Source organism: Syzygium oleosum, unplaced genomic scaffold, assembly GCF_021117445.2.
Source record: "Syzygium oleosum isolate NSW1041296 unplaced genomic scaffold, Sole_v2.1 Sole_v2.33, whole genome shotgun sequence".
In the NCBI taxonomy this organism is placed as follows: domain Eukaryota; kingdom Viridiplantae; phylum Streptophyta; class Magnoliopsida; order Myrtales; family Myrtaceae; genus Syzygium; species Syzygium oleosum.
This window is the reverse complement of record NW_026607517.1, coordinates 945,367-1,002,931: the sequence shown is the minus strand read 5'-3', so window position 1 is coordinate 1,002,931 and position 57,565 is coordinate 945,367. Positions and strand designations below refer to the sequence as shown.

General features: G+C 40.2%; 4 protein-coding genes across 4 annotated transcripts; 3 read left to right on the top strand and 1 right to left on the bottom strand.

Annotated features, from left to right (window-relative positions):
- The first annotated feature begins 29,735 nt into the window (after positions 1–29,735).
- LOC115692741 (probable N-acetyltransferase HLS1) lies at positions 29,736–31,619 on the top strand. The gene is made up of 3 exons (XM_030619699.2): positions 29,736–29,822; positions 29,921–30,084; positions 30,610–31,619. The coding sequence occupies exons 1-3, from the start codon at positions 29,751–29,753 to the stop codon at positions 31,457–31,459; spliced, it is 1,086 nt and encodes a 361-aa protein (XP_030475559.2). The 5' UTR covers positions 29,736–29,750; the 3' UTR covers positions 31,460–31,619.
- A 1,035-nt stretch (positions 31,620–32,654) lies between these two features.
- On the top strand, positions 32,655–36,019 carry LOC115692720 (ATP-dependent Clp protease proteolytic subunit-related protein 1, chloroplastic). The gene is made up of 9 exons (XM_030619670.2): positions 32,655–32,979; positions 33,433–33,548; positions 33,738–33,941; positions 34,074–34,178; positions 34,314–34,376; positions 34,527–34,638; positions 35,181–35,242; positions 35,337–35,519; positions 35,607–36,019. Exons 1-9 carry the CDS (start codon positions 32,748–32,750, stop codon positions 35,691–35,693), a joined length of 1,164 nt encoding a protein of 387 aa, XP_030475530.1. The 5' UTR covers positions 32,655–32,747; the 3' UTR covers positions 35,694–36,019.
- A 353-nt stretch (positions 36,020–36,372) lies between these two features.
- On the bottom strand, positions 36,373–40,214 carry LOC115692721 (mitotic checkpoint protein BUB3.2). Its single transcript, XM_030619671.2, has 9 exons — positions 39,924–40,214; positions 39,674–39,804; positions 39,391–39,473; positions 38,611–38,877; positions 38,310–38,385; positions 37,772–37,852; positions 37,172–37,250; positions 36,962–37,062; positions 36,373–36,816 (listed from the first exon to the last, which is right to left on the bottom strand). The coding sequence occupies exons 1-9, from the start codon at positions 40,041–40,043 to the stop codon at positions 36,729–36,731; spliced, it is 1,026 nt and encodes a 341-aa protein (XP_030475531.1). The 5' UTR covers positions 40,044–40,214; the 3' UTR covers positions 36,373–36,728.
- Positions 40,215–44,349: 4,135 nt separating this feature from the next.
- LOC115692722 (uncharacterized) lies at positions 44,350–50,121 on the top strand. Its single transcript, XM_030619672.2, has 9 exons — positions 44,350–44,694; positions 45,075–45,155; positions 45,992–46,112; positions 46,236–46,330; positions 47,154–47,225; positions 48,332–48,550; positions 48,690–48,798; positions 49,119–49,305; positions 49,786–50,121. Exons 1-9 carry the CDS (start codon positions 44,671–44,673, stop codon positions 49,871–49,873), a joined length of 996 nt encoding a protein of 331 aa, XP_030475532.2. The 5' UTR covers positions 44,350–44,670; the 3' UTR covers positions 49,874–50,121.
- The last annotated feature ends 7,444 nt before the right edge of the window (positions 50,122–57,565 follow it).

Here is a 57,565-nt window from a genome sequence, read left to right as displayed (position 1 = left end):
TCTCCTGATTTTGCCTGTCCTCCAGACGCCAATCCCTTGTATACAAAACCGACCTTAAGCGTAAGATATTCTGTACTCTGTTGCTTGAGCGGTAGTTCCAGGAGAGATTCCGACGCCTCTCACGATTGGGACGTGGAAACCCCGTTCGACAACTCCAGCTCTGGGCATAATGCGTTGCTGGGAAGCACCATCTCCAGTCTCCACTACCTTCCGGAACACATGCCAGTTCCCCGTGAACAAAAAAGCTCCACCGCTCCTCCGACCGGATTCCCGGTCCTCCCTGCTGCTTCAAGTAGTAGAGGTCGAAAGAAATCAGCAGGACACACTGGCGTGAGGAGTCAAGAAGGACTCCCGCACAAAAGAAATTTGCATACGGTTTTTGACCCACTGACTGAGTTTATCATGTCAGCTATAACATAAAAACTTTCCAATGAAGTTTTTCTTGATTCGTATAGACAGTTGATTTTGTATGCTATGGAATCTAGTTAAAGAACGAAGAAACTGAATTTAGTCGATGTTCGGTTCTCGGGCAGGTTTCTAATAGAGGACAAGATACGCGTACGGCCAAAAAAACACGGCCTCGAAGAGGGTGGCACAAGCTTGAGCGACAGGCGGCGTCTCTATCCATTTCAAGCACCTGCCAAGCATGCAATTCTCACTGTAAACCCTTTTCAAAACTCGACATCCGCAGCATCTCACCATTTCTTCTTTCAACAATCCTCAAGATCTTCTAGCTCGACGCATGACAAATGGATTAATTCTTTTGCATCCACTAAGCATGTCTAGATTCTAAACTATCCAGGCGAAGGTTTGCGCAGAGTTTGTACAGAGAGATTTACGTAGTATCATGTGAGATGGTATTAGTTAGCTACATAGTTCATACCAGTTAAAAAATGCAAGGCTAAGTAATATATAAAAGAGAATTTGATTGATCATATGCTTACCATCTTTCAGAATATCATAAGTTCTAATTCTAATATCGATTTTTTTTAGAGTCTAAGTGGTAATTGTTAGTGGTCTGCCCTAAGAATCAATCAAGGTTGATACTCTAATATTAGTTGTGGATTAGGTTGTGTCGGAAAATCGATCTTCACTATACTTAGGTAGTCATAATGTCTTGCTAGAGACCGCTTATGACTTGTGGGCCAAAAGAGTTTTGGGCACACTGCTAATGTTTAGTGAACCTATAGGGTCGCACACAATAGCGAACGGACTTAATATTGTCTGTGCACCTTGATCTACTTAAGAAGTAGATTTTAATTTATTCTTCTATTTAAATTATCTATGCGGTCGTGTGCGTTATGAGATAACGATTAAACGTACAATTGAAGGTGGACGGTTTGGCGGGCCCAAATAGCCCGGCCCACTTCTTTTAATTCCGCTAGATAATGAGGCTGTATAAATAGATAGAGAATCGTTCTCTGTTTAAGGTTTTTCGATAGAGTATCGAAAATCAAAAGGCGTTCAAGAAAAGGAACTTCAAGATCTTTCGCTAGCACGTGGATCGTTGGAGAATTCCGTTCGTGTGTGTGGATACCGGTAGAGGCGCAACACTTGGGGCGCTCATCCAGACACAATCAATTGCTGATTTATCTTCGATCTGCAAAATGTACGTATCGAAATTCCTTTTCGATTTCAATATACACATGGATCCTGTCTAGGGTTCTATATTCCGCTGCGTTGTTTTCGTTGATGAACCCAACAGTAATTACTAGTCGTAGTGAACGCATGGATTTCCTTCAATGCCATGAAGCCATTAGAAAAAAAGCAGAAGCGCTAACTATACATCGAAAAAAGCTTAGGACCAATCGTCATCTCGGGCTTTATTTCAAGAACTATTCGTGCAATTCTGCCTTCACCTCGTGTAGATTCTATGCTTGTTGTCATTATCAGCTAACATAAACAAAATCTAGGATGTGGACATATCAATTGGAGGGTTATTTTATGAAGATTACAACTGTGCTAGAGCTGTACAATGTCAATGTTACGTCTATTGGTTTCCAAGGAGCTGTGGATTTTCGTTTATTTATTTTTTCTTTGTTGGCTAGGGTAGAGGCTTCGAATAACTTGCTTTTATTACCAGATTCAGTCAAAAAGAAAAGCTTGCTGATATCACATTGATGCATGATAATTTGGTTAGCTTAATCAGCCAAAGATTCATTCTAGCTTGTTGGACTGTTTAATAGATGGAGTATGTCATTTGAAGACAAACTCAAAGACGGTTGTTTCCAAATGAAAAAGATAACTCTGAAAAACTATGTTAATATTTCTTTTTTAAAGCAATTGAAAAATTATTGATCAGATTAATGACTTGAGAGCATTAGATATCTAATTCCCTCAATGAATAACAAATGTAATCTTACAAGGTCCTGTCGACACCTAAATTTTGCTTTTCTGTATAATCGGTATTTGCATAAAAAATTCGGGACCTCCTCGTAAACAAAAAATTCATCAGCGTAGTTCATATTTATTTATTATTTTTTATTAATTACCACGGACCATCGCACACGTAATCGGAAAAGCTTTTTGAAAATGCGATGTTCAAATTTCGCAATTTATCTTTGGTAGATAGAATATCAGTCATCAGAAATTGTCATATTTGATTAAGTCGAAAAATTTCCAAATCAAATAAAGTAGTAGTTAAGAATCTGTTTGTGAAATAAGGAGTGAAGGTTTTTTAGCGATAAATTGTCGTGACTTGGTCGACTAGACGGGAAGGGATTTTGACATATCTCTCTTCCAACCACCAAAGCTAGAGTTTGAATTCCATCAAAGGTGGAGGTAGAGATAATTAGGGATTTCTCTAAAATCATTTCCTTTGTGAGAGATATTTTAATAATTCTGTTGATTATCCATATTTTTCAATATTGCACGTATATTTCCTTTTGATGGTGCATATTTTGATTGAAATACTATCTTTAAAATAATTATCTAATGAAGCTTGTAAATAAGCTGATGTATTTTTCATCAATATATACATCAAAATATATAGAAATTCCATATATACATCGCCAGTCCGGCCACCAACTAGAGGAAGAAGAAAGGGAAAGAAAAAAAAAAAGAAAAAAAGAAAAAGAAAAAAAAATAAAAAATTCAAAAAATAAATATTATTTAAAGTTGTCCACGTCATCGCCGGTGGTGCCACATAAGCCGATCGGCATCTAAGTCAGCAAAATCCGATCAAAATTAGTCGGAATGACTGAATTAGCACAAAGACAAAAAGGTTTAGGACTGAATTGGCAACAAAAAATGATTTACAACTAAATTAGCACTAATGCAATAGGCTAAGGACCTTTTTGACACTTTTGCCCATCTCATGTGATCTTACTGCGTCATCATTGTCATGTCCCCATCTATGCCACGTCATATGCCATGTCATTAATTCCACATCATATAGTGATTGCATATTTAATGATCAAGCTGTTGTATAAGCATGTGTATAATGTTTTATTTCTATGTATACAGAGTGGGTCTATCCATTCATTTCACTTGAAAAAAATATTCTTTTCCATTGTCGTGGCTGTGAAAGTCGTTCAACATACATGATGTATGTCATAATGCTGGGGTGCGCGTCTTTGTTCATTCATTTAATATGATCATACAGTGGCTGCCCTTCTTGTCCTGGAGTTTGCGACACATAAGGTGTATACCAACCTTAAAAGAAGAAGAGAAAAAAGAAAATCTGTTGCATCAGTAAAACTCTACAAGGCAGTGATCACTGAGCACCAACGAGAAGGGAGCTCCAATAGAAAATCGAGTCCCCTCATAGTTGTTCAGTAGCATAGCTCAGGATTGTTATTGATAGAGTAGCTAAAGTACCCTCATAGTTGCTACCTATGTAGCACCAATACGCGATACGACATGACACGCGATACGCTATTTTTAAAAAAAATAAAGAATTCCGACATGTTGAAATACGTTATATATTAAAAATATATATTTTTATATATTATTTTATCCACAAAATAAATAAATAATAATAAAAAGCCTAGAACTTACTTCGCGTCTTGGAAAAATAAATAATAAAAAGAATAATGGCGCACACCGGGAGGGAGAGGAGAAGGAGAGGGGTTCTTGGTCCACGAAACGGAGGAGGGTGGTGGTGGGTTTAGAGTTTGAGGATTCAGGAGTTTGGAGCTTGGAGAATGTGAAGGAAAAAGATAAGAAATGGTGAGGAAATAGACGCAATCGGTGTTTCTCTTCAAGGCCTCCTCCTCGGCGGACGTCGTTGGTTCGAGCGAAGAAGAGAAATCGCGAATCGAGAGAGGGACGGAGTACAAAGCGCGAGTGAAGGCACTGTGAAGATGAGAACAGAAGACTATGGTTTTCTTTCACCCTTTTTTATATATATATATTTTTATAAATTTACATTTTGACACCTAATTTTTTGAAAATTTATAAAATTGACCCATGCATGTCGGAATTGTGTGTCGAGATTCCGAACTCGCGTGTCAGCGGCGTGTCCGGCATGGCGCGTTGACCACGTGTCGGAACGTGTCAGAGCGTGTCAAACACTGACATGTGGGCCTCCTGAACATGTCCGTGCTACATAGGTTGCTACATATGAGTTTTCATAGCGAAATATGAATATCAAGAAAATGGATGGTTTTTTATGATTCATATTGCAACTCAACGTCACGCTAGTTTGAGGTGCCATTGGCAACCCCCCTCCCCTCTCTCTCTCTCTCAAACGTTTTCTCATGTTTTTCTAGTGGAATCAAGGCATAATGTAGCACATTTCCAACAATCAGCATTTCTTCAACACCAGCATAGAACATAGATCCGTGAGGATGGCGATATCCACCACATAAATGGCGGCAGACCATAATCTCCTTTTTTAATCAACTAATTCGAACTACTTCAATCAAATAACATCTCAAGCAAGCTGCAAAAGATCAACTACACTGCAATCAACACTCCAATAGACAAACCCAATATCCGAACAGCAAGAAGTAAAGGGTTCACACTCCAATTTTTTTTTTTAAAATATTTCAATGAGTTTATCCAATGCAACCACCTCGCTAGATAAAGGAAGGGATACTTCTTCTTCTTTTGTAACACTTTCGGAAGTCTACATTCGTTTTTTGGAGGACAGATGGAAGGCCATGAATGCTAGCAATATTTTCTCGGGCAAGTAAAGACCCGTTTTAAAGAAGGAAGAATCAATTTGTCCTAAACTTTGCTTTACCCTCTAACTCCAAAAGACAGTATTTCCATTTAAAGAAGATTACGAGATTATATCAAATCAATGCGTCACTCAGTGACGAGTCAGAAGGAGCTCGCGTTCATATATTCATCAAAATATATAGAATTTCCATATTTCTATCTTCCGCATTATTATTCTTAACTAAGACAAGCTAGGATGCTACGCCAATGCCCCATAATTTACATGTAATTTACTTCTGACATACAATAATATATCATAAACCGTAACAAATCTTGGGTTTTGCATGGGGAAAATTACCAAAAAAATCCTAAACCTTTTGCAATTATGCCAATTCAGTCCTAAACCTTTTTTTGTGTGTGGCTATTTCAGTCCTAAACCTTTTACAATTGTGCCAATTCAGTCCATCCGGCCACTTTTGGCCGGCCGGCGCTGACGTGGACGCCGGCCGGCTGACGTGGCATTATTTTAATTATTTTTTTCCTTTTTTTTTTTCTTCTTCCCCGCTAGGACCGGCCGGGGGAGGCTCCTCGCGAGGCCGACCTCGCCCGGCCATAGCGATGGCGAGGCCTCACCCAAATCTGGCGAGACCTCGCCGTTGCTGGGCGAGGTCGAGCTCGCTCGGCGACGGTGAGGTCTCGCGGATCTAGGCGAGGCCTCGCCGTCGCCAGGCAGCTCGGCCTCGCCCATGGCCGGCGAGCTCGACCTCGCCATGGCTGGCGAGGTCGAGCTCGCCATGGCCGGCGAGGTCGAGCTCGCCCGGCCGACGGCGAGGTCGAGCTCGCCCGGCGACGGCGAGGTCTCGCTAGATCCGGGCGAGGCCTCGCCGTCGCCGGGTGAGCTCGACCTCGCCCATGGCCGGCGAGCTCGACCTCGCCATGGCCGGGCGAGGTCGAACTTGCCCGGCGACGACGAGGCCTCGCCCGGATGCGCGAGACCTCGCCGTCACTCATGGCCGGCGAGGTCGACCTCGTCCATGGCCGGCGAGGTCGGCCTCGCCATGGCCGGCGAGCCTCCCCCCTGGCCGGACCGGCCAGGGGGAAGAAGGAAAAAAAAATTAAAATAATGCCACGTCGCACATAGCGCCGGCCGGCCAAAAGTGGCCGGATGGACTGAATTGGCACAATTGTAAAAGGTTTAGGACTGAAATGGCAAAAAAAAAGATTTAGGACTGAATTGGCACAATTACAAAAGGTTTAGGACTTTTTTGGTAATTTTCCCGTTTTGCATGTGCATAAGCATTGGCATTACAATGGTGCTAAGTACTCTTACGTAACCATGAAAAATGACTAGAAGCCTCACTCAATCTCTTCTTGTTGGAATACAACTACTTGAAATTTCGAACCTCTTCCATGTTAGTTCGACCCTTTCCATTTACGCTCACAGAGTCAAAATCCTTGATCGAGTTGCCATATTCGAACCAGACCACCGGGAGGCCGAGTCGCTTTATTGAGCCTGGTTCTTCGCCACCAAGTTCTTTCCTCGTTGATTGCATCCTTAATAACAAGCTCACAACTAGGTCATATTACACGTATATCTCAATATTGCACATATATTGCACGAATACTTCACATTGGGTTCTTTAGCTGGTGCTTGGTCTCTTTTCCTCTGCATTAGTCACCAAACTTACAATCCAAAGGTCAGTGTCAAAGCATTCTTTGACTGGACTTGAAGACATATCTAGGTGAGACTTGTCATTCCAAGCGACTGTCCTAATTGCTACCAACTCTCACAAGAGCTCTGTAAGCTGAGATAGAATCTAACCAGAATCTAGAATCTAACGCACTAGCTCTGCATATAACGAATTCTGTGGATGAACTTGTGACAAATGCGAGTATTTCTGTAGGTATAGCTTTTTTCGAAGTATTTATAGCAGTCTTTTTTTATATAAGCCTGTTTACTCATCTTTACAAAATTCGAAAAGATAAGCTAAGGGACCAAGAAAACGAGCCATTCGGTGATCATATTTTTGCTGTTGTCTACGAAAAAGTAGCAAAACCCCAAGAAGGAGGAGGATGTGTTATGTGCTGTATAAGAATGGCAGCATGGATATAGCACTGACTTATCCAAACAAACCACAGCAAAATGCTTGAAAAAGCACCATCCCTGTTAACTTAGGCCTCTTCTTCCTGCCACGAAAGAGAGAAAATAATTATTCATCAAGAACCGTCAGTGAAATCTTGGTACATACATATCCTCTGTATAGAGCGTAGTGGGAATAACCAAGAAGACGTTCTTAATTGGCAACGGTTGAGAGAAACAAGATGGTCATTAATGGGCAGCCCTAGTTTGCCATACCACGCGTCAGGGATGCAGAGAAACTTTTAAGGTATTGAGGAAAATAGGTGTTGACAAAGAGGAGCGATTGCATTTTGCTGTTTGCTAAACACCTTTCGAAGAAGAGGGCGAGAGGGGAGATGAAGGCGGTGGCGAAGAGGAGGCAGTACGCGACGACGAGCCTCAAGTTCATGCCGTCATTGGCGGCCTGCTTGTACACCACGCTCACTCTTGCGAAGGATGCCTGCACCACCACCATCCGTATTGTTGGCTTCGCTCCATGCATCCACTTCTTGATGGCTCTCTCCTCCATCATCATTTTCCTTAGCTCTTCTTTAAACGAGACGGGATGGATCTTGTGTTAGATGTATGCCCTAAAGTTACCATGTAATAGTTACATGTTAGGGATTTAAGTTGTACTTTCAATTACATTATTTATTTAATGGCAAGGACGCATTCATTCACTTGTCCAATTATTTAAATATATGAATGATTCCATAAGATCAGTTGTGACTGGATCTATTCTTGAGACGTTAAGAATATGTGTGACAGGTTCACAGTTAGACTGAATCTTTAAATTGTTCTCGGTCGATGGATCATTGAGTGGATATTAATGATCCTGTTGAGACCGGTGTGTTCGTAACTTCACCAATAAGTATTGGATACTTAAGGGAATGACGAGTCACGGGTCATTGGATATTGCGATACCCGAGTTAGAACACAGGTGCTTGTATTAGATAAGTTCACTGAACGTGACATGCATAGAATGATTAGCAACATGGAAACTTTTAGCGTGGTCAATGTCTAATCGTTCGTGCTCTGTTCTTGTATGGATAATCCTTAGACCTGAGGTACAGTGTTGACTTGTATGTTGGATGGCTATGGTTCACAGGTGCGCATATTGCCGCTTCGTTGATTCGTCTCTGTACTTGATGGCCATAGTTCGTTCACATACGAAGTTACACGTGTGCGCAAAATGGAATCTGTCTCCTTGTTATATGCAACGTACAATAATGATGTCTTATGCAATCTAATCTTGACATTGCATTGAAATCCTCGGCCGGGGTTGTAACCGAGAATGAACTGTTCATGTCTCATATAAAGTGCATGTCAATTAGATTTGTGCATATGATCGAATTGGTGACTTGACAAATATTCCATGGCCTTTGTTCGATCGGGACATAGTAAGGCAGAGGGATTGAATTACACTGTAACCAAAGCTGACAGGTTCATTATGTTCTTAAAACATTCACACTGTCTGGGTAGCCATGACATATTGCTAGATGTCAATCATGGCTTGTAGAACCTAGAGGTTGATCGGGACAATCAATTCTCTTGGGAGTACTAATGTGTTAGTGCAAGTCTTACTACCAGCTCAGTGATGAACCTAGGGATGTCACACACCATAACCAATTTTGGATGACGTAGTACGGAAGAGACGATATAGCAAATATGTTTGCAATCGAATTGAATCGGACTGAAATTAAATTAAATGGGATTTAATTTAATTCAATTTTTGTCATGGGCGTGTGTGCATATGATGCTCACAAAATACACATATGCTGATCATGCACTTCTATATTTGTATATACATATTTATATTTATTTATAAAAAAAAAAAATAGAATTGTCGCATGCACGTGGCCAGCAAGCGCTGACCATGTGCATGGCACATGGTCAACAAACGGTTGCTGACCGTGTACATGACACACACGATCAGCAACCGTTGCTGATCGCGTGCAACATGCACACATGCGATCAGCAACTGTTGGTGATCGCACATTTATTAATGATGCGTTCAGCAACTGTTGCTGATCGCACATTATTAATGGCGCGATCAGCAACAGTTGCAAATATGATGCAGAAAGCGTATGCAATTAATTATGTGTTTGTAAGAGTTAAGAAAAACATTTTTTTTTCTCTTCTGACGCCGTGACTGAAATATCGAGAGTGCGAAAAATTGTCGCAATAAGATTGCTAGCACAATTTTATTGGTGATTATCCGCAAGTTCTTTCTTCCTTTCGTCGTGCGATTGGTGGTGTGTCTGAACTAGAGGTCCAACGGTTGTGGGGCTCGAACTGAAGAACCGAAATCGTTTTGGGCACGCTACGAGAGGTAATCCGTTTAACCCCCTATGGTCTTTCGATTTTTGATTGAAACACACGAACAACGCCTTTGGAGATACATGTATGGTTATAATTTTCCGCTACGTTTATATTTAATTTTAACTATGCATGTTCCGTAGAAAACCAACAATGGTATCAGAGCCAATCCTTAGGCGTTCTCGTGCGTTTAATTGATTTTGGTTCATATATATATTTTTTGCGATCCAATAGCCAATTTACTTTGTTGAGAGAATTGCTTGCTCTTAAGTGGCCTATAGAAGTTGATTAATTTATATGATAAATTTGATCAACTGAACAAAAATCGGAACTAAAACAAATTTTGAATAAAAAATCTGTACCTTATTTTCTTTTTTTCTTTTTTCTTCTGCAAAATGATTCACGACTATGAATCGAGAGGCGACAACGCTACCGTCAGTTGGAATCACGCACGTGAAATTTGTTTCATCGGTTTTGATTTCTTGACGTGGCTTACGCTGCTCGGCCATGAATTTGATTCAGTGCAGAATTTTATTTGTGCCTTCCAAAGCTTTAAATTTAGAATTTATGGCTCGTGAGGAAGGGTGGTGATCATGGAAAAACCCCTAATCAATATGATTGATGTATGGATGAATGTATGATGATTACAGGTATTTTTGGGGTTGTAATTATTAAATGGAGGCTGCGTCCTTTTTATTTCCATGTAATGTATTTTTGTTTTTTTAGTATAGTTTAGTATTATCAATTGTTGATGTAAACATTACATGAGGAGGAGCCATTAAGCCGGAGAGCTCTATGGGCCCGGTACGTGAAGAGTTCAAGGATCCAAGAAGAAGTGAAGAGCGGATCTCTATTATTAAAACATAAAAATTGCTAAATGGGACTCATTGGCTCGAGACCCATTGAGCCATAATTCCATGATCACCACGTAGGATAGATTTTTATGCATTTGATATCTATTTATTTATTCAGTTGTTATGCATGTTAAACTTATTAATGTGCAAAGTGAGACCATTAATAACGACCCAAACCTCCTTATTAATTATATTAAGTCGAAACGGGTTTCGGACTCGTGGCCTTCCATCGTCATGGTTTGGTCCAACATTATAGTGGTTGATTGACCGGCTATGGATACATAGGGGTCAATTGCCATTTATAATATTGGATCACTCCATTATGCATGTGATGTTGTGGGGTTGGAGCCAAACGATTTCCAATAACTGTTAGGTGAGGGGATCGTTTGTGTTTTCAATACTTGCATGAGATGATGTGCTAGACTTAACTATGATCATGATGTCAATAACTGTCAGGTGAGACATTCATGGTCTAAAGGCCAAAGTTATGATTGGGACTCGCATATGATGTGTTGAACAAGTTAGTTCACTCACTAAGTTAATAGAACACCAATAACTGTTAGGTGAGGTGGGCTATGGCCTGGTGGGACTCCAATCCCCACTAGTAATCTTTACCCAACAAAGATTACCGTTTTCCCATTTTAAGGAGTATGGGATTCGAAAAATTTAGTGGGAGGCACTATTTCATTTAAAGGCCAAAATGAAATGGTTATTTTGAAAGACAACGGCTAACAATTTATTTTCTGCACAGATATATTATTACTCTGAAAATGGTGACCACAAACCCACTCGCTTGCTATACTTGACAAGAATTGTTTGATGGACCCAATTTCACGATGGGTGAGAAATTTGAGAATTGTTCTCAATTCGGAGAAAATCGGAGTATGTGCTTGATCAAAAGATGCCAGACTCATTTCCTGAGGGTGGGACCCAAGAGGAGCGTGTCAAGTATGATAAATGGCGTGATGATGACTTAAAAGTTAGGTCACACATGCTTGCTTCAATGAATAATGAATTGCAGAAGAAGTATGAAACTATGGAAGATGCTAGGTCGATCATCTTGCACTTAAAAGAATATTTTGATGAGAATGGTCGAACCTCTAGATATGAGATATCTAAGGCGTTGTACCGTATGAGGATGGCTGAGGGATCATCGGTTAATGATCATGCTTTGAAAATGATCTGGCACATAGAAGAGTTGGCTAGGCTTAATCTTGTTATGGATAATGAGTTAGCTGTGGATTTGATCCTCCAATCTTTGCTCGATTCCTTCTCTGGTTTTGTCCAAAACTTCCACATGCACAAAATGGAGAAAACTCTTGCTGAGTTACATAGCATGTTGGTAGTTTATGAGAAGGAAATGCACAACACGAGGCCTAATGTGGTGGCTATGGCTAAGGCTTCTTCTTCAAAGAGTAAGACTGTTTTGAAGAAAAAGAAATGGAAGAGGCCTATGAAACATACTGTGCAATCAAAGCCCAAGGTTGAAAAAGGGAATTGTCACTACTGTGGTGTCAAAGGGCACTGGAGGAAGAACTGCAGGAAGTACCTCGCAAGCTTGAAGGTCAAGCCTAAGGACCAACCTTGCGAAGGTATGGTGTCTATGCTTATTGAAACTAATCTTATGGTTAGTCTTGAATCCAACTTATGGGTTCTAGATTCTGCTGCAACCTCACATATTTGTATGTCTTTGCAGAATCTGGAAATAAGCAAGATGCTAGGGCGAAATGAAATTGTCCTAACATTTGCAAATGGAGCAAGAGTTGCTGCGTTAGCTATAGAGACTTTTCGTTTATGTTTGCCTTCTGGACATGTATTGGTATTGAAAAATTGCTTGCATTATAAGAATGCTGTTAGGAACATCATCTCTATACCTCGTTTGAGTAAAGAGAATTATGAATTTTCTTTTGCTGATGATGTATGTTCTATTTATCATAATAGGAGATGTGTTGGTTACGGCTTATTAACCAATAATCTTTATACCATTACAATGTCCGGTAATGCGATTACCAATGCCAATAAGCAACAAAATAATGATATAAATGCCATAACTAATAAACGCCTAGAGATAGTCCAAACCCAAAGTATGTTTGGCATCTTCGATTAGGTCATATTGAAGAAGATAGAATCAACAAGTTGAGTAATGATGGATATATTAATCCATCAATGTTTGAGCCATACTCGGCTTGTGAGGCATGTCTTCTAGGAAAAATGACCAAAGCGGCTTTTGTGGGACATAGTGCGTGAGCTCCTGACATACTGGGATTGATACATACAGATGTATGTGGACCAATAAATGAAAATGCTAGAGGTGGTTATTCTTACTTCATTACATTCACCGATGATCAGTCACGGTATGGTTATTTGTACTTAATGAAGTATAAATCCGAATCTTTTGAAAAGTTCAAGGAATTCAGGGCTGAAGTTGAGAAACAAACAGGAAAATGTATTAAGGCTCTTCGATCTGATTGAGGAGGTGAATACCTTAGTACTGAATTCCTAGACTATCTTAAGGATAATGGCGTTTTATCACAGTGGACACCTCCTGGAACTCCAGAACACAATGGTGTATTTGAAAGAAGAAATCGCACTTTATTAGTGATGAACCTAGGGATGTGTTAGTACTAATGTGTTAGTGCAAGTCTTACTACCAGCTCAGTGATGAACCTAGGGATGTCACACACCATAACCAATTTTGGATGACGTAGTACGGAAGAGACGATATAGCAAATATGTTTGCAATCGAATTGAATCGGACTGAAATTAAATTAAATGGGATTTAATTTAATTCAATTTTTGTCATGGGCGTGTGTGCATATGATGCTCGCAAAATACACATATGCTGATCATGCACTTCTATATTTGTATATACATATTTATATTTATTTATAAAAAAAAAAAATAGAATTGTCGCATGCACGTGGCCAGCAAGCGCTGACCATGTGCATGGCACATGGTCAACAAACGGTTGCTGACCGTGTACATGACACACACGATCAGCAACCGTTGCTGATCGCGTGCAACATGCACACATGCGATCAGCAACTGTTGGTGATCGCACATTTATTAATGATGCGTTCAGCAACTGTTGCTGATCGCACATTATTAATGGCGCGATCAGCAACAGTTGCAAATATGATGCAGAAAGCGTATGCAATTAATTATGTGTTTGTAAGAGTTAAGAAAAACATTTTTTTTTCTCTTCTGACGCCGTGACTGAAATATCGAGAGTGCGAAAAATTGTCGCAATAAGATTGCTAGCACAATTTTATTGGTGATTATCCGCAAGTTCTTTCTTCCTTTCGTCGTGCGATTGGTGGTGTGTCTGAACTAGAGGTCCAACGGTTGTGGGGCTCGAACTGAAGAACCGAAATCGTTTTGGGCACGCTACGAGAGGTAATCCGTTTAACCCCCTATGGTCTTTCGATTTTTGATTGAAACACACGAACAACGCCTTTGGAGATACATGTATGGTTATAATTTTCCGCTACGTTTATATTTAATTTTAACTATGCATGTTCCGTAGAAAACCAACAATGGTATCAGAGCCAATCCTTAGGCGTTCTCGTGCGTTTAATTGATTTTGGTTCATATATATATTTTTGCGATCCAATAGCCAATTTACTTTGTTGAGAGAATTGCTTGCTCTTAAGTGGCCTATAGAAGTTGATTAATTTATATGATAAATTTGATCAACTGAACAAAAATCGGAACTAAAACAAATTTTGAATAAAAAATCTGTACCTTATTTTCTTTTTTCTTTTTTCTTCTGCAAAATGATTCACGACTATGAATCGAGAGGCGACAACGCTACCGTCAGTTGGAATCACGCACGTGAAATTTGTTTCATCGGTTTTGATTTCTTGACGTGGCTTACGCTGCTCGGCCATGAATTTGATTCAGTGCAGAATTTTATTTGTGCCTTCCAAAGCTTTAAATTTAGAATTTATGGCTCGTGAGGAAGGGTGGTGATCATGGAAAAACCCCTAATCAATATGATTGATGTATGGATGAATGTATGATGATTACAGGTATTTTTGGGGTTGTAATTATTAAATGGAGGCTGCGTCCTTTTTATTTCCATGTAATGTATTTTTTTTTTTTTTAGTATAGTTTAGTATTATCAATTGTTGATGTAAACATTACATGAGGAGGAGCCATTAAGCCGGAGAGCTCTATGGGCCCAGTACGTGAAGAGTTCAAGGATCCAAGAAGAAGTGAAGAGCGGATCTCTATTATTAAAACATAAAAATTGCTAAATGGGACTCATTGGCTCGAGACCCATTGAGCCATAATTCCATGATCACCACGTAGGATAGATTTTTATGCATTTGATATCTATTTATTTATTCAGTTGTTATGCATGTTAAACTTATTAATGTGCAAAGTGAGACCATTAATAACGACCCAAACCTCCTTATTAATTATATTAAGTCGAAACGGGTTTCGGACTCGTGGCCTTCCATCGTCATGGTTTGGTCCAACATTATAGTGGTTGATTGACCGGCTATGGATACATAGGGGTCAATTGCCATTTATAATATTGGATCACTCCATTATGCATGTGATGTTGTGGGGTTGGAGCCAAACGATTTCCAATAACTGTTAGGTGAGGGGATCGTTTGTGTTTTCAATACTTGCATGAGATGATGTGCTAGACTTAACTATGATCATGATGTCAATAACTGTCAGGTGTGAGACATTCATGGTCTAAAGGCCAAAGTTATGATTGGGACTCGCATATGATGTGTTGAACAAGTTAGTTCACTCACTAAGTTAATAGAACACCAATAACTGTTAGGTGAGGTGGGCTATGGCCTGGTGGGACTCCAATCCCCACTAGTAATCTTTACCCAACAAAGATTACCGTTTTCCCATTTTAAGGAGTATGGGATTCGAAAAATTTAGTGGGAGGCACTATTTCATTTAAAGGCCAAAATGAAATGGTTATTTTGAAAGACAACGGCTAACAATTTATTTTCTGCACAGATATATTATTACTCTGAAAATGGTGACCACAAACCCACTCGCTGCTATACTTGACAAGAATTGTTTGACTGGACCCAATTTCACTGACTGGGTGAGAAATTTGAGAATTGTTCTCAATTCGGAGAAAATCGGGTATGTGCTTGATCAAAAGATGCCAGACTCATTTCCTGAGGGTGGGACCCAAGAGGAGCGTGTCAAGTATGATAAATGGCGTGATGATGACTTAAAAGTTAGGTCACACATGCTTGCTTCAATGAATAATGAATTGCAGAAGAAGTATGAAACTATGGAAGATGCTAGGTCGATCATCTTGCACTTAAAAGAATATTTTGATGAGAATGGTCGAACCTCTAGATATGAGATATCTAAGGCGTTGTACCGTATGAGGATGGGCGAGGATCATCGGTTAATGATCATGCTTTGAAAATGATCGGCACATAGAAGAGTTGGCTAGGCTTAATCTTGTTATGGATAATGAGTTAGCTGTGGATTTGATCCTCCAATCTTTGCTCGATTCCTTCTCTGGTTTTGTCCAAAACTTCCACATGCACAAAATGGAGAAAACTCTTGCTGAGTTACATAGCATGTTGGTAGTTTATGAGAAGGAAATGCACAACACGAGGCCTAATGTGGTGGCTATGGCTAAGGCTTCTTCTTCAAAGAGTAAGACTGTTTTGAAGAAAAAGAAATGGAAGAGGCCTATGAAACATACTGTGCAATCAAAGCCCAAGGTTGAAAAAGGGAATTGTCACTACTGTGGTGTCAAAGGGCACTGGAGGAGGAACTGCAGGAAGTACCTCGCAAGCTTGAAGGTCAAGCCTAAGGACCAACCTTGCGAAGGTATGGTGTCTATGCTTATTGAAACTAATCTTATGGTTAGTGCTGAATCCAACTTATGGGTTCTAGATTCTGCTGCAACCTCACATATTTGTATGTCTTTGCAGAATCTGGAAATAAGCAAGATGCTAGGGCGAAATGAAATTGTCCTAACATTTGCAAATGGAGCAAGAGTTGCTGCGTTAGCTATAGAGACTTTTCGTTTATGTTTGCCTTCTGGACATGTATTGGTATTGAAAAATTGCTTGCATTATAAGAATGCTGTTAGGAACATCATCTCTATACCTCGTTTGAGTAAAGAGAATTATGAATTTTCTTTTGCTGATGATGTATGTTCTATTTATCATAATAGGAGATGTGTTGGTTCTGGCTTATTAACCAATAATCTTTATACCATTACAATGTCCGGTAATGCGATTACCAATGCCAATAAGCAACAAAATAATGATATAAATGCCATAACTAATAAACGCCCTAGAGATAGTCCAAACCCAAAGTATGTTTGGCATCTTCGATTAGGTCATATTGAAGAAGATAGAATCAACAAGTTGAGTAATGATGGATATATTAATCCATCAATGTTTGAGCCATACTCGGCTTGTGAGGCATGTCTTCTAGGAAAAATGACCAAAGCGGCTTTTGTGGGACATAGTGCGTGAGCTCCTGACATACTGGGATTGATACATACAGATGTATGTGGACCAATAAATGAAAATGCTAGAGGTGGTTATTCTTACTTCATTACATTCACCGATGATCAGTCACGGTATGGTTATTTGTACTTAATGAAGTATAAATCCGAATCTTTTGAAAAGTTCAAGGAATTCAGGGCTGAAGTTGAGAAACAAACAGGAAAATGTATTAAGGCTCTTCGATCTGATTGAGGAGGTGAATACCTTAGTACTGAATTCCTAGACTATCTTAAGGATAATGGCGTTTTATCACAGTGGACACCTCCTGGAACTCCAGAACACAATGGTGTATTTGAAAGAAGAAATCGCACTTTATTAGATATGGTGCGATCTATGATGAGTTACACTGATTTGCCTATATCCCTTTGGGGATATGCCCTCGAGACAGCCGCATATGTACTGAACAGAGTGCCATCCAAATCTGTTCCAATTACGCCGGCATAATAGGAAACCAAGTCTTAATCATATTAAGATTTGGGGTTGTCCAGCTTTCGTCAAGAAGCTAAAAATGGAAAAATTGGAGGCTAGGTCTGAACAAGGTCGCTTCATTGGATATCCAAACGAGTCTCTTGGATACTATTTCTATTTTCACTCAGACCTAAGAATTTCAGTCAGCAGGCATGCTTCTTTTCTGGAGAATCAGTTTGTCCAGGAAGGTGGTGCTGGACGGAAAATAGTCTTACAAGAAGAGAAAAATGAAGTACCAAATAACCAAGTTCAAACACCGATCTCTGATTCAGTGGGAGCTTCTAATACACAACCTCTTAGGAGGAGTGCGAGAACGTCTCGTCCACCTGCTCGTTATAGACACTTGGTTGAACATATTGAACCATTATTCATTGTGAATGATGGTGATCAACCTGGTGATCCAAACACCTATGAGGAGGCGATGTCGGACATCGATTCTGGTAAATGGCTAGAAGCCATGAAATCCGAAATGGATTCAATGTATTTCAACGAAGTTTGGACCTTAGTTGACCTGCCTGATGGTATTGTACCAATTGGCTGTAAATGGATTTTCAAGAGGAAGATGAATGTTGAGGGTCAAGTTGGAACTTACAAAGCACGGTTGGTGGCGAAAGGATATCGTCAAAAAGAAGGAATCGATTATGACGAAACTTTCTCACCTGTAGCCATGCTAAAATCCATTCGGATTATGTTGGCTATAGCTGCACACCTAGATTATGAGATATTCCAAATGGATGTCAAAACGGCTTTTCTAAATGGCTTTCTTGAGGAGGACATCTATATGGAACAACCACGGGGTTTTGAATCCAATGGTGAACGTCGGAAGGTGTGTAAGCTTAAGAGATCCATTTATGGACTCAAACAAGCCTCCAGAAGTTGGAACATCCGTTTTGATGAAGTAGTCAAATCGTTTGGTCTCATCAAAAACCCGGATGAACCTTGTGTATACAAGAAGGTTAGTGGGAGTGCAATTGCATTTCTAGTTTTATACGTCGATGATATACTTTTGATCGGGAACGATGTACCGATGATATCATCGATCAAACTATTCTTGTCACAGAAATTCTCCATGAAAGATTTAGGAGAGGCAACCTGTATTTTAGGTATCAAGATCTATAGAGATAGATCGAGACGATTGATTGGCCTCTCACAATCTACGTACATAGACAAAGTGTTAACACATTTTAACATGCAATGTTCCAAAAGAGGATTATTGCCTTTTAGGCATGGAATCCATCTTTCCAAGGAGATGTGTCCCAACACTCCTGAAGAAAGAGAGCGGATGGCAAAGATACCTTACGCATCTGCTATTGGAAGCATAATGTATGCTATGTTATGTACGAGACCTGATATTGCACATGCTGTAAGCATTACTAGCATATATCAGTCCGATCCAGGGGAAGAGCACTGGATAGCAGTCAAGAATATCCTTAAGTACTTGCGAAGGACTAAGGATTTATTCTTGATATATGGAGAATGAGACTTTAAAGTTGAAGCTTATACTGATTCCGATTTTCAATCGGATCCTAATGATTATAAGTCTACATCTGGGTTTGTCTTTACACTTAATGGTGGCGCAGTTAGTTGGAAGAGTTCCAAACAGAGCATAACTGCTGATTCCACCACTGAGACAGAGTATGTAGCTGCTTCAGAAGCAGCAAAGGAAGCCGCTTGGACGAAGAAGTTCATTTCTGAACTTGGAGTCGTTCCTTCCATTGAACAACCAATAACATTGTTTTGTGATAACAATGGAGCAATAGCTCAAGCGAAGGAACCAAGGTCTCACCACAAGTCCAAGCACATTGAGAGACGCTTCCATCTCATTAGAGAAATTGTTGGGAGAGGGGATATCGCCTTGCAGAAAATTGCCTCAGCGGAAAACGTCGCAGATCCCTTCACTAAGGCCTTACCTCAGTCTTCTTTTGAAAGACACATTGACAAAATGGGTTTGAGGTACCAAACAAATTGGCTTTAGTGCAAGTGGGAGATTGTTAGATGTATGCCCTAAAGTTACCATGTAATAGTTACATGTTAGGGATTTAAGTTGTACTTTCAATTACATTATTTATTTAATGGCAAGGACGCATTCATTCACTTGTCCAATTATTTAAATATATGAATGATTCCATAAGATCAGTTGTGACTGGATCTATTCTTGAGACATTAAGAATATGTGTGACAGGTTCACAGTTAAACTGAATCTTTAAATTGTTCTCGGTCGATGGATCATTGAGTGGATATTAATGATCCTGTTGAGACCGGTGTGTTCGTAACTTCACCAATAAGTATTGGATACTTAAGGGAATGACGAGTCACGGGTCATTGGATATTGCGATACCCGAGTTAGAACACAGGTGCTTGTATTAGATAAGTTCACTGAACGTGACATGCATAGAACGATTAGCAACATGGAAACTTTTAGCTTGGTCAATGTCTAATCGTTCGTGCTCTGGTCTTGTATGGATAATCCTTAGACCTGAGTTACAGTGTTGACTTGTATGTTGGATGGCTATGGTTCACAGGTGCGCATATTGCCGCTTCGTTGATTCGTCTCTGTACTTGATGGCCATAGTTCGTTCACATACGAAGTTACACGTGTGCGCAAAATGGAATCTGTCTCCTTGTTATATGCAACGTACAATAATGATGTCTTATGCAATCTAATCTTGACATTGCATTGAAATCCTCGGCCGGGGTTGTAACCGAGAATGAACTGTTCATGTCTCATATAAAGTGCATGTCAATTAGATTTGTGCATATGATCGAATTGGTGACTTGACAAATATTCCATGGCCTTTGTTCGATCGGGACATAGTAAGGCAGAGGGATTGAATTACACTGTAACCAAAGCTGACAGGTTCATTATGTTCTTAAAACATTCACACTGTCTGGGTAGCCATGACATATTGCTAGATGTCAATCATGGCTTGTAGAACCTAGAGGTTGATCGGGACAATCAATTCTCTTGGGAGTACTAATGTGTTAGTGCAAGTCTTACTACCAGCTCAGTGATGAACCTAGGGATGTCACACACCATAACCAATTTTGGATGACGTAGTACGGAAGAGACGATATAGCAAATATGTTTGCAATCGAATTGAATCGGACTGAAATTAAATTAAATGAGATTTAATTTAATTCAATTTTTGTCATGGGCGTGTGTGCATATGATGCTCACAAAATACACATATGCTGATCATGCACTTCTATATTTGTATATACATATTTATATTTATTTATAAAAAAAAAAATAGAATTGTCGCATGCACGTGGCCAGCAAGCGCTGGCCATGTGCATGGCACACGGTCAACAAACGGTTGCTGACCGTGTGCATGACACACACGATCAGCAACCGTTGCTGATCGCGTGCAACGTGCACACATGCGATCAGCAACTGTTGGTGATCGCACATTTATTAATGATGCGATCAGCAACTGTTGCTGATCGCACATTATTAATGGTGCGATCAGCAACAGTTGCAAATATGATGAAGAAAGCGTATGCAATTAATTATGTGTTTGTAAGAGTTAAGAAAAACATTTTTTTTTCTCTTCTGACGCCGTGACTGAAATATCGAGAGTGCGAAGAATTGTCGCAACAAGATTGCTAGCACAATTTTATTGGTGATTATCCGCAAGTTCTTTCTTCCGTTCGTCGTGCGATTGGTGGTGTGTCTGAACTAGAGGTCCAACGGTTGTGGGGCTCGAACTGAAGAACCGAAATCGTTTTGGGCACGCTACGAGAGGTAATCCGTTTAACCCCCTATGGTCTTTCGATTTTTGATTGAAACACACGAACAACGCCTTTGGAGATACATGTATGGTTATAATTTTCCGCTGCGTTTATATTTAATTTTAACTATGCATGTTTCGTAGAAAACCAACATCTTGGCCTCCCTTCGAGTGCGTGGGGAGAGATGGATGGAAATTGTGGTTTATATATAAGCATCGAGAGAGAAAGCGGACACCAAAAACGTCACTGGAGATCAGAGAACACACAAGGTAGAAATTTTTTTATATATATCCGGAGCATGCGAACCCATTTCATCTCGATCGTCGAAGAGTATTGAATCTTATGTAGAGCCCATATGATTTAATGATCGAGATAAAGTGAACTCACAGGTACCGAGCGCCGTATCTATGCTCTCTCCTTATTTCTCTCACTCACGGCAATGCACATGTGAGGTCAGAAAAGGTCCTCGTGGGTCTCTTAGAGGACTCTTGCCATGCGCATGCACTTGCGAACCCCCAAGTCGCTATTTTCAATTTGCACTCCAATGCGAGGTGCCCCTAATCCTGATTGCGACCGAGTGATGAAGTGAGTTTATTATTAGAGTGGATGGGAATCCCAGTATTCTTGGATTGTAATATATTATCGTGAAATAATTAAATCCAAATAATTTAAGCTCTTTCTATATAGAGGAAACACTTGTATGAACCCGATTCATTAGGAACACTTCCTAACCATGATGGACCAAGTCTAGTCGAATACATGAAATTTTTCACATTTAGGGTGCGTTTGGTTCAGCATTCCTAAAGGACTTTGGGGAAATGCAAATACTTTCAACTCAAAGCCTTTTGGGAAAATTCAAATTGCGTTTGGTAAAAAATCCTTTGTGAAGCTACTTTGACCAAAGTAGTATTTGACAAATCTTATTTTGCAAAGGGCTTTAAGATTTTTTTTTATTAAAAAAAAAATTTGCCCTTCACTGGAGCCGGTGATGGGCTACGGCCACCGGCCATAGCCCATTGCCTGACCCAGGCGGCCATCGCCTGGGGTTGCGCAACCTATGCGACCCTGATCTTGCCGGCCCCTCGCCAGCCTCTCGCCAGCCACTCTCGCCGGTTGCCCTCAGCCCAAAGAAGATGAACAATCATGAGGGGCAAAATTGGAATATTGAAGAATTAGTGATGGTAGTTTGGGAAGAAAAAAATTGGTTTCAGTATTTGCCAAATGCTGAAAGTTCAAAACTGGTCCGAACCAGTCTTGGGCTTTCAACATTCCCAATACTGATTTTCGGCCGAAAGCTAATTGGAAATGCTCGCCAAACGCCTCAGCATTTTTCCAAGGGACTTTCGAGGTTGAAAGCCTCTTGGGAATGCTAAACCAAACGCACCCTTAGTGACATAAAAAAAAGTATCGCTATATATGCAATCCCTAAGCCATATGGGGATATCCATCTTGCCGTTAATAAGTTGATCCATGAGATTATATATATACATATACATATATATGTGAAAAGACTGATATTTATTACTATAAGTGTTCTATTTCTTAAGACAATGTTTGATTAACTGCTTTAGTAGTGAGGTCAAACACACTGAGGTACTTTCAACCAACCGAGCAAGGATGGATTTTCTTTTTCAAAAAGTTACTATCTAGTTAATAAATGGTAGGGTTTCACTCTTTTTCTCTTTGTCGGCAAACTTCCTTATTTCCCAAAAACTCTTTCCTCCTTTGAAGCTCTTCAGCAGGCTCTCAGCTTCACTTTCTAAAGTTGATAGCTTACTTAGTCTTTGTTTTCTTTTCTTTTTTTGTTTTGTTTTTATTGTCCTTTCTCTTCTTTCCCAATCAATTTTTGGAGTTTGTGTGTGTGAATAAATTTCTGCAGCTGATCTTGGGTGAACGTGGAGACCAGTTCAGCCATTCGTTTAATCGACAGTCACCGAGAAGAATGTTCGTAACGTGGCTCCACAACCTCTCTGAGATTAGGCTACTCTCCTCTCTTGATTTGGATTTAGGTCTAGACCTAAGGGTTTTACTCCTCCAAATTAGATCTAGATATAGATCTTGTAGTTCCTTACAAGTGTTTTGATATGTAATCTTTCAACATATTTATGTTGGTATTTTTGCACGGCGATGGTATTGAGGACGTTGAGCCTAGACGCGCATCGCAAGCCAATTTTGAGAAGTATTCGACAGAGTCCTGTTCATATAGTGATAATACAAACAGGTTCCGGATGTTGTATCTTGGGAGGCATAATTCGCAAATCTGCAAAGCACCGTTGGCATGAACTAACCGCTTTAAGAAGATTCAGTAATTCGTACCTCATTTCATGTTTAATTCTTTTTCGATTTTAGAGCATCTAGATCACTTTTCTGTTACCGGTGTTGACAGCTAAATTTTTTTCGACAATCAAGCTATCATTGTGATAAAAATAAACGAATAGTAAAAAGAACAAAAAAATATAAATAATGAGCCCAAAAAAATATCAAAGCTTCAGTCCATTTTGCTTATCAATTCAGCCGTATAAGCTACCTACAGATCAGCTTGAGTGGGAAGGCCGTGTGGTTATCAAAGAGTGTTGTGATGTGATCTCTCTCCTTGCTTTCTGATATCCAAGTCGCTTACTGTCATAGAGAGGCCAATCTAGTCGCAGATTGGGTTGCCAAAGTCCAAAGGACGAAAGCCCTTCCATAGCAATTGGTTATCTACACCTCCCCCAAGTACTTACGGATCTTTTATGTAACGAAGCCCGACTTGTGGGATCTTCAGGTTTTTACTTAGTTATTTCAATAAAGGAAATTTTCGACCCAAAAAAAAAATCTCTTTCTTGAAGCAACCGAAAAATTATTGTTCAGATTAATGACTTGAGAGCATTAGATATCGTCCCTCAACGAGTAACGAATCTAATCTTACAATGTCCAAAGCAGGATGACCTTTCCAAAAGGGGATTATTATTAGCAAGAGGATGGCTGCATATGTAGCTGATTTAGTGTTAAATTTCGCTCATTCGAGAAAATGCGACGACACTCAACGACAAAGGTTAGGCTCGTTTTATACATGCCAACCGAAGCAATCCCTAGCAGATCGATCAGCAGTTGAACATGCTTCTGGAGCAGCTCCTTCAAATGAACCTGATCTTAGTTATTTAACAAGTTTTTTGAATTCAAGTGCTGCTTGTTCTCTGTCAGAAAGAGAGAGTCGAATTAGCTTGGTCACTCTCGAGAATCAATCCCGTGAATAAATAGTCAAACACGCAAGCGTGGATTGTACACGGCATTGCTGTCGTTCAGTTGCGGTCATGATTTAAATGGAAGATTGCTAGTTCCGAGTGTATTTGTTGCTGCAAGAAAATCTGGACCTCGTGGTTCATGCATGATTTGTGCGACGCATCGACAGCAAATGCACAGATCAAAGTAACGTCCTTTGTGCTCACAGCTAGCGAGCCCGAACAAATAGTAAAGCAGTCATAATACAGAGAATGCAAACTCCATTCTCCATACGTATCTGATTTCTGACTTATTATCTAAGTTAGGCAGAAATCCATTACTCATTCGAGTTTTTGTACTGTCACATTAAATATGGGCACAAAGGCGAACTATGATTACTGAAACCTGTCTCCAGTGATTAAGAAACCGACACAGGATGTATGATAAAGTGGGGTTATACGAGAATTAAAGTTCAGAATCATATGACAACTGTAGCTTAATGACTTCAAAATTTAAATTCTAGTCACACCCATAATTTTTCTATTCAGTTAGCCCATGGAATTTTACTAATCAACCTATCTGTTTGCCTTTTGAATTCGCTTTCGGGAAATTTTCGTACGCCATCATAGGAACTGTCGGGTTTTAGGGCATCATGCTTCCCCATGACCATGCAATTATATGGCATCTCCTCTTATAATAGTGAAGGATTCGAGTACATATGAAAGGGTTCTTTCGAATAAATCGCATAAAGATAAGCCATTTGCTTACCTTAATTCAATAGCTTTATAATGGCAAAAAGGTACACATTGGCCACATGGTATAACGATGTGGTGATATAATACTTGTGTTCATCATTAAGGGGTACAGGGGTCCTGCACTTGATAACTTAATGAATCGAGACATGGCACCTCAAACTGAAGAACACCATCTTTGAACCAAACGTCCTATTATCTCTCTCTATATATGTAAAGCTTCTCTACCTGTGATAATGATCATCTGCTGTCTTTAGTCTTATATGCACATGATGGCATTAAAGCATAGAACTCCTTTGGAGGGGCAGGCAGAAGGCATCTTTCATGTATACCAGAAGGAATTGTAATAGAAGAAAAACAAAGAAACAAACGAAAGGGTGTTGACTGTTCTTTTGAATCATGTGCTTCCATATTTTATCTGCTCATTTATAAACAGAACGAGTCTCTTTAGCTAGCTTAAGAGCCAACAGAAGAAAGTTCAGGTAATTGCAAATCTTTCTTTTTTCTCAGAGGAAACAACATATATTAATCAGGATCAAAAGGAAAAATTAATAAAGAAATAATTAAGTAACAATCTTTAATCTACTGAGAGATTGACAGTCTATTCTGAACCACCAAAAATAAATAACAAATAATTATAAATTATTGCGGGATCTACTCCTTCAAGAATTTGTGGCTCATAACATACCGTTATTCTCATAGTGGCTTAAAGAATTTTATATTAGCAATGCCCGGGTTAATATACCATCCACTGGTAGAGTTTGAATTCCACCAAAGGTGGAAAAAATTTGGAACATTTTACTAATTGATTAAGATATAAAAAATAATTAGATTTGCTTACTTTGAAAAAGTAAAGTCTTTTTTCCTCTTTGTCTTTACTTCCACAATAAATACTTTCCTATTTCTTTAAATGAAGCTGAATAGTTTTACTCCTTTTGTTTCATTTTTCACAAATAATTGAAATAAAGGACTAGGAGCATCCTAAGCTTGGCCAAACAATTATGAAATATCGAAATTATTACAAATTACATTAAGAATAAAAAATTGACAAAACAGAATGATTAGAAAAGCTTTAGAACTAATTAAAGTTTGAATGATTTTTCAACCAGGGTTCTCTCAGACTAAAAAATCTCTAATTTGCAAAAGAAAGTTATCTAAAAATGTCCATAAATCTTGTAATTGTTCACATAAACCTCTTTATTCGAAAGAGAAATTCTCCTCTAAAGAATGTGCAAGGATCTTATTATTGTTCACCACAATAATTATGGTGGGCTAGAAAAATTACCATTCCACATGAATCCTCTATTGACAGAAAATGTGTATTAAGACAAACATCACAATAGTACTTGATTTTTTTTTTTGAAAATTGTCCAAAAAGTCTTGAACCTATTACACTTTTACCAGTTCAGTCCTAAACTTTTCAATTTTGTCAATTGAGTCCTAAACCTTTTCATATTTTGCCAATTTTAACCGGAAATTGCTAACATAGATGCCAGTCATCCTACATAGCATGCCATCTTACATAGCATGGACAGCACTGATGTAGACAATTTTTATAATTTTTTTTAAAAATTATGAATTTATTATTATTATTTTCTTTCTTTCATTTCTTTTTTTCTTCCAAGCCCGGTAAGGGTCGCCAGCCAACTCTCACCAGCTGCAGGCGAGGGGCCAGACCTCTTGAGGGCCGTGACCCTCGCCCGCAACCGGCGAGGGCTTCACAGCCCTCACCTTGTGGCCACTAAGGGTCGCCGGCCCCCCCTGTGGTCAGTGAGAGATGGCCAATTCCTGTGACCGGCAGGGTCGGCTAGCGATCAGCCAAACTTGGTAGAAGAAGGGGAAAAGAACGGAAAAAAAAGAAAAGAAAAAATTATAAACAATTATCTACATCAACACCGACCATCCTACACGATATTACTAGCGTCTACGTTAGCGATTTCCAATTAAAATTGATCGGTGGACTCAATTGGCAAAACGTAAAAATATTTAGGACTTAATTGGCACAATTGAAAGGTTTATGACTGAATTGGCAAAAGCGTAATAGGTTTATGACTTTTTAGACGATTTTTCCATTATTTTTCTAGAGCAAATAGTAAATTGTATCTTTTGGTAATATACTAATAGAGCTTCTTCTTTAAGCATGCTCTTAATAAGAATACTAAGGAAGCCCTGGTTTTATAAGTAAAGAATAAGGCGTCTTGTCAGAATTGTCACATTTGACGGAAAAATATCAAACACATATTTGAACATTGACCATAATCAAGTATTCACAATTTTATTCCACCATTGGTGGAATTCGGGTTTCACCGACGGTGGGCGGCATGACAACTCCACAAGTAAAACACACACACACACACAAACAAATAATCAGGACCAAAACTACCTTTCTCTACTTGTCTCAATTAACACAGAAGCCATTTTCTTTTGGGATAAGTATATTAAAAGTCCTAAAAATTATTACGAAAATACACTTGAGTACTAAAATTTTAAAAAAAATGCAATTAAGTCCTATAACTTGTCGTGAAAGTGCAATTGAGTAAGTACAATTAAATCCTAAAACCTACCAAATTGGTCAAATGAAGTCCTCCCATTGATTGCATTTCTTGTAAGTTTTAGGACTCGATTATACTTTTACAATAAGTTCTAGGACTCGATTGTACTTTTTAAAAATTGCAAGACTCGATTGCACGATAAGTTTTATGATTTTCAGTGCACTTATTATTTTTCTTTTTAACAAGTCTTGTCTTGCTACAGAACTCGGAATAAGATCCTTGTGCTTGTAACCAGCTTTCATGACAACCTGTGGTCGTGATCTTGCTTTTGGAGTAATAACCCCACTCCACCAATTAAACGCAAAAAAGAACTCTTTCTATATCATAACTTTGGTGCTGATGATTTCTATCTTACTCTTTGGATCATTACTGATTAATTTTATTGGCAAGTCCCTCGATTGCTGTCCCTCTTTCTCCAGCAATTATTAGGAAATGGCAAAAATTATTGGCGCAGCCATTTCCACTTATTCTCTCTCCCCTTTGTTAATTACAAGTTGATAACTTGATGGCGTGGGGTTCACAACTCTTTCTCTTTTCTTTCTTCAGCTGTTCTTTCTCAACAGCTCCTTTTATTCCATCAATCGATCACTTGGGTCACGTATTTATCATACTTTAGCATACGTTTCATTTTAAATTCATCATCTTGACATTGCAACGCTCCATCTAACTCTTCCTTATGCAAGTGCACAGTCACCGACATCGTAAAGATACTTGTAATGCAGTTCTTCCTAGCATGCCCTTGTGAATAGGTGAACTAACTAGCAATGAATTCCTGATTGAGAAATGTTACCAGCACGCAAAAGACAGTCACTGTATTGGGTTTTGAGTCGATATCCCTATGGTTTCTTTCATTGATGAGATGATCTTCTTATTTCTTATGCTGCATGGATTTCATGGCGTGCACAGGCATCATGTGTGCTGAAGGGAAGAGCATCGCCTCAATGATTTATCAAGTCCTGCAATCCCGCACATAATTGTATGGCACGATTTAGGAAAACCAAGACCGGTATACATACCCATAACCATAACATGCATATTTGTCTCTGTTAATACTATGCAATTGTTATTGGTAATTTGATCCGCCCGTGATGTTTATGAGTCGACGAACCGGATCTTTCCCACAAATTTCTGTCCATGGGGTCTATAACAAGACCACATTCCCAACAATGTGACCCCTTTCCTTTCAAGCATTCTCAGAATAAAGAAAATAAAAGGGCTTGGACTTAACCTCAAGGGATTAATTGCATCACATGGCAGTGTTAGGGAAGGCGCATAAAGGCACAAACCCTAGGACCAAAGCATTTAATAGCCCTCAAATTTCAAGAATTCGCTGATCTCTTCGTGGATCTCTTCCTGGATTCGCTGATGTCTTCTTGCGATGACACCTAACTGTCCGTTATAGTGCAACACCACTGCAGTTTCCTTTTGTCTCAGTCCATATAATTACACGTCCAACGTCCTGGTGTTCATTCAAGCGAGTTCACAGCAGTTTCTCCGACTGTGCCCAGCTTTTCCCGACGGCCACCTACACCGCGGTTGCACCTGGTAGCCTTGTCACACCTCCATTAAGCTTTGCCGCGGCTGCTCAGCCCCTTTAGCTGCTCTGGCACCAACTCAACTGTACCGTTCTTGCAGCAATCTCCCAGTGTTAACGTCGATCTGGTGGCGGCTGCCCAGCTTTTACCAACGGGTTCGAGACGATTTAGTTATTGCTCTTGTTTCAGCTTTTACTATTGAAGGTCCTCCTTGGCCGAGTACTAGCCAAGCCCAGCGAGCGTTTGTTTGAACGAAGTCGGTCCTTGCTTCGTTCAACGACCTTTGCCGCCAAGAACAACCGTTCCAGACGCCGTAGCGTCCTCACCGAGGAGAGTAATAAAAAGCTCGACGCTGCCATCACTTCATTGTTTACTGCACAAAACCTCCGAGCAGTACACTTGCTGAGAAGCTTCTGTTAAACCAAAACACACAGAGCCAACAAAGGTCACCACGAAAACTCACTTTTGTCGATGGAGGAAAAGAGATCGACGACCGGGACGACGGCATTTGTGGTGAGAGAATTCGATCCAAACAAGGACTGCAACGAGGTCGAAGAAGTGGAGAGAAGGTGCGAGGTTGGCCATGCTGGCAAGATGTCCGTCTTCACCAATCTTTTGGGCGATCCTCTTTGCCGAATCCGTCACTCGCCTCCTTATCTCATGCTGGTATGCGTTAGTGTAAATATGACATTTCTCGTCCAGGGTTCTTGATGGAGGTCCAGTCGTGATGGTCAATTTTTTTTTGTTTTGGCATGATCAAATAGGTGGCCGAGATGGAAGTGGAGGGAGAGAGGAAGATTGTGGGCATGGTCAGGGGCTGCATCAAAACTGTCAGTTGTGGAAGAGGAAGCTCACACGATGATGGCGAGAATCCTATCTATGCCAAAGTCGCCACCATTCTTGGCCTAAGAGTCTGTCCTTCACACCGGTACTTATTTTCTTCATTACTTCCTTTAATTTCCGGAATTCATATTGTATAAAGAATCCGCAGGGAGTTCAGATTTCGAAGTCTGCCCTAAATGCAGTGGTACGTATGAATTCAACGCAAATTAGAGTTAGGTAAACCGTCGATCTGAAAATAAGCCTTGAGAAAGTATTGCTGCATGCAAATTTTTTAACAGATTCAATGACATTTTCCCCTGAGACAAAACCCTAGGGTCAATAAAACGCTAGGAGGATATGCACTGTAATTGACTTCCGTGAGAACTATCAAGTTAAAAATTACTTGGGGTTTCTTCATTTGTTAATTGACAGTAGACAACGTGAATTTCAGCGAGAACATATCCTGAAAAGCATCAACCCAAAAGAAGAAAGATCTCATTTGTCCTTCCTAGGGTTTCTAGATAACAAGCTAGGATACTAAAGTCCATGCCTCATAATCTGCACGTAATTAACTTATGATATGCAATAATATATCATAAACCATAATAAATCTTGGGTTTTGCATGTGCAGAAGAATTGGCATTGGTTTGGCTCTGGTGAAGAATATGGAGGCATGGTTCATCCGCAATGGTGCTGAGTACTCTTACATGTCCACGGAAAATGACAACCAAGCCTCACTCAATCTCTTCTTGTTGAAAGGCAACTACTCCAAATTCCGAACCCCTTCCATGTTAGCCCGACCCATTTACGCTCACAGGGTCAAAATTCCTGATCGAGTCTCCATATTTGAACTCGACCACGCGGAGGCCGAGTCGCTCTATCGGGCCCGCTTCTCCACCACTGAGTTCTTTCCTCGTGACATTGATCGCATCCTGAGTAACCGGCTCAACCTCGGTACATTTGTTGCCATGCCAACTGGGTCATGGCCTGGTTTTGGGCGGTTCCTCGCCAATCCACCTGAGTCATGGGCGGTCCTTAGCATTTGGAATAGCAAGGAGACTTTCACGTTGCAATTAAAAGGAGCGCCACGCACCCTCCGGTGGATGGCCAAGGCGACACGCACGGTGGACCGCTTACTGCCATTTCTGGGCATACCATCCGTGCCTCAGCTATTCAAGCCGTTCGGGTTCCACTTCTTGTACGGCCTTGGAGGGGAAGGCCCGCGAGCGGGGAGGATGATGGAGGCGCTCTGCGCGCACGCGCACAACCTGGCCAAGGAAATGGGCTGTGCTGTGGTTGCGACCGAAGTGGCTAGCAACGAGCCGCTGAGGCCGGCAATCTCGCATTGGAAGAGACTGTCGTGCGAGGAAGACGTGTGGTGCATGAAGAGGCTGGTGGAGGGTTGTAGCGAGGGTCCGGTTGGGTACTGGACATGTAGCCAACCTGGCTCCTCTATATTTGTGGATCCCAGAGAAGTGTAATTAAGATTATTGATCATACTGATTGCAGCTTTCCTTGCTTTGGTAGCTCATCAATTGGAAAGAGAAGTTAAAGTATTAGGTAGAGGGGTGTGGTTGAACTTTGGACATTGAACAGGTTTTGTGTGGTCTTAAGAAGATTGACCAGCAAATGTAAATTTGATTTGCCTCTGGTTACATTGCTAGTGTATGTTAATGCATGCTTTTCAATCTTGGCTATTGCTATAATATATTTCCGAATGTGACATCAGATCGAACCTTTATGCTTACCTTTTGTATGTCGGATGTATGGGGTGCAACATGCGTTAATTTTCAATATCGGCTTTGGTGAATGCGTATGAACTCCGACGCTGCCATATTAGATATGGTTGCATCGATGTCTCAAATTTAATTTCCTCATTGGTTCCAATGTGAAACTTTCTTTTTGTCGAACCATCTTGAATGTGTTATAATATCAATAATGTGATTCCACATTCAGTTTATTATTACTCACATTAATTAATTTTGTTGACGATTTATTGTGTTCATTAAGGTGCGTGATAACTATAGTGATTGCCCAATATTAAGATAACTATCTTAATGGAAGAAGTTATTTGAAATGGTACGTATAAATAGGTCATCTAAGCCAAACCCTCTAATGATCTGATTATTTGATAATCTGAAAACACATAATCAGCGTTGAGAGAGCAATTGGCTAGAAGACGTTTAAAGCTCTGCGTATTCGGTTTTCGACTTCATTAATGGCCGGAAGTTAGTATAGAATTCTTCACGTTTTGGCATTCGATTCTAAGTGTGCATGCTTTTTGTTTATCAATCAGTAATCGAAATCTTCAGTCTTTCGCCAAATCAAATTCTAACACAATCGTGACTCAATTTGTGTCTTAGATATCTAATCAGTCTACTTGAATGACATAATGTCATGTGAACGGCTTCAGAGAAAAAAATTTGTTAATTGGAAAATCACTCGAATAATATGGAAAATAGTCAGAAATTTGTTTTAGCTATTATTGTCTTTGCGGAAGAACAGAAACGTGTCGGGCATGGCATATCTACCGCTCATGTACCCGACCCGGCCTAAATCCCTCAGGCCCACGGGCCTTGGACGGGTCCAAGAAGGTCCGAAGCCCAGGCCCAAATCGCGGCCTCGCCAGTCGCCACAGCCTTCCCTTTCACTTTCTTCGAACTTGCTTCGTTCCCCTGTTCGCTTCTCGTCCTCAGCAGCTCTTGTTGTTGCGAAGAGGAGAGAGAGAGAGAGAGAGAAAAATCATCTTCTTCTTCTTCTTGTGCTTCAATGGCGACCACCGCGCTCGCGTCCATGGCTTCGGCCGCGTCCGCCTCCACGCCTCTGAATCGGGAGCTGAGCCTCCCAAAGTCGCCGTTTTTGCACGGTGCCAAGCTCCTCCGGGCTCCTCCTTCGCTCTCCCAGCTGAGAAGCGGGAGGCGAGGAGGCGGGAAGTGCCGCGTCAGGGCTTCGCTCGGCCATATCCCGAAGCAATTCAGACAGGAGAACTTGAAAGAAGGACGTGAGTAGCTCGCCGATAGATGAGAATAATCGATTGGTCTGTGAATCGTGTGACGGCTTGTTCTGTGTCGTGTGATTGTTGCTTGCGGATGCGGTTTCTTAGGCGATTGGAACTGCTTCTGGAGCTGAATTGGAGATGTTTTGTGGATTCTTGTATTATTAAGTGCGGTTGCTGGAGCTTGATATTAGGTCCCAAATTGACTTAAATTATTCCGCTTGAGAAGTTTTCCCCGATTCGCATATCAGAGAATGAGGTTGGAGATTGGAGGCGACTTTAAATCCTCTGGAAGTGAATATGTTAATGTTCCTGCTATAAACTTCTGTGAGAGTAGTTGGATAAATCTGGCCCCTTTTGATCATGTTATGAATCTACCTGGCCGTTTGCGTTTGGGTTTTGATTGGAAGGAGGCACGATTAAGTTGTGTAATTGTCGTGTCGTTACCCTCTTTTGCAGTGGCCGAAAATTTCAAGAACGTGCCGCAGTATCTTTATGGCCTCACGCCATCCCAGATGGATATGTTCATGACAGAAGATAATCCTGCTCGTCGCCAATCGGAGAAAGTTACAGAGGTTATTGATTTACTTAGCATTTATTTAGTTTCTAGACACTTGAGGATGAGATTGTAAGTTGTAATCATTCCAGCTACTTCAGACTGCTCCTAAACATTTCCTTCACGGAGTTGATTGGCTATGTGTGGCGCTAAGGTCTGCACTGCACAAGAGACTAACTGCCTTTTCCTTCGTGGCCCCTCCTGACAGGAAAGTATCTCTTCAGCTAGAAATTATTTGGACAATGGAGGCATGTGGAGCCTCTCCGGAGCGCATGACAAGAGTCCCTCTAAATACAGTATGAGTGTAAGCATGTACCGAGGAGGCGCAAGAGGATACGGAAGACCTAGAACCGCTCCTCCTGATTTGCCATCGTTGCTCTTAGATGCTCGTATATGCTACTTGGGAATGCCTGTAAGCCCCTCTTTATATCTCACTGAAACCTTTTCTTTTCCTTGCAAACCATCTAAACGGTGTCTAGTGTTGCTACATTTTCTCCTTTGTCACACTTCTATTGTGTTGATAGACTCTGAATGATTGCTGCAGATTGTCCCAGCTGTGACCGAGCTCTTAGTTGCTCAGTTTATGTGGCTGGATTATGATAACCCCTCAAAGCCTATATACCTATATATTAATTCACCAGGCACACAGGTAAGTGAAATGTGCCGTGCCTCTCTCTGGCTTTGGTTATGTCATGAAAGAAATCTTCTCAGACTCCATTAAGTTATCGATATGCCATTTCATATTTTAGTACCATTGTAACTTATGTTGGCTTTCCCGATTCAGAATGAGAAGATGGAGACTGTTGGATCTGAAACCGAAGCATATGCTATAGCTGACACAATGGCTGTGAGTATCATGTCTAATTTTATGGCCATTCAATAGGTTATAATTAAACCAATGTTTTCTTTTTAACAAGGTTTATTGTTGTTTCCTGTCTTTTGATTATATTGTCTACCATGCTCTTGAATCTGATTTGCTGTTTCTCGCCATTTCAAGTACTGCAAATCAGATGTTTATACAGTGAACTGTGGAATGGCTTATGGTCAAGCGGCAATGTTGTTATCACTTGGAACCAAGGGTTTTCGTGCTCTCCAACCAAATTCCTCGAGTATAGTCCTTCTCTCCTTAAAGTTTAGAGGACTGTATTTAATCACTTATTCATATGTTTTGTGCATCAACTGGAACTTCTAGGGACTGAACATACTCGCCTTTTCCCTCGTCCTTCCATGTATATGTTAATAGCTACTTTGCCATGTATATTTTCTGGTGATGTGTGGCATGATGTTCAGCCATGACCATTGTGAAAGTTATTTTCTCATTACGAATGCATTCAAATCGACTGCTCGTAGTTGCCGGGGTAGAGCTTCGAATACCTGATACATGCTCATGGTTCTTCTTCGTGCAAACGTTTCTAAGCATCTCCTGGACCTTTATAAGAAGAAGCATTTAGCTTCTGTTTTCAATGGCATTTCTTCTGCTAAGCAATGAATGATGATAATAGTTTGTGCCTCTTCTTGTCATCAGACTATTGTATATGCTGTTCACATGAAGAACTTGCCTCTATCGCTTCTGAAATTCTATTTTAACTTTCTATGGAGTATTTGATGGCCATTTTTCTCTGACATGCAATTTTTCTACTTTGTAATACAGCAAAACTATATTTGCCAAAAGTGAACAAATCCAGCGGAGCTGTCATAGATATGTGGATTAAGGTAAACAGCCTCCTCCCCTCCCCCCCCCCCTCTCTCTCTCTCTCTCTCTCTCTCTCTCTCTCTCTCTCTCTGAGTAGTGAACTACGTTTCTCAGGCTAAAGAACTTGATGCAAACACTGAGTACTATATTGAGCTACTAGCAAAAGGAATCGGTAAACCCAAGGAAGAGATTGAGAAGGATATCCAGCGACCTAAATACTTCCGAGCGCAAGAAGCCATAGAGTATGGAATCGCTGACAAGATCATTGACTCGAGGGACGCTGCCTTTGAGAAGAGGGTATAATTGCATCACTTAATTTTTCCTTCCTTGCTTCTATTTTCATGCAAAATTTAAATTTCTAATATTCGTTTCTATTGCAACCAGAATTATGACGAAATGCTTGCTCAATCGAAAGCTATGAGAAGAGGAGCTGGCGTTGGTCCACAAGCTGCTCCCTCTGGTTTTAGGTGATCATCGAACAGTGTAATCCCCTAAGATGTACAAAGCTAGAACTTTGAAGCTACTTTGTTCCTGTGCCACATGGACTGATCTTTAAGGTGCTAGTAACGACTGCTCCGACAAAAGGCGGCAAATGGTTGGTCTGAGCTCTTCGAGTGGAATGGTTATCCCCTTTGAATTGCAAGTCCGAAACCTGATAATTTGCTTTTGAATGTTCCTATTAAATAGTCTGGCTTTAGTCATACATCGCATACCTTAGCCTAGCGCTGTCAGATGTACTTACTCATGTAGAATGATGTTATGTTATTGAAGAGATTCGGAACTCTAAGCTTGCCCCATCTCTCAATTTTTCCTCGAGGCTTATATATGCTAGTTGTGCCTTCTTTCATTTTTAACTTGTGCAGTGTAATTGCCAATTAAAGGAGACCGAGACACCGATGCTTGTTTTCTCATATTCTGCATATAAAATGCTAAAGGTATAATGTTTCTTTTTGAGGCATTCTTCAATCGGTTCCGCACATGGCATCAGACTTGTATATAAAGTTTCAAGGTTGGAAGCTGTAACTCATTGATGAACATTCAATCTACTTAAACCTGATTCATCAGATGAGATTCCTCTTGGGTCCTCTAGATGTCTTAGCTCGTGAGGCCCTGAGGCCTTTAATCATTTGCGATGTACAAAGAGACGGAATGCAGAAGAAACAACAATTGACAGATTTTCATAAGAATCCGAAATTCAAATTACAAGACATCACAGAGCATCCCAAATGAGGATCGAGATGAAACTCTTCTAGTATCACTAGGTCAATAAGTTCCGCTACCATCCTTCCTTCTGGTTGATAAACAGTTATAGATCGTGGTATTTCCATGTGTAAACTTTTTCACCAGCTCACCAGGATTAATGGATCGGCAAGCAGACTAGAGGGGCAAAGAAGAGCAAAGAACAGCTCTAGCTCAAACGCGAAGGTTGAAGCTTCCCAGGGAACATCAAAGATCACATGTCAATCCACAACACTAGTAAGGAGAGCTAATATACCAAACTGCACTCTATGCAGGAGGATTGGGGTACACTTTTGGTTTTGGCTTGACCTCTATCTCGTTTACACTACGCACAAAGATGGCATCGGGTTCATGACTGCAATAAGAAGAAGCCAAATTAAAAAGATATCGGAGAGGTAGTGTACTAGTAAGGTAAAAAAAAGACAGGTGCACCCATAAGGATGCACAAAGTCACTTGCACACAATATATATCTATATATACATATAGAGAGAAGACATACGGTTTATCTCCCTCTTCAAATGTGTAGCTCGACGCCACTGCCAAGAGACGGCCATCTCTGCTAAACGAGAGGGCTGCAATGCTTGTCGGATATTTTGAGTACTGAAAAAAGAGAACAAAGGTCCGAAAATCAGAGAACAAGTGACTGGCAATGGGTATTGGGAACAAAATAAAGATTTAGACCGATTATTTTGAAGGCAATAAACTTTACTTGATACAGCCTTTTCTTGTTATTCCCATCCCAAACATTGACAAAGCCATCACAACCTCCTGTTGCAAATGTACCATAGCTGCGAAATAACATTTCGAGTATTAGTGAATAACAACCAAAACCAGAAGACACCATTTTTATATATTTAAGAAAACATCTAGCCATTACAAGCTAACAATGCCAGAGCCAAAATTAGAATGAACTAAGCAAGTTTCCAGCGCTTTCGCTGGTAAAATCATACCAACAGCCATAGAATGTTCATTTATGTGTACTTTCTCAGTCAGATACCACAAATCAGGTGTCTCCACATCCCCAGGAAGAAAAATAGAATGTTGGTTAGGTTTTGCAGTTAAGTTCCGGTTACTTTCAAAACTATGCCCATTCAAAAGGCCAGTCATAGAACAAGAGACTATATGCACTGTTTCAACACGAGTCAGTCATCACTTTTCCTGACTGGAGTAGAAACATTAGTTGTTGTCCAAAGTAATGCAAGTGCAAGAAATATGCCAACATGATTGCAACAGGGTAGAGCCTTTTTGTCTCAGCAAACCATCCGAAACCAATGTGCCACAGACATCACTAGAATGGTCAAATACTCACATTGGGTGGAATGCGATTGCATTAACTGGGTAGACAATGTCCCTTCCTGCCTCTGATTTTCTGTGACACTTAAACGCATATCTGCAGCAAGATTCCAAGAATTACAATAAGTGAAGGAAAGGTCGAGAAAATGTCGTCTACAAAAGCGCAACACCTTGCATGGTATCTTATGAGAATAAGAGGCATGGCAACTACACCAAACACTAAAGGTCTGTTTGGATTGACTTTCAATTTCTACTTTTTGCTCAATCAATATCTTGCCACTCACGCATTTTGACTTTCTTTAAATCTGAAACACTTGAAACCTTGACAAATTGTAAATGTAGACGCGTAAATTCACAAATAATTTTAATCATAATTTTCTCAAATTTGAATAATGTTTTGAATTATGTTGGGAAACTTTTCTGCTTTTACTTAATCCTAAAAAGAGGGCCCTAAACCACCAGAAAATTTAACTATCAATAATGTCATCGTATCACGGAGAATTTGAAAATGACAAAATATGCTCTTTAATGGTAATATCTGGTGAAATTCTTACTTTTTAGCCTGACTTGCCTCCGAAAGATCGAAAAACTCCATGGCAACTCGTCCCTCCACAGAACTGAGAGCATATCCTGCATAAAAAAGAGAGAGTTAAGAAAAATAACATGGGAATTTACATACGTGGTGAGAATATTGATACACTCAGAATGGCATATCAAGCCTCTGATATTAACATCTGCAGGTGCAAGTATTGCCTTGTATATAATTTATTATTCCATCCATGAAAGCAGCACAAGATGATTGCGAAATTGTGAAATAGGACTCAAGAAACCTACAGGATAACAAAAGATACACACCTGTTCCATTTGGATAGCATCGCACACATCTGGTCTGATATTTCAGAGAAGACTCCCTACGCTGCTCAGGTTGAGACATGTTCCGTAAATCATATATGTTCACATGTCTTCCAGCTGTTGCTACCACAAGTCGATTTCCAACAAGTGAGAGAGAGTAGACACGTTCAGGCTGTGGATATGTCCCAACAAGAGTGCGATCCTGCCCACTTGCACCTCTAGGATCCCAACATTTCAACGTTTTGTCCCAGCTACCAGTGATGACTTGCCCTGATATTGATGATATGCACAGAATTTGGAAAATGTAGCGCACACCAAATAAATCAAATGAAAAGAAGAGAATGCAGCTAATATCAAACGTTGTCCCATGAAATGAATTTCATGCAAGGGTCAATATGCCAATCACGAGCATCTTCTCTGTGAATTGAGCCCATTTGCTGCATCCCATTTCGGAAACTAGTGAAAATCAGCATGTCTAATTATATTTGTGACTATGACATCAGTTTCTTGTGCTAGACATGACAAGAAATTGAGAAACTGACACGGTATAATGCATTTTTGCGATAAGTGCTGACGATGGCAGGCAATATTCTGTCAGGAAAGGTTCATTGGTTCTAGCATATATGGAACTTCGAATTCAAAATGCCAGAAAGATCTCTAGATAAGGGAGACTGGGTATCGAGGCAAGAGGCACGAGAGTTATTGTCTTAATTTAAAGCCCTGAATCATGTTATGAGAAGAGTCACAAAAAATTTTAGTGAAGCAAATTATACTATGACAAACCTGCCGCATAAGAGTACTCAACACAACGTACAGGTGCATCGTGTTTCCCCAAAATATCCTCCTTCCCAGCGTTAAAAACAAGCCTGAAGCACGAAAAAACCCAAATATAACTCCAGCCCATATCGAAAGAGCAGGACTTGCGGAATCGACCTCGACCAAAGCGGTGCAATTGCGATAACACACACTCAAGATCAAAAACTCCTAAAAGCTACGCGCTGAGATGCACAAGCCAACCTAACCATTCAAGCGGAAGATTTAAGTAGAAATGCCAAAAGTGACGAACCGGCGGACGGCATTATCGGCGCTGGCGCTGAATCCAGAGGAATCGTCATGGAAGCAGCAGTCGAGCACCGCGCCGCCGTGCATGAACTCCCCCCTGAGGACGTTGGCGCTGGCATCGTACAACCGCACGGTCTGAGCATCCGCGGAAACGAGGAACAGCATTCAGCTCCCCGAGCTCGAGCGTCATCAGGCGTAATCAAAGACGAATTGAAAGAATTGCTCACAAGTGAGGGCGCGGGCGCGCGTTTTACCTTGTCCCAAGAGGAGACGAGCAGGTGATCGCTGTGGTTGGAGAACCTGAGGTTGGAGATCCCGTCGGACGGCGGGCTCGAGAGCTCGCGCCCCGGCGCCGGCGGCAGGGCGGACGTCATCTTCCCCGGCGAGGCTGGCTGGGGGAGGACGGGGGGCGGGAGTGATTTTTCTAGGGTTTTTCGGGAGAAGACGGAGGCGAAGAGAGAGGGAAGAGAGATTCGAAAACGGGGCGGCGAGAAGTGGATTTGAATCGGAATCCGGTTTTGAAATTTGAATTATGGAAAGGGGCCCGTTTGGCTTCCCCCACTTTCCGTTGCGAATGCAAAAGCCGGAAGGCGAAATAACGTATGAAATTTTTGGAGGAAGCCTACAAGCCCAAAAAGGTATCGGCCTTTATTATTACACCCACCTAAACGCATAAATTTAATGTATTGTGACAAGGAAGCACTAAATTTCAAGTACACAAAAGAGATGGATTGATCGCATTTACCTTGTCATAAGATTCTATATAATTTTGGGATGGAGATGATGCCATGCTGATGCATCTCGATTATGTGAAGTTTGGATGTCAAGTGCTTTCGCGACAAGTCGGGGGCCCGGAGTTCAATTGGACGGGATCGAACGGCGGTGTTTCGAATTCACGTTTCGAATTGTCCTCCGCTTTTGTACTATTTCTTGGTGTCTCGACATAACAAATCACAAATTATGGATAATGACCTCATTTCTAGAAAGTTGATGATTGAGATTTTGTTTAGATATCGCCTGAAATGTCATCCGAGATGTAGAATTTATGTTTCGTTCTTATTCTTGACAATGGCATGATGGTGGTAATGCAATCGTGTCCTATCTTGCTTCACTGCTATTCTTGTTGACTTGTCACTTTGTGATGGGATATCATTTTATTGAAAAATATTTTTCCCTTTACATATTAAAAATTCATTTTTCTAAATTTAAGCATGCACATTTTTCTTTTTTTTACTGTAAATGGTTTTCTACTTGACTGATCATTATTGAGAAACAAAACGCATGAAAGTCCACAAAACTAATTCACGGAAAATTCTCACTCAAACAAACACACCTAAAGTATGTATTTTATTATCGGGTCAAAAATGAGAAAGAATGCTTAAAACTAATAGGAGTTTATGAAGATTTGGCATGATTTTTAAATGAAAAATTTATGATTTCATTTTTCATATTCTTGGGGTGATTAACTTTTGATTAAAACCAAGGGTGCGTTTGGCTCGGCTGTTGGGGAAAGTTTTTGGGAATATGTAGAGAATTTTAGGTTAAAGGGATTTTTCGATATGCAAATAATGTTTGGTAATTTGTAATTTAAAAGTGCATTGTAAAGCAATTTTGATTTAAATGGTGCTTAGAAATATCACACTTTACTTTTGCTATTTCAATGGCCGGCGAGGAATTGACGAGGTTGCTCAACCCTAGGCAACGGTGTCCGAAGTTGCGCAACATCAAGCAAGGCCGCCAATGCTAGATTTGGCCTTGCCGGCGACATAGCTCAAGGTGAGGATATTTATGAAATTATGAAAGTTTAGAGAGGGCAAACTCGGAAGAATTAGCATTTCATAAATGCTCAAAACTTAAAGCACCTCTGAATTTGCATTGATTTAAATGCCTTTAGGATATGTTTTGTTAAGCTTTCACAAGGGACTCTATGCCTCTAAAGTCCCTGAGGAAAAATTAAGGTGTTTGGTAAATTTTTTTATACCACTTGTATAATAGCCAACATTCGCAAAGGCTGAAACTCTGCCTTGGGCTTTTCGCATTTTCAGAATGCTATTGTGGGGTATAATAGTTGCATATTTTACTCTTGTCCTCTAAAAACACCTTTCGTCTTCTTCCTCATACATTCTCTATCCTCACTGGTCACCAAGGTTGCTATGGTTTGAGGATCGTTGACGGTCGAGGTCGAGGGTCGAGCAACGATAAAAAAAAACCTTGATTTAAAAGCCTTTAGGATATGTTTTGTTATGCTTTCACAAGGGACTCTATGCCTCTAAAGTCCCTTAGGAAAAAGTTAAGGCGTTTGGTAAATTTTTTTATACCACTTGTACAATTGCCAGCATTGGCAAAGCTGAAACTCTACCTTAGGCTTTCCGCATTTTCAGAATGCTATTGCGGGGTATAATAGTTGCATATTTTACTCTTGTCCTCCAAAAACACCTTTCATCTTCTTCCTCGTACATTCTCTATCCTCACTGGTCACCAAGGTTGCTATGGTTTGAGGATTGTTGACGGTCGAGGGTCGAGTGACCCAAATTTGGCCCTTTGGTGGCGGTCGTCGAGGTCGAGTGACTGGGTCACACCAACAGTAAAAAGGCGCTCATCATATGGTATTGTGTGACTTCGACAGCTATCATCTAGGGTCACGCGACCTCAACAATGGATTGTCGCTTCTCATTCAGGTTTGCTTGAGCTTCACTTGAACTTCGCTAGAGTTATTGTCTTATTGTCTGTTGCGGAAGCCAAGCGATCGAATAATAAAATTGACAGAATAAAGAAAATAAATCGGACACCAGATTTGCGTGGTTCGGTTATAGTGACCTATGTCCACGGGGAGAGCAGCACGAAATTCCACTATAGATTAAGCGATACAACGGAAATTACAACCACACTTAAGTCAATTAAATTCTCAAGCCCCAATTACACTTAATAGCTCATGCAGTGTTTAGCTCCATAATTTCTCACGAAATAATCTCTCAATCTCGCGAATGAATTATACACAAATTTTACCACAAGATTTAATCGCTACTAACACTTAAATTTTAGATGTAATTCCACGAATAAAATCATGAAGATAATCCACAAGCACTCGACAAAACGGTGCTTCAATATTTCTCCCTCTATCGACCAACAGAGCAACCCGCAAATATATATGTTCGTAATTCCACCGCTCGAAGGATTGCAACAAAGCGTCAAAGATAGCCACTGTACGTATAGGATAAGGAAACAAAATTGCAGTGAGTTTCGGTCAATCCAATTCAAGTTGATCGAATATTGTCCACACGTTGGACTTTCCAATTTCAGCCCAAGACTCTAGCATAATATGCGAAAGTTGATATTATCTTTGCAACTTTAACATGCCCAACTTTGATTTTTGATCAAGATTCCAAATCGTAATCTGCTTTGCTTAATCTCAAACTTTTCTATAATAAACCTGGCTTCTTTCTAATTTATCTCGAATCAAGTTTCGTTCACGGGTTCAAATTCGAGACATATTTTAATATTGTCACCTGATCTTTTCCACTTTTGTTCTTCTGTTTTTTAAACTAAAGTCCAAAGTCAAGTTTGTGGCAAAGAATACTCGCATTTTGTGAAAATCCTTTTTAACCTAAAGCCCTTTGCATCTATACAAAGGCATTTTGCAAAGGCTGAACCAAACACACCCTTAGAGGCTTTTGGAAATGCAAATGTATCTCCTACAAAGTTTAAAGAATATGTGGAACGGCATTTGTATTTACCCAATGGATTTTAATTCTAAAGCTCTTAGGAAAGTGGTTTCCAAATATGCATCCCAAATTTTAGGTGTTGAAAGTACCCAAATTTTAAGTGTTGAAAAGAAAAATTATAAAGAAAGACATGAAGTGCTCACATTTTCTCAAATAAAGACATAAAGTAATTATATCAATTTCAAAAAAGGGCTTAACATCACTACCCGGTCAATGGAATTTTCATCTTTTACTTTTTTGATTTCTTGCTTCCTTTTTTCCTTTGGTTGTATAGGTGAGGGAGCCAGTGGCCACTACTTCATCGCCAGTGGAGCATCAACGATGGCCGGCGGGGTTGGCACCCTTGCCGACCAAATGCGAGGGCCATCAGGAGAAGGCGATGACCCCTCTCTTAGATCTGGGCGAGGGTTGTCGACCCTCGCTCAAGTCTTGTTGGGGGTCGCTAGCCCTCTCACAAGTCTGGCTGAGGGGCAACAACCCTTGCTTAGCCCTCTCGTTTGTATTGGGTCAAGCGACTAAAGGAAAAAAAGAAGAAAGAAACAATAAAAAAGTAAACAAAAAAATGACAAAAAGGCTCTTGATCAGTCGGTGAGGTCAAACCCTTCTTTGAGATTAACATCCGCTTTGCGCCTTTATTTAAGAAAATGAGAGCATTTTATGTTCTTATTTGAAATAAGTTTTAGTTTAAGCCATTATTTGAAAATTTTTCCAATGTTCATGGTTGTCTATGCAATCATCTGAGTGGTTTTCAGATGACATGATTGGATTGATAATAGCAAAAGCGGTTATTGACGTGTAATTTCTTCTTCTTTTTTTGGTGTGTTTTTTTTTTTATGTGTTGGAATTGGAAGGCATGTGACTTGGCTTGGCTTGGGCTGACGTGTAATAATCCGTCTAATTATCTTCAGTGGAAATTTTAATTCGAAGGAAAAAACGAGAGAAGAAAAAAAAAAAAACGACGGAGAGAAATGAAACCGATCTGCAAGATGGCAAGAAATTGCACATCCTCCTCCTCCTCCCCATCCCCAGTTCGCAACAGATCGAGTTCCCCGCTCCACCTGCTCCTGCATTAAAAATTCTCAAATCGCCGTCCTCAATCGAACCCGATCCCAATCTCGCCCCGCAAAAACCCTAGCAAAATTCCTCCGGTCGCCGCCGATCCAGGCTCCGATTCCGTCGTCATCGCCTCGCACCCCCCATGCCATCGGTTCCGCCGCGTCCGGTCCCGTCGTCGATCTCCGGCTGATCGCGCCTCCGGTCGCTCCCTGCGCTCGGCGCGATGGTGGTCTGCAAATGCCGCAAGGTAACCGCGTCCCGATCCCCCGTAGCTCCCCCCGGCGCTTTGATTCCGGATTCGGCGATTGCCGGTGCGAGCGAGTCGTTGGTTGATTAGATCCAATTGGATTCCATTTCCGGATTTGATTTTTAGTGGCGGATGCGGGGGGGCAATTTGACAGTGCTCCTCCTCATCACCCGGGAGAATGCCGTAGGGAACCTGCCGTTTAGTAGGGGAGTGAATTGATGTAGATGTTTTCGGTGGGCTTTGGAGTGTTTGTTTGCAGTAGATAGATCATCTCCCAGGACCTGAGCTGAATTCAGTGTTGTATTTTCTTTTTTCGATTTACTGCCATGCGTTTTGTGATTCTAATGGAGGCTGATGTAGCTTGTCCATCGCCGTTTCAGGCTACAAAGTTATACTGCTTCGTGCACAAGGTCCCTGTGTGTGGAGAATGCATATGCTTTACGGAGCACCTTATATGCGTGGTGAGTGCATGGCTTTTCTTTCCTTTCGATAATAGTTACTAGTGACCACTTGGTTATTATCTTGTTGTGCGGTTCTCATTCTACCAATGACATGAATTCCACCTCTGAGAGGAGGGAAAATCACATGCTTAACACATGCAATTCCGAATCAACATCCTGTGCAATCAATATGCTTTGGTTGATAATGACCTTAACTTGTTAAAGCATCCGTGCCCAATAACATTGGTCACTTCACTTTAATTTCCTTTTGTGTTTAGTGTTGATAATCTTGGATTAGGTGCCACTGGGTCGATATCATGTTCGAAAATCGTTTTCGGGTGATTAAATCTCAATTATTAAGTGGATGGAGATTAGTGAATTTGGAGAACAGGGAAAATTATATACAATAAGATAAGTTCTGAGTTTTGAGAATTTGACAAAAAATTTCTAACCGACTGAAGAATACTGAAATGCCAAGGACCAGATGGTTAGTATATTTGCTCTTTCTCTTGAATGTGAGATTGTCATAGTTGCCCCTTTCTTCTGATTTCTGAAAGCATGGTGACTTGGCAACGAAGGGGGTATAAGATCCAATGTCATAGAAACCCGAATATTTCGGGTATGAGATGATCTAGTTATGGCCCTCCCATGTCACTCCTATGCATTGGCTTGTCTGAGCGATTTTCCGTCGGATGTATCTTATTTACTCAAAGCATAGCAAACATAGAGATATTTGTGTTCTTCAAGTGATGCAAGTTGATATACTTGTTTCTACACCGAATATGGTTCTTCTCTTTAATTTAATCTTTGTTCTTTAGTATGATTGGAGAATTTTGCGATGACCGTTCTCTTTGTAGGTTCGTACTTACTCTGAATGGGTTATAGATGGCGAGTACGATTGGCCTGCTAAATGCTGCCATTGTCAAGTTGCACTCGAAGAGGGGACCGGCCCTCAAACTACTCGACTTGGTTGCCTGCGTATGCGACTTGACGCGACTGTTGTCATTTACTATTTTACGTGCAGAATATTAGTCATCTAGAGGGTTTATTTCCTTGCAATTTGATATGTAACTAGCTTTTATGTTTTACTGGGTATTTCAGATGTCATACACACAAATTGCTTGGTTTCATATGTCCAAAGCTTTCCCCCTCACACTGCTCCAGCTGGTTATACATGTCCTGCGTGTTCCACACCGGTAAGACCAGTTAGATGCTGGAAGCATTCATTGTTTCATCCAGTCAATTTGAAAGTCATATCCAAATTCTTGAGTTGTTGAGTACGCGAACTTCTATTTACCTATTATTCACCTTGTTCTGCATATCTTTCTGTTTACTGTTCCGTTGGTAGACTTAGGAAGAACGTTATCTTGAAGCTGAGTTTTGTGGTCCTAGCTTTGTCACTTTGTGCTTAGTGCACACAGTTTTCATAAGCCATTTGATGGCTGATTGTTCCATAATTGTGTCTTGGGCTGATTAGGATGAGCATGGATGAGCTTATATCCATGCTTCTGCAAACTAGTTCGGGCCTGATTTGTAGAAGCAAAGGGCTGAAAAAAGAAAAACTGCGACATTTTTTTTGGGTTAATCATAACTGTTCTCCCATGGTCGATATTGTAATTTATCAAATCGGTGTTATCCACTTTCTAGCTGACTGTCACTCTGTGGTGCATCAAATTAGATGTTATCCACATTTCGTCACATTGCTAGTGTTGATATTCTATACTTTTAGAGGTTTTACTTTTTGAAGTGTGCTTCGATCATTAGGAGTTTGCTGTGTTCTTTTAGACAGTGTGTTCTCTTATGTGGTTTTTACTCCGTCAAGTGATACGTCCACTTTCCAGGAAATATACTAGTCTGTGCCACTCTATTATTCAAGTGTTAAGTATGAATATAATTATATATGCATGAGCAGACAAACATGTATCCTATCAAGCACATGAATTTGTACATTTTCAATAAGATATTCTTCCAGCATGCTGTGAAGCGCCGCTCATTTTTTTCCTGTCCATCTTCTTCCAGATATGGCCTCCCAAGAGTTTTAAGGATTCAGGATCACGTTTTCATTCTCAGCTGAAGGAAGCTATTGCGCAGGTGAGCTCTTCCCGCTTACCTCTAATTTTATACAAATGCAGTTTTAGTTTATATTTGGCAACAAATGTTGTCCACAACCTACTTTGACCATCTTCAGATGTTCTATTAAATGGACAGCACTTGCCATCCTCTTAGAAATTGTGTGTGCTTTTCACTATGCCCAGACTGATTTGACACCTCTCCAAGCACCACTTCACGTTAAACGCTTTAGTGTTCTTTCTGTCTCCTACCTGTTTAGTTTCTCATATTCTGTGTGCTGTAATTTTAGTTGTTGTCCATTAGAAATCAAAGATTAATTTGACATTGTTACAAATGTGCATCTGGCATTTCTTACGGAGGGGATCCACCTTACAGATTGGGGTTATAAAGGCAAAATGAATGGTGTTTTTTTAACTGGTCCAGTGATCCTTATCATCTCCGTGCTTCCATTTAGGAAGGGCCTTTTTCATTTACCTTGTCACTGTTATTACTCAAATATGAGATAGCTTAGACTAAAGTTTCAAGGACCTCAGATCTGAGTTTTCTGAGATGCATATTTGCTTTCTTCGAGGTTTCTTGTCTCACATTTTGGACTTGTTAACCTAACAGAGAGATGATTAAAAAATAGGTAATTTATCTTTACTTGATGAAAGCCCTTTCCACATAATGGTATTTGGAGTAATATGTGTGCTCGATTTACTTTGCCTTTTCCTTTATTTCATGGTACAAATTATTGTCTTTAGGTCCCATAGGTGACAGCAGATGTCAGTTTGTCATCAATTACTGTAGTCTGAGATACTATTTCTTTTCCATGTTCATCTAGTGATAGATGGACCACTCATGATGGTCCATCTTTGTATAAGGGCCATTTGACACATGGAGGGCTGGAGTTTAGGTTTCATTAGCCATTCTAGCGTCCTTCATTTTACTATTCATTCCCTGTTAAAGATCTGGCAGTACTGTGAGTGTGACACGAGTACTTTATTGGGAGTTAATTCATAAACGTATTAGGCCAAAGTGCTGATTTTCTGACCATGGGAACTGGAAGTGTCTAATATAGTGGTTACTTTTTCCCAGTCCTTGACTCGTGTTCATTAGAGTTTTGATTAATGTATTTTTTTTTTCAGACTGGTATGGAGAAGAACTTGTTTGGAAACCATCCAGTTGTAAAAACAGAGGCCCATGGACCTCCACATGCCTCAGATCTTTCAGTCACTGTGTCATCATCCTCTGCACCCTCAATGTTAACGGATGGAATGTATGCAAATGGACCTTCTTCAGATATTGTGGAGATAGATGTTCCCAGTTCAGCAGGAAATTTCATGAAAAGCTCAAGTCCTGTTGGTGTAAGGTTCTTTTTAATAGCAGTAGCATATATGATTCGTTCTTGGGTTCATTCATCTTTTTGGCAAGATATTGATGGCTTTTTGCAGAACATTCAGCTTGACATATATGTTATCTTGCTTTGACGATATTGCAATGCAGCCTGGTGCTACAACAAGAAAAGGTGCTTTCCAAGTTGATCGGCAAAATTCTGACACGTCATATTATGCTGACGATGAAGATGGGAATAAGAAGAAGTACAGTCGAAGAGGTGCGGTGGATGTGGATCATATAAATTATCCATTTTGTTTCTTGTGTTTCGCCTTATTTGGATTAGTGAAGCTGTTTACGATTTGAAGTGGTCTTAACTGTGAACACCAGCTGATATTTCAGTTTCAGTGATGGATCTTAAACTGTTAGATGCAGCGTGGTCTTTTGGATATTACCACCTCAACATGACTTCCCTTGGAAAATGGATGAAATTAAAGTGAGAGAGCAGAAAAATAGGAGAGAATATGCATGCACTTTGATTTTTCCTAATATACTTGGTGAAAACCTCCCTAAGCTTGATTTTAAAATCTTTCTTTGCAGGCCCATTTCGCCATAAATTCCTTAGGCTCTTGCTTCCTTTCTGGTCAAGTGCTTTGCCTACTCTGCCAGTGACTGCACCTCCACGCAAAGATTCATCAAATGCAGATGATGCTCCCGAAGGTCGCACACGGCATCAAAGACAATCGAGGATGGATCCAAGGAAGATGCTATTAGTTATTGCAATCATGTAATATCTGCCACTTATTATCTTGTGGTTCTCTTGTTTTATGATTATGCTCGCTTTTAAAAATGGGGGTGAGGGGGCAAAGGAAGATTTCAATGGGATAAAATATGCTATGGTTTGTCTTGCCCCTTGATTTACCTGATTTTACTAGGCTGCTGCCATTTTCCCCCTGGCAGCCGGAAAAGATGATTGTTATTCTAATTAACTGTTTTTAAACCTCTCTGAAGTACTCATTTGAGATAACATGCAAAAGTTTCCAGCTTTTTCTGCATTTTACAGGAAAGAGATGGGCTAGTTTACATTAATACCACGTGGCTTCAATCAATACAATTGTTACTCGAGCCGCAACATAACAAATTATTTCTATCTTTGGAGTTCAATCTTTAGTGATGTTTAGCATAATATTTAATGTATCAATAGAAATCTTATGTTTCTTAACATCCATTATTGGTCTTGTGATGAAATTTTTAATAATCTGTGCAGGGCATGTTTGGCAACTATGGGTATACTGTATTACAGAATTGCACAGAGGGGCTTTGTAGATGACCTGCACAATGATGAGCAGCAGTAATTGCGATGTCAGGCAATGGAATTGTGTGCGCAAGTTTTGTTTGTAGACATCCCGGTTAGTGGTATCCGCGGCTTCTGTTGTTCCCTGCTTGTCTCTTTAAATGGATCTGGTTCTAGTCATCTCTGGTAGGAAGGGAACCTCTGCATCTCTGTAGCTTGAGACCATAATTGTTTAATTGATGATACTTGATTATGGTATAAATCTTGTGCTGAAATGAGAGATTGGTTGAAGAGAGAACTATTTGGGTATGTTTTTATCTTGTGATACCTCCTCTTTAGCAAAACTTGCATGAGCTAAATTTTTTACCTATTTGACAAAAATAAGATACTTCACATTTGTCACCGGACTGCTTGTTTGCCAAACATTTGGAACTTCTTTTAACACTGGCCTTGGGGGGGGATCGTTCCTCTGAAATGCCCAAGATACTGTTGGTGACAGCTGCACTGTGCATGTCTCCTGGAGATTGTTGTAATTGAAGTATAATGGTGGATCGGTGGCATGTTCTGGTGTAATCCGCTGCAAACTCTGAATTAACTGGCGAGCCCAATCGAGGGATGAAGATACTTTGGGATATTTATACACTGCACTACATGTAGGACTTGACATCAATAACGTGTGAATTTAACACTGGTCATGGCCTGGCCACATAGAATGAGCGACTGGACGGTCTTTGGACCATAATCCTTACTGTTGAGGCGTCTTCCAGTAAATTTTTTGCTAGGATGGAACTGAAAGATTATGCAACTTGGGATGATTACAAATAATATCGAGAGATGAAACCTTAAGTGGCATGGAGCTTATATAGCATGCAAGGTGCGCCTGAGTTCAGTATTTTTTGGCTTGGAATCTGCGATCGCTAACCCTATAAGTTTTGGACCTTGTACCTACTTATGTAGTTTACGTTGTCCGGGTGACATGTCGGGCTTGTACACCGGGTAACGGTAGTGCTATAGACCAATATACCAATTGGGTGCTTCTACTTATAATATATGTCCTCTCTAAACAAAGATTTACCAGATCATTCCCGCGCCGAAACCATTTTCCGATTGAACGAAGTGGCACAGCCCATCTGAAGCAAAAAAGCAGAATGATAGCAGGACACCTGAAACTAAGCTTTGTTTAGGCAAAAAGAGATGGGGAAAATAACTTGGTAAGTGCATCACCCCCAGATTATTACTAAAGTCTCTCTCGTGCAGCCCATAAAGTTTCAACCCGAAACCGATAGGTTAGACGAGACAGCTTAGCCTTAGTGCTAGTTCCAGTTCCCCCTCCCCTTATTGACATTGTACGATAAACACGACTGGCCAAGATCTTCTGATGTTGAGGATTGCCAAAAACTGATGCCTTCCTTTCCTCTTTCCATTTTTCCACGTGGATTCGCTGTTGATAGGAATATTAACAGAAGTTGTGTACCCTTTTTGCGGAACATGAGATCGGATAGGATGTCTCTTGGTACGGTCATCACCTGAAACACGCTTGATGCATGGAGTTTCGATTTTAATCCTAGCCATTGCACCAAAATTCGCCTTTCTACTGCTTAGAGTTAGATCCACTCTATGTACACGTACCCGCCACACTCTCCGTTGTTTTTATTATGCAATTCAATTCTTTCTAGGCCCTATGTATATTAGAAAGATATCATAGGCCACACTTTGTCTAAGCTCTCTAGGCCCAACAATCAATGTTGACTCTCATTGGATTGGTTCAATACATTTTACATATCCGGTCCTACATCCAGATATTCTCCAAACGATGAATGGTAGACTAAAGACATTCACACTATTTCTCGTTCGACAATACAATTCCATACATTGTCCAGATGATGATGGCAACATTGGGGTGTATATACGCGGTTGAGCCAATTCCATTTACGCAAAAGCTTGAACTAATATGGAGAGTAATTTTGGGACTCGAGCAATCTGTGTTGAAAGCATTATGAATTCGAATCAAATTCACAAAATCGTTTTGGTTGGGTTTCTCTTTCCTAAACCTTAAATTGATAGTAAATTCCTTTTGGTTCGAATTCATTCTTTTGTTAACTCAACTGTGATTTAAACCATGCTAAAAATAGGAATTACATATTGAAGCTGAAGTGTTCTTTTTACGAATGAACGCAAAACTTTAGTCCGCTTCTATCAATCCGAATTGATTCTTCAGCTTTCTCGATCTTTTTCCTCACACCCCTAAAATGCATTTTGCTTCTTTGAATCGAGCAACTGCCAATTAACTTTGTCCCAAAACAAAATCAAAATAGAATAGAATAAATTCGAAGTTAAAAAAAATACCTGTCGGAGAGAAGGCATTGCGTTGTACTGCCAATTCACAAAGTCGTACTCTCAGAAATGGCATGGAAATGTGTGCTGAAACCAATTTCTTAAATCCTTGGGGAAAATGAAACACATCGATTGGTTCGATTTTTTCTTAATTTCGAAGAATCTCATCATCGTGCCGGCGCCATGGATCACCCCGAGCACAGATGTCAGTGACGCATACATAGAAGTGAGTCATCTTCAATTGGCCAATAAGGGTGTGTTTGGTAACTTATCAAATAGTGATTGATTCTATTCTTTTGTTTTCGAGAATAAAAAATAACAGAAATCCATTTGGTAAATTTTTTTTTATTTTCGGGCACAAATTTGTTTCTAGAATCAGTTTTGGAATAATTTGATTCTTAATTATGGGAACAAGAATTAGAAATAGAAGAGAGTTTTTTTTTCTTTTTCTTCTTTCTTGTTCTTCTTCTTTCCTAGCCAGTGGCCGGCAACCAGCGATCGGCCACAAGGTAGGGCCAGTGAGGGCCAGGGCTAGACCCTCGCGGCCTGGGCGAGGGTGGCCCTCGCCAGCCTTTTCCAGCCCTCGCCCGAGCCGATGAGGGCCGCCCTCGAGGCTTGGGCGAGGGCGGCAGCGAGGGTCCAGCCCTCGCCAGATCCGGCAAGGGTGGCCCTCGCCCAGACCGTGAGCCTCAACGGCAGCCCTCGTCTACTCGGGCGAGGGCTGGAAAAGGCCTGCGAGGGCGAGCCTCGCCCAAGCCATGAGGGTCCAGCCCTCGCCAGATCTGGCGAGGGCGGCCTCACCCAGGCCACGAGGGTCCAGCCCTTGCCCTCGCTGGCCTTGGCCTATGGTCGGCGACTCGGCCATGGCCAAGAAGGAGAATAAGAAAAAAAGAAAAAAAAAGAAATATTAAAATATTTAAAAATATTATTAATAAAAAGAAATTTTGTGCGATTACTAAATGCATTTATGTTCTTATTCTATTTTAGAAATGGAAATTTTGAGCTGTTACCAAACGCCTTCAAATGCTTAGAAATTATTTCCGGGAACAGAATAAAAAAAATCATTTCTGAGCATAAATTATTTTCGAGAACAGAATGGTTACCAAACACATCCTAAGAAGAAGAGGAGGAAGAAGAAGAAGCAGAATAGATCTCCAATCAATGCTTTTGACTTTGCTTCCTTCTTTCTATTAGGGAAGATCGTGTTCACGTCGGGCATTTATGGCAATGGACCACCAATAAATTAGTGTCATAAGGAAAAAAGAAGGAAGAGTTATGCATGTTGGTGCACAAAGCCAATCTATTATTCAATGAAATTTTCTTTGTTTTCCTTCTAAGTAAGAAGAATCTTCCAATTCGATGTGGCTTATAAACTACTTATTGTCATGACAAAGCACTAAGGGACGAAACTTGACTTTAATGAAGGCAAATATCACAGTATCACATCTTGGATATTGCTCATAAATGCATTGAAAGCACTAGCTACTAGCACGCAGAAAGCAAGCAGTTCAGATACATTGGAAATTCACGATCGTAATTGATCAGTGATTGGAAATCTTTCCCACTCTACTAGGCTGAATGCCCGTCGCTAAAGGGATGTTCGGGGACGGGCATCGTCGCTAGCTTGTAGCGACGACTTCTATTGCTTGTCCCTACTATTTTGTAGTCTTAATATTGTACGAGAGTCAGTCGGGTAGGTTTTCCCTGTTAGCTTTGTGTAGGTGCTGCTACTCCGTTTTAGAGTTTTTAGGAGGAAAAGGCGATGAGATTGTGCATGTCACTTGCGACTGATCCAAGACGTCCCTTAGTACTCACCGTATGCTTCTTTAATTTATTTTCACACTATATCTAGACATTGTTCGAGTGCTCGCGTAAACAAGTCACCAAACTCATAGAAGATATTAGCAGATTCATTTCATTTAAAGAAAGACAAGTTATCAAATTAATCCTCAAGGTTAATTTCACAACGAATATACAATATCCAATCAGCCACAGAACCACAACCATCAAAACAAAACTTCATGGATCTCTATTCCTCTCCTTTGATAGATAACTTGGATATGGTTCAAGGAATAAATGTCCATACAATATTGGATATCTTTTCTTCTTTTTTTTCCACTGTCGCCAACGAGGGTCGCCGGAGCTCGCTGGTCACTGGGCTAGGGCCGTGAAGCCCTCGCTCGGATGTGGGGGAGGCGCAAGTGGCCGCAGGTGAGGTCGCCTCGCCATGGCCTAGCCGGCCGCGGGCGAAGGCAACCTCGCCCGCGGCTAGTGAGGCCATGGCCGCCTTCTCCTGCGGCTAGCGAGGCTATCCTTGCCTAAATTTGGGCAAGGCGGCCTTGCTCGCTGCTGCCTAACGATACCATTATTAGGAGTGCAGGACCGGCAGATTTCCTTGCGGCAGGACTGTCAGAAGGTAATGGGCGGGTCAATCTCATTCTTGATCTCAATGAGGGCGTCAAGGACCATGGAACCGCACTCCTTGAGGTCGATTTGGTAGTCTTGGAGCTCTGTCTTCGAAGGCTTGTCGGGGTTCCATTGGTAGATCGAGCACGTCTTGAAATTGTTGGCGGACTTGGCCTTGGGATCGACCTTTTGAACTTGGGTCTCGCTCGTGTGGTGGTGGGCAAGGAGGAGACGGGCCACCGAGGACGTAGCCACCCTAGAGATTGGGATTGCTCGTTTCAAGATACCAATCGCCATTGTTGCAGAGATAGAGCAGCTGAATACATATTTGGCCGAGGGCAAGGCCAGCCTTGCCAGCCGTGGTCGAGGTCGCCTTTGCGTGTGGCTACTTGCGCCTCGTTCAGTGGCCCGCGAGCTCTTGCGACCCTCGCCAGCCATAGTGGAAAAAAAAGAAAAAGAAAAGAAGGAAAATAGAAGCAAACGGAAAAAGAAAATAATAAATTAAAATTTTCATTAAAAAATTATAAAAAATATCCACGTCAACACCAGCTGTGTTATTTAGGATGGCCAGCATCCACGTTAGCTATTTCCTACCTAAATTGGCCGCATGGACTCGATTGGTACTAATGTGAAAATATTCAGGACTAAATTAGTTCAGTTGAAAGGTTTATGACTATTTGGTACCAATACAATAGGTTTAGGACTTTTTTGGTACTTTTCCTGAGTTGCTTACCAACATTTATTTGTTTTTTTTTATTCATCGACTTTGCTTAAATTTGACCAACTTTTAATGGATGCATTTCTAGTCGAGCTTTACATTCTTATATAAAGGCCATCCTTTATTTATGTGACTTAGTAACCTCTCTTCCATTAGGTTACCAACTAGTTTTGGTTTACCATATTTCATTGGAAATACTTACAAACGTTTATTGGGTTTTTCTTAATGTACCAATTTTTCTGTTGAGTTATCTACTTTAATTTGCCTTACTTACCAACCCCTTAAATTTATCAACTCTTTTTAAAAGTTATCACCCTTAATTAGAGTGATTTACTAATTTTGGAAATCTAGAATTAGTTGGTAACTTAATCAGAGAAAATTTGGCAAGTCACTCTAATTGAGGTTGGCAATTTGTTAAACAAGTTGCTAAATTTAAGGGATTGGAAAGTAAGGCAAATGAGAGTCGGTAACCTAAACTAGTTAGTAACTTAGTCGGAGAAAAGTTGGTAAGTTACTCAAATAAATGTCCGTAATTTTGTATAGGTGTTGGTAATTAAATTTAATAAGTAAGAAAGAGAGATGAAAGTGTTGGTAAAAGATAAGAAAAGTTGCTAATTAATAAATCCAAATGGATGTTAGTAAGGAACTTAATGAGAGTTGATAATCCAAAGTTCAATGAGAAAAAAATTCGATAAGTCATTCAACTAAATGTGAGTAATTTGATATAGGAGTTACTGAATTTAAGACTTTAGTTAGAAAGACAGATAAATGTTGGTAAATGATAATGAAAGTTTGTAATTACAAAAACAAAACAAACATTGGTAAGTAACTCAAATGAAAGTTGGTAACCGGAAATTAGTCAATACCTAAATTGGAGAAAAGTTAACAAATCACATACTTAATGATGGAAATTTTGACAAAGTTGGTGAATCAAAAGGGTTGGTAAGTGAGGCAAATGAAAGTTTGAAACTAAATAGACAAGTTGGTAAATTAAATAAAACAAACAAATAAACATTGGTTAGGAACTCAAACAAGAGTTGATAACTCAAAACTAGTTGGTAACTTAATCGGAGCAAAATTCGTGAATTATCCAAATAATGTTAGTAAGTTTATATAAGCGTTGGTAAATTTAAGGCCTTATGAAGAAAGAAAAAATCAAAGTTGATAACAAATTGAAAGGGTTGGCGATTGAAAAAAGAACCCAAATAAACATTGGTAAAAAAAATCAAATAAAAATTGGTATCCGAAAACTAATTGGTAACTTAATAGGAGAATAGTTCGTAAGTTACTCAAATTAAGATCGGTACCTTTTAGAAAGGAATAAAAATTAAAGGGGATGGTTACAAACGTAAATGAAAGTCGACAACTCATTTGAAAAGTTGGTCAATATTAGACAAAACCAAATAAATGTCTGCAAATACATCAAACGGTGGTTGATAATTCAAAACTAGTTGGTTACTTAATTAACCGGAGAAAAAGTTGGTAAGTCACGAACATTTAGGTTAGAATTTTATGTAAAATTTAATAAAATCAAAGCGTTTGGTAAATTCATAAATAATTATTAGAAAGTAAGTATAAAATTTGGTAAATATGGAAAGTATTGGTAAATCATCAACAAATTACCGAAGTACCGGCTAGGTTACCGATAATTTATTACACTTACAAACATTTATTTGAATTTGCCAGCACGAATTTTCTTCTGCAAAGAAAATGCACTAATCAACAAGAATATGCCGATATAACTGACCTACTTAGTGAATATTAGAATGACAGAGAGCTATATGATGATATAAAGAACAATTTCTTCCCAAATTCACGTGACCTTTTGTATTATGTCGAGGCACGTCCATGGCAGAGGGATATGTTGATGAACAATGTTGTGCTTGGCTTTAAAAAAACTGGGGTTTTCTGCGGCTGACCAACTTGATGATAAGTTTGGTACTTCTCCAAGATGCTGATCTCAAGCAAGTACATGTCGGGACGGTCCAACGTCTAAACTATAGAAAAACCATTTATGTTGACATTAATGGGTTGATCAACATTTATTCTCTCAGTCCCACCATATTGCTCAAAAGCCCCTTAATATTATAATTATATAAGTTGACATTAAAGGGGCTTGAATTTTCTTCTCTATTGTTTAAAAAAGCTGAATCTGTCAGAAAGAACTTGCTTAATGTAGAAACTCCCATGTGGTGACATTGAATGCCTCAAGTTCTTTGCTATGACATGAAATGTCGTCGTTGAGTTTTTTCTCATGTGTGTCTACATCACCAACTTGCATCCCACAGTCCCTTC

Bases quoted from the DNA above. Each gene is read 5' to 3' on its own strand.
- LOC115692741 (XM_030619699.2), top strand. From the start codon at position 29,751: ATGTCCGTCTTCACCAATCTTTTGGGCGATCCTCTTTGCCGAATCCGT. The intron at 29,823-29,920 runs GTATGCGTTAGT...ATGATCAAATAG, and splicing joins CGCCTCCTTATCTCATGCTG to GTGGCCGAGATGGAAGTGGA. The intron at 30,085-30,609 runs GTACTTATTTTC...TTGCATGTGCAG, and splicing joins AGAGTCTGTCCTTCACACCG to AAGAATTGGCATTGGTTTGG.
- LOC115692720 (XM_030619670.2), top strand. From the start codon at position 32,748: ATGGCGACCACCGCGCTCGCGTCCATGGCTTCGGCCGCGTCCGCCTCC. The intron at 34,639-35,180 runs GTATAGTCCTTC...TTTGTAATACAG, and splicing joins TCTCCAACCAAATTCCTCGA to CAAAACTATATTTGCCAAAA. The intron at 35,520-35,606 runs GTATAATTGCAT...TATTGCAACCAG, and splicing joins ACGCTGCCTTTGAGAAGAGG to AATTATGACGAAATGCTTGC.
- LOC115692721 (XM_030619671.2), bottom strand. From the start codon at position 40,043: ATGACGTCCGCCCTGCCGCCGGCGCCGGGGCGCGAGCTCTCGAGCCCG. The intron at 38,878-39,390 runs GTTTGTCATAGT...CATCAATATCAG, and splicing joins TGAGTACTCTTATGCGGCAG to GGCAAGTCATCACTGGTAGC. The intron at 36,817-36,961 runs GTATGTCTTCTC...TTCTTATTGCAG, and splicing joins TTTGAAGAGGGAGATAAACC to TCATGAACCCGATGCCATCT.
- LOC115692722 (XM_030619672.2), top strand. From the start codon at position 44,671: ATGGTGGTCTGCAAATGCCGCAAG. The intron at 44,695-45,074 runs GTAACCGCGTCC...TCGCCGTTTCAG, and splicing joins TGGTCTGCAAATGCCGCAAG to GCTACAAAGTTATACTGCTT. The intron at 48,799-49,118 runs GTGCGGTGGATG...CTTTCTTTGCAG, and splicing joins GAAGAAGTACAGTCGAAGAG to GCCCATTTCGCCATAAATTC.